The 71795-nt window shown below is 43.0% G+C and overlaps 2 protein-coding genes, 1 long non-coding RNA gene and 1 other non-coding gene across 5 annotated transcripts in view; 1 reads left to right on the top strand and 3 right to left on the bottom strand.

Annotated features, from left to right (window-relative positions):
- KIAA2012 (KIAA2012 ortholog) overlaps window positions 1-80 on the bottom strand; it is a 109451-nt gene extending 109371 nt beyond the window's left edge. For both annotated transcript variants that reach the window (XM_030325534.1, XM_030325535.1), the window contains exon 1: window positions 1-80. This exon is cut by the window's left edge and continues 355 nt beyond it. The gene's annotated coding sequence lies outside the window, so the exon portion shown is untranslated.
- LOC115520827 overlaps window positions 1-13644 on the top strand; it is a 19587-nt gene extending 5943 nt beyond the window's left edge. Inside the window, exons 2-3 of the long non-coding RNA XR_003970869.1 lie at window positions 12598-12607; window positions 13571-13644. This is a non-coding gene — a long non-coding RNA (uncharacterized LOC115520827). The remainder of the gene's footprint in view (window positions 1-12597; window positions 12608-13570) is intronic.
- A 19107-nt stretch (window positions 13645-32751) lies between these two features.
- Window positions 32752-34868, bottom strand: FZD7 (frizzled class receptor 7). The gene has a single exon (XM_030327267.1). It carries the CDS (start codon window positions 34866-34868, stop codon window positions 33144-33146), a length of 1725 nt encoding a protein of 574 aa, XP_030183127.1. The 3' UTR covers window positions 32752-33143.
- A 25438-nt stretch (window positions 34869-60306) lies between these two features.
- On the bottom strand, window positions 60307-60453 carry LOC115522476. The gene has a single exon (XR_003971394.1). It is a non-coding gene; the product is annotated as a U4 spliceosomal RNA (small nuclear RNA).
- Between the last annotated feature and the right edge of the window lie 11342 nt (window positions 60454-71795).

Raw genomic sequence — 71795 nt, 5'->3', positions numbered from 1 at the left:
CTCTCTTCTCTTTGCCTGTGCCCTTGTTGTCCCTTGGTCCTGTTGCTCTGTTACCGGCTTTGTGCATCTACAGATCTGGGCCATGGCACCATCCTTCTCATTGTGAGCAGAGGTTGTTTCCTGGTTGCTATGGCAGCACAGGGAAGTGAAATCTCTTAAACCAGCCTAGGCAAGGCAGAGACTGCTGAGGGCAGTGCTCACACACTGAGGTGGGGGGGGGAGGGGGGCGGGGGGGAGGGGAAGGTTTAAGGGACTAGGCTCAGATTTCAAGTCTTGATTGCAGGAGCAGGGGCGATATTGGGATATTTTTTTGGTTATAGTACTCATCTTGCTTTTAGAAAGTGTCTTTCCCTTTCTCCTGGTATACAAGCCTTACACTGTCAACTAACCATTAACAGACTCAGGGGAGTCATCTAGGTCACCTAAAGCAACCTGTGACGTTTTCCTTGGCTAAGCTCCAGCATTACTCAACTGGACATGAAGCCTTTTTATGGTAGTTGTTGCTTTGAGTTCAGATACCGGAAATCTCCAGATTCCTTTGCATATCTCACTTGGGCAACTTGCAATCTCCAGAGGGGGTTACTTGAGAGATGTAGGTGGGGGAGGGGCATTTGGTTATCCCAATGACTGGGAACCACTGCTGGCATTTAGCAAGCAGGGGCCTGAGATGCTAAATGTTCTGCAGTGTGTAGGATTGTCCTACATGATGCAGAATTTTCCCACTCTGCATACCAGTAGCACTTCCTTTGAGAAACATGGCTATAATCTGGGCTGCTTGGTTCTCCTTGATGCTCACACTATGAGGACAGAATGGGGGAAGAGCGTCAAGAAACCAAAGGACTCTTGCTGGTGATCTAGGACCTTGCTTTGGCCTGGAAAAGCAAACTGCCCTGTCATTTGTCAGTTGAACCTCCAGGGCAGCCTTGTGAGAGTGCCCCCTGCTGACCTGTGTGAAGAAGTACAACAGGCTATAGGCCCCGTTACCTTTAAAAAAAGAAAAAAGGTTTTTTAAAAATGTTTTATTTATTTGAGAGAGAGATAGAGACAGAGAGAGAGAGCAGGGAACGGGCAGAGAGAGAGGGAGACATAGAATCTGAAGCAGGATCCAGGCTCTGAGCTGTCTGTCAGCACAGCTCAGAACCTGATGCAGGGCTCAAACTTGTGAACTGCAAGATCATGACCTGAGTTGGAGTTGGCCATTTAACCAATTGAACCACTCAGGTGCCCTTATGGGCCCTGTTACCTTTTAGATCTTCCTCTGTAGTGGCAACTTTCCCAGGAGGCAGGCTCAAGTCTCATGAGGAAGAAGTACAGGTCATGCTATGTAGTTAGATTGGGTTTATCATGGAAAATTAAGACATTGGATGCAGAGGCCCCAAACTGAATATAGTCAAAACCACAGTGGATGCCACTTCAATACACATTAGAATGGCTATTACTAAAAAACAAAACAGAACAGAAAATAAATATGTTAGTGAGGACACGAAGAAATTGGGACCCTTGTGCACTATTGGTGAGAATGTGAAATGGTGTAGCCACTGTGGAAAACAATATGGCAATTCCTCAAAAAATTAAACACAGAATTACCATATGATCTAGCAATTCTACTTCTGGCTATATAATCCAAAAGAAATGAAAGCAGAAATTCAAATAGATATTTAAATACCCATGTTTATAGCAGTGTTACTCATAGTAGCCAAAATATGGAAACAATTCAAGTATTCATCGACAGAGGAGTGAACAAAATATAACATATATAATGGAATATTGTCAGCCTTTAAAAGAAAAGAAATTTGGACACATGATATAGTACAGAAGAAACTTGAAGATATTATGCTAAGTGAAATAAGCTAGTCATAAAGGGACTAATATTACATGATTACAATTATATGAGGTACTTAGAGTAGTCAAATTCATAGAGACAAAAGGTAGAATGGTGTTTTCCAGGGAAAGTAGGAGGAGGGAATAGAAAGTTAGTGTTTAATGGGTACACAGTTTCAGTTTGGGAAGATGAAAAAGGTCTGGAGATAGGTAGTGGTGATAATTGTAAAACAACGTGAATGTATTTAATGTCGCTGAATGGTACACTTAAAAATGATCAAAATGATAAATTTCATGTTATGTATGTTTTACCACAATTAAAATCTAAAAAAAGAAAAGCAAACAAAAAATGGAATTTATCATTTTATAATCTGAAGACCAATTGGTCATAATTATTTTAGAGTGAGCTCCCCACAGCAGGTAAGACAAATTCTACAAAATGAGGGTTCCAAATAGTTTACAAGGGTCTCTCTTTTTTTTTAAGTTTATTTATTTATTTTGAGAGAGAGTCCAAGTAGGGGAAGGAGCAGAGAGATAGAGAATTCCAAGTAGGGCTTGAACTCACGAACCGTGAGATCATGACCTGAGCTGAAGTTGGATGCTCAACTGACTGAGCCACCCAGGCGCCCCCGTTTACAGGGGTCTTAAGCTACAGTTACTCCCTCTCTGTCCCTTTGAAGTGCAAAAAGGACCCTCAACAAAACTTTACTGAGCAAGATATATTAATTATATATATATTAATATGTAATTATATATATAATATAATTGACATATATTACTATATATGGTCCCTGCCCTTAAGAAGCTCCCAGAAGGGTGAAAAGACAGGCATATATGAACCAGCACCCGAAAGGCGATGTGACAGATATGATCATGGAGATGGAGAGAAGTAGGTGCTCCAGGAAAAGAGGTGGGGAGGTGATGTGTGGTGGGCCTTCATAGAAAGCTATGAAGAGGGGCGCCTAGGTGGCTCAGTTGTTAAGCGTCTGACTCTCAGTTTCAGCTCAGGTCATGATCTCATGGTTTCATGAGTTCGAGCCCCACGTTGGGCTCTGAGCTGGCAATGTGGAGCCTGCTTGAGGTTCTCTCTCTCCCTCTCTCTCTGCCCCTACCCTGCTCACACTGTCTCTGTGTCTCTCAAAATAAATAAATAATGCTTTAAAAAAAAAAAAAATATATATATATATATATATATATATATATATATATATATGTAGGAGGCATGGACAGGAAAGTTTGAGATCTCTGGAGAAGGGGCAACTTCTTTGGTGTAGCCAAAGCCACGGGTCATGTGGACAGAGATGAAGCTAGAAAAACAGGCCAGCAGGCTAAGGTCATGGAGGCCACATGTGCCCTGCTAAGGCACTTTGGAGTTTATTCTTCAGGTTTGTTTGTTTATTATTTTATGAGATGTAAGAGTGGGAGAAGGACAAAAAGAATTGATGTAAAGGATCTTGAGGTAAAATCAGCAAAACATAGAAAGTTACAGGATTCAGAATTAGATTGCTTATTTTTAGTAGTATCATTTCAAACATTTTGGTCATTAAAACACGTGTCATTTCCTAACCTTCATGTTTTTATAGAACTTCAGACTTGAAGTTTGTTTTCCTCACAGGTTCATAATGAGATTTATTTTGAATTTCAAAGGAAGGAACAGCCCCAATCCACTGCTGAAAATTAAATTACATGGAATATATCATAAAACATAGTAGTTCAGAGTAATCTGTATGACACTAGTTCTACTTGTTCTTTAATAAAAGACCATGTAAAGTACTATAGAGTTTGTTGTCTCAAACATTCCTTTATTTAGCCATTTCTATGCTGTGTTGTTTGTAGTGGGGACTAAACATGGTTCTTTTCACTGTAGGCTTAAGTGGGTGAATTCCAGTAGAATTGATTTCTTTTCTTTTTTTTTCTTTTAATTTATTTATTTTTCCATTTTCTTTGATAAATAATTGACATACTTCATTTGGGTAGGTTTTTTACAGCAGAGGGGTGATGGGATTCCATCTGGGTTGTAGAAAGATAACTCTGAGTAAAGCATAAAGATGGATAGGATGAGGGATGCTTATCTCATAAACTTCCAGGTGAACTTGCAGGACCTTGTAGCCCAGGCCAACTTTCTCTTGGATTTGAATGAATTAGTCAAATTGTCAGGATTAATCACTCCCTAAATGAACTTTGAGTGAGACATAGAGGGTGAAACTCTGTATCAACTGCAGTAAATTACAATTATTGCTGTTTTGAAAATGCCATTGCTCAGGGAAGAGAGTAAGGAGCACAAGAGGGAAGGGACAGATTATCTGGGACCCAAATAAGAACCACTACTGTCAGCCAAGAAATGACTCCAAGTTTCTCCAGTGGAAATTCTTCCACTGACTTTGAATTGTTAATTCACCCATATGTGGCAAACTCCAGGAAGTGACCTTGCTGAGCCTAGTTTGAGTGAGCAAAATACCCAGGTGCCCATCTGGCTCTCCCAACACTGTGACAAGGCTCCAGGCCTCTTTGGGGTTGTAATCTGTGAGCAGTCAGACCACAACCCCAAGCAGACTTCTCCTAAACTGTCATGTTTACATCCATGCTGTTTAATATGGACAATGAACAGATGTACAGATCAATTAATAGATGTTTAAAAGCATTTACTCAGTCCCCACAGCAGTTTATGGAAAGTGCATTTAGAAAGCAATCGAGGTTATTGCTATTCTAAAGTGCTTGGGAATCTCAGATGAAAGGCCCTTGTAACTGGAAAGTATTTATAACTCAAGAAGAAACCCTCCACACCCATGTTATATAACACCAACACCATCTCCTGGCATGCCTGACCTGTCAGCCCATGCAGCATGTCTGTTTAAATTACACTGTAAATTCTATAGGGTGGAGACCTTGTTTTTATGGTTTGTAAAGCATCATGAATAACCATGGCACTCTGTAAATAAATAGAAACCACATGAAACAAAGAAAAGATTTATTCAATGGCCATGTCCCCACTGCATCCAGGAATTTGTCCCTTGCTCCAAAGTGCTCAGGGTAAGTGGATGCCATTCTAGGAAAGTGGCCTGTGGGATAGTGTCAGGATCCTCATTCCCCTTTAAAGGGCAGTATGATAATGTTTTCCAGGAATTGTAATCACCCACAGGGGCAGCCTACAAGAAGAGTCATTGATGTTGCCCTTGTTACCCAAAGAGGAAAGACCAGTGCACAGAAAGATTAAATGATTTGCACAAAGCCACAGAGCAAACCAGAGGTGAAGTGGGATCTTGTCCAAATTCAGTCCTCATCCCAGCCTGTTGTTCATCCCATTTCTGCAACAGAGTAGTAGCAACTGTTCCTGAGAAGCTATATCATGGTTAAAATCCAGCAGTCAGGAAGCTGCTATGACTGAGGTCACCACAATGCCCTCTTCAGATACAAAGCTGGTGACTGGACACCATATCTGTGTCTGGCTCTGTGAAGGCCTCAAAACACTCCTATCTCCCCAACCTTGCTTCTTCTCACTTTACCTTGCAAATCTAGTTACAGGACAGTCTTGGAAATCACATTTTCAGTTTTTTGACCTCTTGTTCTAGAGGGAAAGTAGAATGAAGGTTGATAGAGTCATCCATAGTTATTTACCACAAGCACCAAAGACAAGTTTTATGAGAAAGTGAAAACAAAGGATTTTTAAAAATATAGGCTATGTAGATGCCAATCAGCATCGCCTTGCATTGTTAAGTCTCCATTTGCTTGTGTTTTATACTTCCAACTAGACTGTAAGTCTTTGGAAGGTAAGGACTATGTCTTATGGTTCTTAGTACTTTCCATAGCACCCTTACATATCGTAGGAGCTGCATAAAATTTGTTGCTTGCTTTTTCATATGCCCAGAGAGGTGTGCAATGATCTTTGGGCCAGTAGGAAAGATACACAAAATAAGATAATTAGGTCAAAGCCTGTTTTAATAAGCTATAGTTTGCCTATAGTACAAAGAGCTATAGGACAAAGACCGACCAACAAAAACTTGGTATTCAAGTGCCAAAAGAGCACGAAGAGAATCAGTGTGTAAGATACAGCCCTGTAAATTTGTTGGAAGAAGCACAGACCTGCTGAAGATAAGTTACTTGGCTTGCTCAGAGGCTGGGGCTAATTTCTCATGTGGTGCAGGTCAGGTTTGAAAGAAGAAAATACAAAAGGCAATAAAGAATATTCAAGAATCATAGCAAGGGAGAAAGTGATGACTTCCTGCTTCCTTTCTCTCTTTATGTATAAATTATGACCCCATGGCCTGCCTAGTTCAGAAGGGAGGGGACTGAAGATCTATTTATTTTAGATCTTTCTAAAGGGTTTGCTTTGAGAGTCTAAAATACTTAACTATGCTTTTGCTCAGGGCTTCATTTTATTAGTAGGAGCACTCACAGTAATTGAAGCTTTTAAATTTATGGTGGGGAGATAGTAAGTTGGAGATGAAACAAAAATCACACATTTTTGGATCTTTCATAACATGGGGAAAATCAATCACTGTTCTGGCTAGCAGCTCAGTCACTGGGGACAAAAGTAACAAACCTTCATAGGAACCAAGCTGTGGAGGGTGATGAGAGTAGCGGTGATTTTAATTCTAAAGGGATAATCTCAGAGGAGATGCCATTCATCGAAACTACATGAATTCTGATAATTTGAACATTAGAATAAGAAGATAAAATATTTTATCAATGTCATTAGCATGGTTGTAGGAAAATTTCTTCTTTTGATTCTCATCAAGTATTGTTATGATGGTGTTTATTCAATTAACAAATAGATGATTTATGTAAGGCACTGAGTGCAGTGTCTGGCATATAGTATGTGCTCAATGCATAGAAATTATCATTTAACAAAAATTCCATTCCATAATTTAGAATACACATGAATTCTCTCTCCACCATTAGCACATAGTAGTGAGGTTTTACTGTACAAAATGATGTTCTGCGAGTCATTTCCTCATGGTAGGGAGTCTCATGTGGAATAGACAGTAAGTCTAAGTTGTTGGGCTGCACAATCAGACACTACTCAGTCACCTGGCTTCCAGATCACTCTCTAAACTCTGTGATGAGAATAATTTTTATACTTTCTAACCACCACAGAGTAAAAATTGTAAGCCATCTACTAATAATTTTAGAGAAATATTAATTTGATGTCTAAACCATATATTTTTTTCAGGGACATATGTATTGTGTAACCCAAGCTATACACAAATTCTCTTCCCACCATTTGCCCACAGTGGTAAGGTTTTGATGTCCGGATTTATGCGTCCCCACCCTCAGCCCCAGGGAGCTGGGACTGACAGTCTGAGGAAGAGGAAAGGGCATCAGGGAGCCTGGGTTCGGGAGAACCTTCATCTCAAGGCCCAGGCACTGCTACAGGTCATCTTGTGAACCCATGAGCCCCTAACCCACAGATGACCTCCCTGCCTGTTATTCAATTTTTATAGTTTCCTTTGGGAAAGTCAGGTCTTCCTGAGAATGGAGTTAAAATGCAAGTCCCTCTGTAGAGATTGAATTAACTACACTGTGTAGGAATGGGACCCAGAGTGGATGTCTGAATTTGGGATGGATGGGGGAAGAATGAGGGAAAACGGGAGAAAAAGTGGGGCAAGACTGAGGACAGTATCCCTTGGGAGGTAGGTTGGGAGATCCATCCACAGCAGTTTTGCCTGCTCCCCCATTTTCCTGAGACCAGCCTATGCCCACGCTCCTCCAAGCAACAGGCTTAAAATGGGGAAGAGGCTGCCAACTTCTAGCAGTTTACTCTGTAAGTATACATTTAAGGAAGAAGAGAAGTATTTCCTTCTCATCTCACAGAGCAGACTCACCTGAGGCAGCAGAATTCCTTCCCCAGGGGCCAAAAGACCAGATAAAACTCTATCACAAGTTGGATCGTGTCATATGTAACAAGTGTGGTCAGATATGAGCAGTGCCGTCTGTAGAACCTCATGCTCATAGCCAGCCCTCGGTCATGCCCACTTCTGATGCCAACCTACTCTAAAGCAGGTGTCCCGGAGGAGTTGTTAGTCAACCAGGGAGAACATCTTTGCAATAATGCCTTCCAATGGGAGACACTGAGAGCAGGAGTGGCTTTTAAGATTTTACAATAATCCTTCTCCTGATTCACTGTCTAGACATAGTTAGGTGCACAAAGGGTTAACAGGCCTTGTAGGACTCGGCTGCCAAGTACACTTAATGCTCAGTCCAGCACTCCCGGTTTGTATTCTTGCGCTGCTGGAGTGGCCTGTTCATGGCATCTGGTTCCCTGGCAACAGCTTTCATTGGCTCAATCAAAGCCCTTTCTTCTTAAGAAAGCTCCTACTGAGACGCCCACCACCACCACTAATCACCATCTTAACTCAGGGTTTGGGATGCAGCTGGTATGAAAAATAGCATTTGTGGTTGTGAGAAGATAAAGCCATGGCTGGGTTGAATACACCTGCCTTGTGTGATCCTTGCACTGGTTTTCTACAGGATGGTTGGAAATTACCTGCTTTACCACTGGGACAGAGAGAAAGGCTGAGCCAGAAAGTTTCCCAGAGCTGAAGTTCTTTGTTCGGCAGAAATCCATGAGCCTCTGTGATTCATGACTAGCTGTTTCCTGGGCTGATCTGTGATATAACTATAGGCTCTGTGCTCTGACAAGGGGCGTTGCTGAGCTGAGGGAGTTCAAACAACGAAATCCATATTGTGGAAGGCTTGTCCCCAGTCAGCCACAAGCTGGGGAAAGAAGTCTGCCTCCACTATAACCCGGGGAGTCTGGCGGTGACTCTGCCCACCCCAAGATGTCTCAGTAGCTTCAGAATAGCAGGAAAAAGTAGCCATTTGTGCAACATTTGGGGGAAAAAACGTTTATTAAATTCTTTAATAAAGATGGGCATTCTTAGAGGAAATTCTTTAGTCTTCTTGAGAGTTGCTTTGAGTTTTCTTGTTTTGTCTAGGGAATATATCAAGTGAAAGTACCGAAGTAGAGATGAGAAAGAAGGCAAGCTGTTCTCACTTTTGGTTTCCCCATATCAATCCATTTAAATCATCTTATCTTGTTAAAAATCAAACCTTATCCCATGCACTTACACTCACTGAAATCTAAATACATAGCAGCATCATTCAGGAACTAAAAATGTTCAAACTTCAAGAATATTTACAAAAGATGTTGACTTTTGGCTGGCCATCCAGCCCTAGTATTTGTGTTGCCCTAACTTTATGGTTTCTCAAGAGAAAACAGTCATCCCGGTCATGGTGCTGAGATGTAACAGGACAGTTCACAATTCAGAGACAGTTAAGGTTTGTGCCTGCTCTGCTTGGGCAAGTGAAGGTCCTCTCCTGCTGCTGTGTGTGGATGAATGGCTCTCTGTATCTGATGCCAGCTTGTCCACAGCTTAGCTGGGCAAGGGCTTTCAGTGGCACTACCTCACATGTTGTTAAAATATGTTAAGGAGGGCACTTATCAAAAACATCACACATTTGGGAGCTATTTGGGAACCAGTCTTGTTCTATCTCCTATTAGATGTGTAATGGGAAAATTCCTACCCTCCCAGAACCTCAGTTTTCTCACCTGGAAAATGGGAATAATAGCACCTATCCTGTGGGGCTGTTGCACAAACTAGGAGAAATGATGTGCCAGTGCCCTCACCCCCACAGAATCTGCTTAAATTATTCTGAGCTAGGACCCTGGTACTATGATTTTTAGGAGTTCTCCAGGTGAGTCTAATGTTCAGCCAGCATTGAGAACCATAGATGAAGCAAATGAAAGGTTATTTTTTAGGCTGAGGAATTCCTTGAATATCAGGGATTCTTGGGGATGGAGATGAGGAGGTTAATATTTATAGAAACAAAATTCTTTTAATCCTTCCTCAGATCCAAGAGTCACAACAGATTACAATGGAGATGTAACCCAGTACTGTAAAAGAATTCTCTCCCCTTTGAGCCCCTTTCTGAAAAAAATTATTGAGCACCTTCTATATGAATGTTTTGATATAAGATGGTATAATTGGGATACATAAATAGTACAGTCCCTGGGCTCAGGAGGCTCACAGCCTAGCAAGGGAAAATAAGACATGCTCCAATAAGCCTATATGTTACTTGGCATGATTAAATAGTAATACCCTGAGTTGCTTTTCCCCAGGAGGAGCTTGATAGTATGGCACAAAAAATTTCAAGCTACCCTGAAATAAGGGATACGTCTTCAGCTTCAGTTCTAAGCAGGAGGTGATTCTTATCCTTCCTAACAGAGGATCGCACACTCTGATTAAAGACCAAGAGAATTAAGACACAGAACACTTGGTGAGAGTGTTAAATTTTATTAAGTACCACACTGCCATTTTCATTAGTTAGCAGAACAGGCAGCAAGCATTGTAGGGCATATTTTTTTTTTTTTAATTTTTAACGTTTATTTATTTTTGAGAGAGAGAGACACAGAGCATGAACGAGGGAGGGTCAGAGAGAGGGAGACACAGAATCTGAAAACAGGCTCCAGGCTCTGAGCTGTCAGCACAGAGCCCGACGCGGGGCTCGAACTCACGGACCGTGAGATCATGACCTGAGCCGAAGTCGGCCGCTTAACCGACTGAGCCACCCAGGCGCCCCAATAGGGCATATTTTAAGGAAGAAAATCACACCTTTTTGTGATTAGTAACAGGGTGGGATGGCTTAAAACAATGTGGGACACTAGGTCTATAGATTCTAGAACCTGCAAGAAGATTCCAAGCTGAACCGCAAATGGTTCTTTGGCCATGCTATTGTAAGCTTTCACTAATCTCTCAGGGTGGAGAGAGAGGAGACTGGTGTCAGAAACCCTTGTATATTCTTTGGAGATAATTCCATATAAGAACATAGGGATGGCAAACAGGTTTTTTATTCGGTACTAAATCCAATCAGTTGGTAGTGGCTTCCTAGAACACTTAATTGAGAATAATTCTGCAGAGTTGTGGCCTAGCAAAAAGGAGTTCCATGGCTGATCAGTTATGTCTCCCATAGGCAATGGAGGGAGAGTGAATTGTGATGCATATACAGATCTTCCTCAACTTACGATGGGGTTAAGTCCCAATAAACTCATTGTAAGTTGAAAATTTTATAAGTTAAAAATGCAACTAACATACCTAACCTACTGAACATCACCAGTTGGCCCAGCCTACCTTAAACATGCTCAGAACACTTACATAAGCCTAAATCTGGGCAAAATCATCTAACACGAAGCCTATTTTACAATAAAGCATTGAATATCTCAAGCAATTTTATTGAATAATGAAATGGAAGTGAAAAACAGAATGGTTGTATGGGTGGAAAATGGTGGTTGGCATATCAGTTGTTTACCCTCCTGATCATGGTCTGATGGGGAGCTACAGCTCACTGCTGCCCAGACATCATGAGAGAATATCATACTGCATATCACCAGCCTGGGAAAAGATCAAAATTAAAAATTTTAAGCACACTTTCTGCTGAGTGTACCTTGTTTTCACATCATCATAAAGTTGAAACATTGAAGTTGAACCATTGTAAACTGAACCAGCAAATTGACGACCATTGGTACTGAGCTTTGCCAACTCAATATTTAAACTGTACAGAATTCTTATTACAGAGTTTGCATTTAGTCATTCTTAACAAATCATTTTGGCATCAACCTAAAGTCAAAAGTTGAAGAACTATTCCATTGTTATTATAGTAACCCTAGTTCCTCAAGTTCGAGATGCCATACATTTTTAGATACACTGATAATATAATAACAGGTTTTAAGGGGGAAAAGACTACTATAAATATAACACTTATTTGTACATTCTTTTTCAGTACCTCACTCAATGTTTGAGAAAAACCTCTTCACTTTTTTCTTAAAGTGTTTTTTTGTTTTGTTTTGTTTTTTAGTTTTTTTAGAAAGAGACAGAGCAGAGCAGGGGAGAGGGATGGAGAGGGAGAGAGAGAGAGAGCCAGAGAGAGTCTTTTTTTTTTAATTTTTATTTTACATTTATTCATTTTTTTTGAGAGACAGAGTGCGAGCGGGGGAGGGGCAGAGAGAGAGAGAGAGAGAGAGACACACACAGAAGCTGAAGCAGGCTCCAGGCTCTGAGCTTACCAGCACAGAGCCTGACACAGGGCTCGAACCCATGAACCATGAGACCATGACCTGAGCCAAAGTTGGATGCTTAACCGACTGAGCCACCTAGGCACCCTGAGAGAGAGTCTTAAGCAGACCCCGTGCTTATTGTAGAGCCTGATGCAAGGCTCAATCCCACAACCCAGGGATCATGACCCGAGCTGAAATTAAGAGTTGGAAGCTTAACCAGCTGAGCCATCCAGACACCCCTGAAAGTTTTACTTTTAAGTAATCTCCACACCCAACATGGGGCTTGAACTCACAACCCTGAGACCAGAGTCACATGCTTTACCAACTGTGCCAGGCACCCCAAGAACAAACCTCTTTCAGATTCAGCCTATGGATTCTTCTGAATCCTTTGTGACCATTGACAGTTGTGCATAGATAGCATCACGAGGATCCTCTGCTTTTTATCACCTGGCCTAGTGATCTTGACTTTCTTAGCAAACGTAGGCTTAGGCAGTCTACTTGTTAGCTATATTGTAGAATACCAGGGTTTCATTTGTATTCCCTATCTGGTTAAATTCATAATTTTGTTCTACTGTTAATTAAATTAACCCTTTCTACAAGGTAAACAGCTTCTTGTGAAAGTTATAAAGAAGGTTCTAAAAAATATTTGGTGCCTGAGAATCATTTTGTGATGAATGAGTTAATCATACCAACTTAACTTTAAAAATTCTGCTATTTCTCCTGAGATGTCTGTCAGTTTTTATTGTATGTAATTACTATGCCCATTGTGTAGACCAGCAATCCTCTTCTAGGGTCCTCTGGAGTGCTTGGCTGTTGTTTTGCTAGAAAACATGAAAGTGTAGTCATGCCTTCAGCAATAAATATTTGCTTCACTTATTGTAAATATGCCGTGCTAAGTCCTCCCATGGGCAGACAGTAACAGCTCTGTCTCAACTTACTCTCCTGCCAGCAGGTGGCAAATTTCTTTTAACATAAGTTCTAAGTGGCCTCCCAATTTTAGAAATGTTAAGATGTGAACAAATACGAGTCTGAGACTAGAGGGAATAAAGCAACTGCCTAAATGAGGTAAACTCTGAGTATTCAGGTCAAAATTCAAGTGCCCAGAGTAGGCAAATAAAGTAAGCAGCCTCTACTCCCACTTTGGTCCCCTAATAGAATAGTGGCTTACAGGGGTTAGTTGTATCTGGGTGGGCCGCATATATCACTCACAATATAAAATAGAAAGTATTGCAAGAAAGTAACAGAAGGTAGAAAGTATTAGGTTGTGTAAGAGAAGGATGGAGCAAATGCTGTGGGAATCCAGAGGAATAGAATACTTCTGCTTGTATAAATCAGGGCAGAGGAGCGGGTGGCATTCAAGTGGACATTGAAGAAATAGGTGCTGAATGAGGCCCTGTGGAGAGAAGAGGCAGACCACGGTGACCATGAAAAAGTACCTCTCAGATCTCCAACTGTGCAGAGCATAATTGACTGAGGGCCCCAGTTGCCTGCTCTGAAATCCATCACTGCAGTTGTCCTGCTTCCAAGCTTCCCACAGGCTGCTCCTAGCTGATGACTGAGTATGACAGCAATACTGTAGCGGGCAGGCTTGTTCTTGGGAGACACTGCAGATGGGAGACTCCTCCGGTGGGTAACTTTGTCTCAAGGACTCCCTGGCTGCCTTGCCGAACTTTTTTTTTTTTTTTTTTTTCCAGATAGGCTCTATGCCCAACATGGGGCTTGAACTTATGATCTCTAGATCGAGAGTCGCATGCTTCATCAACTTAGCCAGCCAGACGCCCCCGCTTTGCCAAACCTTTAAAGAATATTTTAGGACTCTGGTGCCTGGGTGGCTCAGTTGGTTAAGTGTCCAACTTAGGGTCAGGTCATGATCTCACAATTTGTGAGTTCGAGCCCTGCATCGAGCCCTCTGCTCTTAGCACAGAGCCTGCTTCAGATCCTCTGTCCTCCCCCCTCCCTTTCTCTGCCCTTTCCCCCCACTCTCTCTCTCAAAAATAAATAAACATTAAAAAAAAAAAACAATTTCTTAAAACTGCAAAATAGTCTAAGATACTTCCATCTTAACTTTCCTCCTTTACCCCTCTCCTTCACAAGGTCAGACCTGTCCCCAGTCTGACATTTCTCCTGGCTCCTTCCCCATTTTCCCTCACAGGTGTTTTTCCTAATAAATCTCTTGCACATCTAATCCTATCTTCGTGTCTGCTTCTTGGAGGACTTGGACCCAGTCCTTCTGGAGGTGCCAGGTAGGTGTCCTCAATGCATTTCAGATCTACTCTTTCATTTGCTTTATTTCCCACCTCTTTCCCAGTTACCACTATGCTTTAGAAGTTGGCACTATCAGATATTCTCCACGATAAGAGACATTTTAGGCAGTAAAAATCGGGAAAATCCTGTGGAGAAGAGGAAGAAGACCTAGAAGATTATTAGAAAGACATCCTAATTATTTTCTTATTTTAATTATTTCTTTAAACATTTATTTTTTAATTTTTATTTATTTATTTAAAAAAATTTTTTTTTCAATGTTTATTTATTTTTGGGACAGAGAGAGACAGAGCATGAACGGGGGAGGGGCAGAGAGAGCGGGAGACACAGAATCAGAAACAGGCTCCAGGCTCCGAGCCATCAGCCCAGAGCCTGACGCGGGGCTCGAACTCACGGACCGCAAGATCGTGACGCTTAACCGACTGCGCCACCCAGGCGCCCCAACATTTATTTTTTTTAACAGAAAGGTGTGTTTTATTGGTCGGGACTCTTTTGGTTACAAAGGACAGAAACCCAATGCAAATTAGATTAAGCAAAAAGGGTTAACTAGTATGATGGTGATGACATTGAGCTACATCTCAGGAACAAGCAGAATCAGGGACCTGAATGGTACTGGGATGCTACTCTGCCTTTCATTTCTGAGGCCAGTGAGATGGCATTTAATGGCTCTTGGACTTTACATCCCACAGCCCAGAGACCCAGAGAGAGACTGACTTCTTCTTTAGCTCCAGTTCTAATTCCTTGGGAAAAGCTCAATGTGACCCAGCGTGGGTCAGATGCCTACCTTCAAATGATTAACTATGTTCAGGGGGACTGTGTCAGGGAAAGGGCCATGATTAGTGCTATACCAACATGGTGGGGTTGCATGCTGGATGTTCTTAGAAGAAGGGAGGAGAGTTGCCATTATGATCATGTATAGAGAGTTGGTCATCTGTTAGGTCTTCAGGGTCAAACCAGGATTTGAAATCCCCACTTCCTCTTTCAGGACCTCTCTTCTCAACCTTCTTTCTTTTTAAAAAAAAAATTTTATTAAAAAATTTTTTTTCTAATCTTTATTTATTTTTGAGAGAGAGAGAGAGACAGAGCACAAGCAGGCAAGGGAGACACAGAATCCTAAGCAGGCTCCTGGCTCTGAGCTGTCCGCACAGAGCCCAATGTGGGGCTTGAACTCATGAGCTGTGAGATCATGACCTGAGCCAAAGTCGGACACTTAACCAACAGAGCCACCCAGGGGTCTCTACCTTCTTTCTGACCAAAACGCCCTATAAAGAAAACATCGATTTACTAGCACTTAAAGTAGTGAGAGACTTCAAAATGCATTCTGCTTTCAAATGAGTTATGGATTATTTTTATTTTGCACCTTATTAATTTCCTATGGAATGTACTCATTTCTAGCAGGCAACTGACAAAACTGCTTTTGGGAATTTGGGAGCTCTGGGAGGAGAAAGATCTAGTACTCCTCTCTCCCCCTTCATTGCAGCTCTTTTGCGACTGACAATGTCAGAATGTTAATGCTGTCTACAAATCCTGACTTTTGGCTCCTGAAGTCACAGCCTTTGGCACCCTTTGTGCTTTTTAGTGCTTTGGACATAGGGAAGGTAAGATTTCGGAAATGCGCTCTATTATCTTGATGGCCCAGCTCAAAACTGGGCTCCTTATCCAGCCCCCTGGCATAGCCATGATGATTGCTGCCTGGTGAGGCTGCCTTTGAAAGTTGGCGTTTTGTTGGGACGAATTCAAGCCCCAATGGCAGACTTGGGTTGCAGTGGAAAGTAGATTCCAAAGCTGCCCCTGGAATGTGAACTTTTCCTGGAAACTTTCCATGCTGCCTCTTAGAGAACAGCAGGCATCAACGTATTCACACCAGGAGTCAATTAAAGAAACCCAAATTATTGCCATTCCAATAAACAATGATCTCTCTTCCTTTTCAAATAAACTTATTAGGATGGCCTAAAAGCCAGGTCTAATTACAGGATCAGATAGCATAAATCTGATTAGAAGCTTTTCGTCTACTTTAATTAATTTTCTCCTGCAATCAGAGCTATTTTTAGCAAATTTAAATATGTATTTAAACAACTTTCATGTATACTTTTTCTAAAACCTACTGGGGTTCTCTTTCATTCATTCTTCCTCCTTTTTGATGAGGCATAAATGTTCTTAGGACACAGTATTCTGAGAGGCAAAGTTTGGAGACTACCATGCCTTTACTGCCTGTAATATAAATACATGTATCCCGGATACACATAGATCATGTATCATAGGTTGGGGGGTCATTTAAGATAGTGCTGAGTAACTGGTAAATATTTGATTTACTGGAGAGAAAAGGGGAGGAAGCAAAATGGTGAGAATATTAGCAGTAGAAAATAATTTCACCTTTCAAACTTGTGTCTCAAATAGGACCTTCCAAAGGCAACCATTCTTACAAATTATCCTTCTCTTGCTCCTCCACCCCCCCCAGTCCCCCGCCACACCAAACACAATTTCCTCTTCCCAAGGTACATCTCTATCTATCCAAAAGTTGCAAGATCTGCAATCTAAATGATTTAAATACTGATCTTATAGGTAGTAGAATGTACGTCATTAACCCTTACTTAGCACAGTGCCTGGTACATAATAGGAAGGAGGGAGGGAGATGGAGAGGGAGGAGGGATGGAAGAAGAGAAAATTCTCATACTCTATCGTTAGGATTCAACAATCTCTTTGCAAGTTCATCTTTATGGTTAATAAGTCTGACTGGTGCAATTTGGTGAAATGGTATTTGACCAAATGCAGAGCACTGGCTAATGTCATCTGTCAGGTACCCTTAGTATGTGTGCATGAGGAGTGGGTAATTGTGGGAGAACTCTTTTCCCTTTGTAGTGGGATTTCTTAAGGGTCTGAGTTAAGATTCTATGTCATCTTCATGTTGATGAAAATTACTGCTGTCATTTTAGGTTTTTCTCAGTTCATTCTGTCCTTGTCAATTCTGATGATGAAAAAAGCTCCCTTGAGATTTTTTTAAAACAAATTTCCATAGAACTCAAGCAATTCCTTTCTTCCCCCCCCCCCTTTTTTTGGGGGAGGCTAGAAAATGTTAGTCTGAAACATTTAAGTTTGACTACAATTTGCTAATTGTAGAAATTACTCTTTTCTTTTTGTTACTTTTAATAAGTTCTAAAACCAATGTCTTTGAAACCAGTGATCATCATGTTTTTCTCGTTTTTCAAATTGGCCAAGAACAGCAGAAATAAAGGGGGAAGTTCTATGAAATCATTCCTAAGAAGTAATTAAAAAATCACAACCACCGAACATGAAATAAGATTTATTTTCTTGTTGATATATTTGAATAATTCACATTGAAATTAACACACACAGGAAAGGAAGAATTCCCTAAAGATTATTGCTTTAATATATATGCACAAAGAGATTTGGGCCTGTTAGTAAAGGATGGGGACTTTGATCAAATGTAGTCAAATGATCTGTTTGCACTGTTCAAGGGGAGGTGATAGGGTCCACTTATCAGGGTCCTCTATACCAGCCATCAGGAGACCTCATACACTGTCTGCCTTAGAGAAAGAACCCAATTTGGCCAAACAGTAAATAAAAAAGAGGACTCACCACTGTCTGGGCCACTGCTGGCTGGGCTGAAGTTTGATAAAGTCTAATAATATCTCATGTTTACAAAGCAACATTTTCCTGAGGGCAAAGTGCTTTACCAACATTATCTCATTAACCTGTCCTTTGACCCTAAAAGCAACCTTATTTTAGTGGTATGGGTGTGAATGGAAGACAGAAAGAATAAAAGAATTAAATGAATTCCATTAAATTAATGGAATTCGGGTCCCTACATTTCCAGGCCAGGTTGCTCTCCTGTGGTCCATTATGACTCTTAGACGAACCATCTGAGCCCATTCCAAGTAATGGGAACCTCTTGATTTGGCATGACCTAATTTATTAGATTGTTTTTAACATTTATTCATTTTTGAGAGCGAGAGGGACAGAGCATGAGTGGGGGAGGGGCAGAGAGAGTGGGAGACACAGAATCTGAAGCAGGCTCCAGGCTCTGAGCTGTTAGCACAGAGCCTAATGTGGGGCTTGAACCCACAAATGGGGAAATCATGACCTGAGCTGAAGTCAGACGCTTAACCAACTGAGCCACCCAGACACCCCATGGCATGGCGTAAACAGGGAACTTGCCTTTCTCTGTTTTCCATGTGTCCAAAAAATTGGTGAAAATTCCTAAACATTCTACCTGTATCTTCTAATTTAGGAATTCTCAAATCTTGGTTCAATGAGTTTGGGGAGGTAGGAGGAAATTGCCTGAAGTCTTGGGCATATATGAATGCACTTGCATTTTTCTGGGGACTCAGCCCATAGTTTCCATCAGATTTTCAAAAGGATCTGTGATTCCTTGAACTCTGGGTTCTTAGTTTTGTTCTCTAGCTATAGCAAGGTATTGTAGCCAGTCTAGAGAAAGACTAGTATTTTGGAGTTCCAACTATGCATTCAGCTCTAATCTAGTTATAGGGTCATGGGGCAATGGGAATAGATTTTGGCTGATAACATACAAATTATATCTCTAAGGGTGCTAATACATTATTTGGCTCCGAATAATTTTCCAGATGTGATCCATTCATTTATTCTTGTATTTATTTATCCAACAGACTTATTCACTGAGTATACTATTTTCCTAGGGTTGGTGTAACAAATTACCACACACAATGTGGCTTAAAACAACAGAAATTTATTCTCTCTCAGTTCTGGAGGCTAGAAGTTTAAAAAAAGGTACCAATAAGGGGCGCCTGGGTGGCGCAGTCGGTTAAGCGTCCGACTTCAGCCAGGTCACGATCTCGCGGTCTGTGAGTTCGAGCCCCGCGTCAGGCTCTGGGCTGATGGCTCAGAGCCTGGAGCCTGTTTCCGATTCTGTGTCTCCCTCTCTCTCTGCCCCTCCCCCGTTCATGCTCTGTCTCTCTCTGTCCCAAAAATAAATAAACGTTGAAAAAAAAAAATTAAAAAAAAAAAAAAAAGGTACCAATAATACCATGCTTTTTCTGAAGTTTCTAGAGGAAGACACTTCCTTGCCTCCTCTAGCTTCTGGTGGTTGCCAGCAATCCGTGGATTTACTTGCTTTGTAGACACACCAGGCCAATTTCTGCCTCTGTCATCACATGGCATTCTCCTGGAGTGTCTATCTCTTCTTGTAAGGACAACAATCATATTGGATTAAAAGCCCACCCTATTCTCATATGACCTCATTTTAACTTAATTAACTACATCTGCAATAACCCTATTTCCAAATAAGTTTGCATTCTGAGGTTCTGGGAAGGACATGAACTTTGGGTGGATACTATCAACACAATACACTGAGCATCTCCAGGTACTAGATATTGTGCTGGGCACTAGAAGGTAAATATAAGAAAAATCACTGCCTAGGCGTAATAATACTTAATGCTCTTTTTTAATTTAATTTAATTTTTATTTATTTATTTAGTCCAGTAATGTTCCTTCTTTTTTTTTTTTATGTTTTTTTTTGTTTGTTTATTTTTGACAGAGAGAGAGAGACAGAGCATGACTGGGGGAGGGGCAGAGAGAGAGGGAGACACAGAATCTGAAGCAGGCTCCAGGCGCTGAGCTGTCAGCACAGAGCCCCACACGGGGCTTGACTGACCGTGAGATTGTGACCTGAACCGAAGTCAGACGCTCAACTGACTGAGCCACCTCAGTCAGCCTTGGTGGCTCCCCCAGTAATGTTCTTTCTTGTTGGGATTCCTTTAGTTGTCCCAGGGTGGTGTAGGAATGTCCCAGGGTGATTATGGAGGTATCTAGGCCTTCACTTTGATTTTCTTCTGAGCCCACATTCCTATCTATTTTTTGCAGGGAGCAAGAGAGCTGGAGTTCATCCAGTACAGAGCTTGATTAACTTTCTGTGGTCAAAATAGCTACAAATTCTCTCTTTCCTCAAAAAATGAATTTGTGACATGGGTATGTACAGCAACTGTGAACAGATCAACATTACCAGAGTACTCTCTGCAGAGCGGGAATGTTGGGAGATGAGCTGAAGAGGTAGGCAGAAGTCATGGAAGGACTTGCATGCTTTGCTTATGGTCTTAAGTGAGGAAGAGACAGTCATAGTTACATGTACCATGATTTCTTCTGGCACAGGGTGGAGATGAATTGGAGGAGGGACCAAAATGCAGGTAGGGAGACCAGTTAGGGGGCTATTACCATGATCTAAGCAAGAAATGGTAGTCATGGGGAAGAACTAGAATCCAAGTTAATTGGCCAACTGGAGGGGTTAAGGGAGAGGACAGAGCCAAGGATAAATTGCAGTTGCTGGCTGAGGAAAATATATAGCACCAGCTGTTGGATCTCAAACCACTGACCTTGTCTTAGGGGTCCACGATGCTTCTTAAGTGCCCAGAGCCTGTTGGGCTGTAGGGGAAGGCTGACAACTCCAGGGGAGCATGATTTCGCTTGTAATCACCCTCTGTTCTCTGAGGCAAGTCCCATAGAGGGAGCTACAATAACTGGCTCTCTGACAGAGAGATGCCTGCTTTGCTTATTCTAACAGCAGTGTTGGTGCGTGGACTTTTAAACATTCCAGGATGCCTTGGTTGGGAAAAGGGACATCTCAAGCTAGGAGGTGACAGCCTAGGTTGGCTGTGAGACATTCTTTTGTCCCTTGACCATTTTAGCACTATGCACTCAACAAGTGAGCTGAAGTTATTTCCCCAAACCAAAATAACACTGGTGACTTTTTCATGCTTGGAGGGAGCAATTAATTCATCTTTTCCAAACAACTCTCAAACTTCTTAGAGAATCTGTCGTTATTTCTCAAATTTCTCATCTTCAGGGAGAGTTTGGAGACTGGACACAGGGTGAACACTTGAGGAGTACATTAAATGGGTCATCTGGACTTGGATATTGTAATTCTTGAGTCACTTTGCCCCGGTGGGGGGCTCTTATTGGGCTTCCCTGCAACCCCTTTTATGTAAGAACACAATGAGGTGAGCTAAATCAAACCCACTTTGGCTCCTCAAGTGTATAAGCTTCCCCACTGGTGACCATGATCCTCCTGTAATACCCTCTCATGTGGGATGAAGTCATTAAACATAGATCATGGAAAAGCAGGGTCTAATTCCCTGCTAATAAGTAACACATGACTTGGAATAAATGTATTTCACAATCCCAAGAGAAGTTAATCACAGTTTTAGTGATATTTCAAAGAAACAGTTGATTCTATGGATACCCACAATTCAGCACTCAGGGTTGGGGGGAAAAAAAGCAGAAAGCAGAAAGAGAAAAATGCATACAGTGTAGAAATAAAGGGATCTTTGGCAAGTTACTTAACTTCCCTATATCTCAGCTTTAGGGAAATGGGAATAATAGTATCTATCTCAGAGAGTTTGGAGAGAATCAGATAAGAAGTGCACAGTGCTTAGTACACTCTACATATGTGCCTGGTGCATCAAAACCCTCAATGTTACCATATATTATAACTCTGGGATACAGGAAATGAGAATAACAATAGAAAGTCAACTAATATTTGTAGAAGGAATGACTGAATCAAGGTGTCAGGGGCTCAGAAGCAGTGCTGTGTTCAGAATTTTCTCTTGCTATCTTGCTCTGTTTCTTTGCTGGGTTTTCCCTTTGATCTTTTTCTTTTTTCTTTCTCCTTTTTTTTTTTTTTTAAATGCATTCCATCTTTGTGTTTCCTTTTTCTTGGTTCAGAGTGACAGGTAAGAAAGATCTCTGGGTTAAAAGAAGTGTCCCCAAGGAGAATGAAGCTAGCTAGCTCCATTCTAATTTTTCTTGAAGTCTGATACTATGCAAAAGGCTAACGCTTTCTTTCATTTTTTAAATCAAGTGTCCAGGACAGGAGAGTAAGAGACACAATAATTTTACCTCTATACACGCTGTAAGTGCCTTGGAGGTAGAAACTGTTGAGTATTTATTTTTTTATTTAAAGAGCAGTTATTTTTGTTTGTTTGTTTGTTTAAGGTAATGTCTGTGCCCAATGTGGGGATTGAACTCAAGACCCTGAGATCAAAAGTTGCATTCTCTACCAACTGAGCCAACGAGGTGCCCCAAAACTTGAGTATTTCCATTCATAAGCAGAGCCCAAACCTGGTGTGTTCTGACGAACAGAAAATTGTGTTTTTTTAATTTAAAAATAAGAAAAGGCAGTTGAGACAGCATTCTGATTGGACGGCAAAGACTGCATTTAGATTTTTTTCGGTAGCCACTTGAACTGCTTGGACAAATTTGGGGAATCCTGAGAGACAAACACGGAGCAGTTATAAATATATAACAGTGGTGGCGTGAACTGAAAGGAGACTTAAGTTATCTGAAGTAAACATTTTGTACAACTTGTGGACCAAAAGCCACTTAATGAATAGAGGAATTGTCGGTCGCCTTTCTCTCATCAGAGATGAACTAATGGAATTTCCTTGCTGTTCCATTTAACTCTTACAGTGAAATAGATTCCCACCTTAAATAAAGTAAGAATCCACTTTTATAGGGGGAGATCCCCTAAGCAGGACCTGAATGGAGAACTTGAAAGTTTATTTTTTAACCTTCTTTTTTGTCACTCACTTGTACTAACAGTAAAATGAAACTTCCTTGTGACTTGAGAGGATGGTTTGGTTTGAAACATTTGTTCTCATTTTCTGGGGTTCCTTTGACTTTATCAAGCCATTTGGCTTTTCAGGAATGCTACAGGGAGCACTGGCAAATGCATGCTATGCTACAAGCTGAGAGCACTGCAGGCCAAGTATTACAGCATTGACTGACTTTCCCCTAAAAAAGTGTGCTATTTACAAATTTAATTCCTTGGAAATGCTAAGTGCAAATCGTGATGAAAATGGCAACAAATCATCCTTAGAATGAATTCTGCTAAAAATTAAATAGTTTCCTTTTAGGCTGGTATGTGTCTTTGTGCAAGGGTGTCAAGTGCATCCATTTGACATCTATGTCAAGCCTCATGGAATGAAACCCAGAAGTTAACAATGGGATATGCAGCTATAACTATGGTATTTCAATGTTAATCGTGAAGGATAGAGAAAGAGAGAGACAAAGAGGGGAGATGTACATGTGAGATGCAGTTTTTTAAAAACAAATTAAATGAAAAAAGATCTTACCTTAACATTTAGGTTTTTTTCTCCTTAAGTCTGCCTTCCTTTAGATCATCAAAGACCAGTCTGAACCGTCTCATACACACAAGACCCCTTTTATTTAAAATAGTCTGCATACACACATACGCACACACACCACTGCAGCCGCCGCCGCCACCACCAACCTTTCATTTCTTTTATGAAAGAAATCCATAATTTCTAAGCAACGTAAAGCTCACCTAGGTCCATAAACTAAAGAATGGACTGTATATCCCCATCATATCTAACTCACAGGCCTTAATTAGCAGATTAGCAAACAGTTGTTGGCAAACCCTTTTGAGTTGCTTATTTACCTGTTTCTGCTATAAAGTCTCCTGTGATTGGACCCTTCCCTCTTTTGGAAATCCAGTTATCTTGCTGGCAAATGTTGCAAGCCTGCAAAAACGCATCAGGAGAGAGGCAATGTTTCACTTCTTTCTCTGCAAACGTACTGGATTTGCTGTTGTTGTTGGAACTTGTGAAATTATCTCTTGAGGGTTTTTGTTTGCTTTTTGTTTTTTTAAAAGAACAACAACAAAAAGAGTGTTGCCTTCAAAATTCACAGTTCCTGGAGCCAGTGGTAGAAAGAAGAGAAACTTAACTGTGTTCTCTGGAATTGTTTTCACTCTTTCCCCAAAATCATTTCCTGTTTGTTAAAGAGCACTCCAATGGGAGGTAGGCCTAAATTATTCCCCATTCCATAACCTTAAGAGCCATCTAAATCCTCTGTGCCTCAGTTGTTCCTTCTGTAAAGTGTGGATAATAAAAGGGTATTTAGAGTGGGGTGCTTGAACACGCTCTCTTTTGAGCTCATGTTCAATGCTAATGCTCAGGTTGATTCCAGAATTCCATATTAAGAGTCTGTAAAATGAGAATGAGAGTAATTTCCACCTTATAATGTATGGATTAAGTGAGTTGATGTAAGGGCTTAACACAGAACTTGCCCATTGTAAGCACTCATTAAAGGATAGCTATCATCTTATCATTTCATTATGATAATACTGCTATGGTATATATGATAATAATACTGTGAAGATTCTTGTGATTCTTCCAATAGACCTTTAGAAAGAGGGTTTCCATGCTGCTAAGGTTTGTTGTTCTCATGCTCTTGTTCAGTGGGCTCTTGGTTTGTAAGCAGCATGAACCTTCTCACTAAGTCTGTGTCCTGATCCTCAGGCTAGAATGAGCAAGGGCAGAAGCCATAGCAATGGAGGAAATCTCTGGAGGGACTCTTAGTCCAACCTTTCAAATGGTTCCTGGTGATTTCTGGGAAGTACTTCTCAGGCTTATTCTTGATGCCAGGCCCTTGAACCCCAATGTAGAAGCATATGCAAGAACAGGGAGCATCCAGCCTTCTAGAATTCAAACAGCATTTATGAGTCTTCTGCTTCTCACTTAAAAAACAAAAATAAAACCCCCAAATTTTCTGGGGACTAGCACTGAAAATGCCCTCCTTAATTCCATTCAGTCCTGATGTGAAATATTTTCTTCACTTATTCTTTCTTCAATTCTGGGTTAAATTAAAAAGAATAATAGAGAATGGAAGACATTAAGGCCTCAGTAAATATTTATAGCATGGTGATTAGGGGCACAAGCTATAGCCAATTTGCTGGTCTGTGGCTCACCTTTCAGAGCCCAAGTTTCCTTGTATGTAAAATGAGGAATAATGATACCTACCTCCTAAGGGTTGTTGTGAAGAATAAATGAAATAATTATATATTAATAACAATAGTGCTGACGTGTACTGACCTCTGTTAGATGCCAAGTACTATGGTTAAGACTTTGTGTAGATTAAAACTACCATACTATATCATACTCAGACCTTAGCATAATGTCAATGCTTAATAAATGTTAGCAGTTATAAAGGTAATGATCATTAACACAGTAAGAAGGGCCAATCTTCACTGTTGTTGGCAACATATTTGTACAGTCACGCTCCCTTTCACAAAGCTGGTCCAAATCACTTGTCACTCCCCTCTCCCTCTTAGGTCTCTCTCCCACTGGCCATACCACATCTTCAAAGCATACTGCTTCGTGGAAAAGATGGCCAGAGTCAGAATCTTTGGGAGACCTGGGTGGAACTTTCAGTGTGGCCTGGCCTGTGATTACTCATGACACTGAACAGGCTGTGTTTAGCCTCACTGATTTCCCATCTTCAGAATGTGATCAAGATACTGCTACTCAAAAAAATAAAAGTAAAATAAAGATACTGCTCCTCATTTGTTGTTAGTACTTTAGGATCATGGAGAGAAAGATAATCTGTAACACAAAAGATGGTGTTTTGGTTCAATCTCCATTTGAGAGGCTGGTGTGGGAAATAAGTGAGGTGAGGAGTGTGTGCTTACCTCTGGCAAAGGTTCAACAAAGGACAACACCTTCCAGAAGTCAGTGTGCTATACCCAAGGCCTAACACAGCACCTGGAACGCCCTAGTTCCTCAAGAAACAATTTGCTGGCACTGAAGAAACTCATGATTTTAGCTCCAGGACTTGTTCCCTACATCTGCTATACCTCAGGGACCAGCTGCCACCCATCTCTCCTTCCAGCTATCCCAGATCTGGAAACTGGAACTAAATGCTACATGCCATTTATTTTTCTTTGGAAATTAAAAACTATAATTGGGGCTAAGTTATGCCATACAAACTTTCATTGTTGGTACTATATTTCCTGCTCCCTGTCCTGTCATACCCTCCCCAAGATGATTTTCCCTCTGATTGAATTGGCCTCTGCAAGGCCAAGCTGAAGTTTGGGGAACAAGTTTTCCAAAGGTGAGTAGTATTAGGTTGTTGTCTCACCAAGATCATTTGAGCAGCTTGTTTTCATTCATGGACTATATGGAACTTTATCTTCTCCTGCCTTTGTTTCTGCTTCCTAAATGCCCTTTCTTGCTCCTGAAATGCCCATCTCTCAGAGATCACTTCTAATGGTCCAAGCTGAATCTGATGCCAGAGTCAAGATACATAAAGAGATTTGCAGGTGTGAAGCATTAAAGGAAGTGAAATGCAAAAGAGGTGGACTTGAGCTCCCTAAAAGGACTTTGCAGAGTGAAGCAGACTCCCCAGCTAAAGTACATTTGAATTCCTCACAATAGCTTCCATTTACTTTTGTTAGTTTGAAGTCTTCTGAAGAAGACTTTAGGGACAATGACCTAGAGAAGCATTCAAGTTTTTGGCTGAGTGTAACTGATCCAAATCAAGAGCCTCTGTCCTATTATTTCAGCCACATAAAATGTTGATTTGGCACTGAAACACCCAGCGACGGCAATTCCAGGATAACAAGACTGCAGCCAACCTGGTTGTGATAAAGACATGGTCTTTGAGAGAAACCAAGATTCCATGCAATAACACCCCTTTGGTATTGAGGAAGATGAATTATCAGATGGCAGAATGCAATTGCTAATGAAGAAGAGCAAGGAATGACACAGTAGCCAGTTCAAGAGACTAGACAACTCCAAAACTTACATTTTGGCTTCAGTATATAGTAATACAGTAATGATTTTACTTTTTGAATTGGGCTTGTGAAGGTCAATGTAATCCTCATTTTCCTTCACAGAGCACACACTGGCTTGGTTGGCTAGAAAGTAAGACATACTGGCCCGCAGGAAAAAAACACAAGAAAACAAAACAAAACAGGGATTTCAAACCAGCTATGGATAATCCACAAAGGGGTGGGCCAGTTCATACTTCCTCCTGGCTGCTTGGAATCACAGGATGCTGGAGGAAGACCTTTGTCTCACAAGTTACCCTCACCAGATGAGGAAAGCAAGACCCACAGAGGTGAAGAAACCAATATAAGAGTGCACAAATTATGGATCACATAATCTGGGTTCTTGGGAAATGCATTCTTGCTGGACACCCTCCTGCCCCTGCAATTAAATGGTCATTCCTACCACTGAACTTCCATAGCACTTTTCAGGACAGGTTGTGTGGCATATTATAGAAAGTGCACTGAGTTCAGAATCTGAGCACACATGAGAATGATTCCTTTCTCCTCAGGTGTCACTTCACCTCACTGAGCCTCTCAGCTTCTTCATCTTTAAAATAGGAATTATTATAGGGGTTCCTGGCTGGCTCAGTCAGTGAAGCATGTGACTCTTGATCTTGGGGTTGTGAGTTCGAGCCCTACACTGGGTGTAGAGATTAGTTAATAAAAAAAAAATCTCAGGGGTGCCTAAGTGGCTCAGTGGGTTAAGCGTCTGACTCTTGATTTGGCCCCTCGTCATGATTTCACGGTTTGTGAGATTGAGCCCTGCATTGGGCTCCATGCTGAGCAGAGCCTGTTTGGGATTCTCTCTCTCTGCCCTTTCCTGGCTTGCATGCTCTCTCAAAATAAATAAATAAACTTAAAAAAAATAATAAATAAGTAAAAACATCTCTGTCATATAACTACAGTACTTTGAACATCAATTAAAAAATAAAATAAGGTAGGAATGATTATATATTGAAGGGTTCTTATAGTAATTATGAGGATAGTCAAATAATAAATGTGAAAGCAGCTTTTAAAAAGTAGTAAATGCCACCATATGTCAAGTAAATATTATTCCAAACAGCACTTGAACCTCTATAATGACACTTACCAAGTTCTGTCTAGAAATGTAATTAGTTGCTTATTCCTCCTTGGGAAACACCCTACTCACCATGAATTATGTCACAAGTTATTCCAGGTAGACTGTCTTTCTTACTTTTATCTGTGTTCCTCTAGTCCCCTTCCAGTCCCATCAGAGCACCTTTTATATAGTGACTTCTTGAGCAGTGCTTCTTGAACTGGATCACTTATAGTAAACCACCATTGTTTTAGACAAACTTCCTTTTTTCTACCACTTTTGTACTGATTGAGAAAATCACAAGTGACTGAGCTTTTTTTTCCAACCAAAGAGAATAAGAGATACAATGTGTGGTTATCAAAGACTGGACATTTTACTTTATTATTTTTTAATATTTTATTTATATTTGAGAGAGAAAGAGACAGAGTGCAAGCGGAGGAGGGGCAGAGAGAGAAGGAGATGCAGAATCTGAAGTGGGCTCCAGGCTCCGAGCTGTGAGCTGTCAGCACAGAGCCTGACATGGGGCTCGAACTCACGAGCAGTGAGATCATGACCTGAGCTGAAGTTGGACACTTAACTGACTGAGCCACCCAGGTGCCCCAAAACACTGGACATTTTAATGGTGCCCTTTTAACTAGTTTATTTTTGTATGAAATGTGAGGAATACAGATTCAGATGTAAAAAATGTCACAAATTGAAAACAGTTGAAGAAGCGAGTTTTATGAAATCAGTTTAATGCCACTAAGGGTGAAATAAGAGAAAAAGAGAATAGGCCTATGAATTAAGTCCACATTGGTGTGCTTGTGGTCTCCTCTAGGATTTCCTGGAGCCCTGTAGACCTTATTCACCACCCACATATACATATATAAAAATATACCATCTATAAATAGCCATTTGCCTTTTCAGTGAAATTAAAGATGGGAGAGTTAGAAGAGAATTTCCCAGTATAATTACAGGGCTCAAACCTACAGCTGCTGTCCTCCTATAGTTCTCCTCAAAGAATTTCTAATATCACTATTTTTTATCAAGAGCACTTAAAAAATTGTTTAATTACAAAATGTTGTCAACAGCACATTTATTTATTGCCATAATTTCCCACATACCCACTTAAAGATATTACGTGTTGCGTAGGATTATTGTGTAGAATAATTTTGGTTTATAAACTACAAAAAATTCTCACAAGTGTTTCTGCTCCTTATCTAGGGATTAACACCAAACTGCTGCCAATGTTTTAAACTCTACACATGCCCTTTCACAAGCACTCTCTCTCACATATTTTCTGCTAAGATGTGCCTCTTTAAAAATCCATGAGCTTCTAAAATTCTTAGGTAAGAGTCAACTGTGTAAGGATGCATCCCAATGTGAAAAGAATTAAACCGAACACTTTTATCTTTGCTTACAAAAAAAGCAGGTAGTAATTTATTCATACACAGTCTTTGTTCCCTCACTAAAGACCAATGCTCTTCAATCTTTGGGCATCCTTCAGGATGAAGCAGCTCTGAAAAGAATAAGGGGACACATTTATAGGAGCAGTCACACTGCTCTACCCACACAAGGGTCTAAGTGCCTTTAGCAGTTAATTTGTGAGCAAAAAACCCCATTGGGAGCCTTCCACCTACTCTAAAAGCAAACATTCTTAACAGGCGGTATTAGTGTGGTGTTAAAAGAGGCATGCTTTAACCTAAAAGGTGTCATTTTATGAGCAAAAACTGGATAAACCTAAAGAGACTTTAAGTCGCTATTTTTTTCCTTCCTTGAAGCCAAAATCTTCACAGATTCAGATGACCTCACACTCATTGTGATGTTCAAAACCCAGGAGGATCTTAAAAGATGCTCTGCACAGAGTGCAGCGGTGTGGCTCCCTCCTCCCGGTGAGGACTGTCATTGGTTTTCCTTCTGCGTGTTTGTAAAACACGCCAGCCATGTGAGCAAGCCTGTTAATTAAAACAAAAACGGAACTGTTTCTGTTGAGCTTTAGAACTACAGAAGCTTAGAGCTGAAGTGGGGAAGGAGAAATAGCAGCGTCCAGTCTGCTGCTGGGTCTTGATGGCTGCCCAAGAATGGAGCGACTGTTAGGAAAAGCCAGAAAATAGGCACCTGATTTAAAGAAGAGAGAAGAGTGGAAAAAAAAAAAAAAATTAAAGCTAGTGAGGCTCTTGGAATTGGAAGTATTTAGAATGCCTTTATCATTTCCCTGAGGGACTGTTTAATATCAAAGTGCCTGGTTAGGAAGGCTTCTCAGTCTAATCTGATTCCAAAGTTAGCCTCTCAGACCAGAGAAAAGAATAGCTTCAGTGGCTTGAGGCCATCCTGGGGTCAGGCATGGAGTCTATTCCTGCCGGAGCTGCTGAGTCACTGCCACCTCGGGGAATCACTTGACCTCTGGTTTGGTTGACCTAGAAGGTAGAGTGAAGCCTACAGCTGAGAAGCCTCCATACTAAAGGCCCTTGCTATTAACTGGAATCATCTGACCAGCCTCCTGAACCCAAAGGATTTAAGAATTAACAAATTAGGGGGGCGCCTGGGTGGCGCAGTCGGTTAAGCGTCCGACTTCAGCCAGGTCACGATCTCGCGGTCCGTGAGCTCGAGCCCCGCGTCGGGCTCTGGGCTGATGGCTCAGAGCCTGGAGCCTGTTTCCGATTCTGTGTCTCCCTCTTTCTCTGGCCCTCCCCCATTCATGCTCTGTCTCTCTCTGTCCCAAAAATAAATAAACGTTGAAAAAAAAAAATTAAAAAAAAAAAAAAAGAATTAACAAATTAGGTAAGGTGTATTAGAATACAAAAACATCAATTAAAAAGACACACACACACACACACACACACACGAAGAACTCACTGAATTCTTCCCAAGAAAAACATCACCAGAAAAGCAGACCAAAAATATTTTCTAGTCCTTTCAAATATGTTCTGCATCTCTGAAGGGTCAGATAGCACCTCTCTAAAAGATGCTTATTCTGTACCTTCAGTAAGTTAATAAGTTATCCAAAGCAAGATGTGAAAAGGCTTAGGGTTGTGTGGAAGGTAGTAGGCAGGAAGCAGCAACAACAGGAAAAAAAAAATTAAAGGACAGATAAAGCATTCATTACACTATATTTTAAAAGGCAATAAGACTTCACTAATATAGAACATCTACGTGACAGATCCAATGGTGTCCCTCCACACCTTCTTTTCATAACACAAAATTCTGTTCATTAGCTTAAATATATTTAGAAATTGTAAACTAAACATTCACTTTGTATTAAAAAAATTTATTTTGTGATCTGTACATGTGATAAAGTGGGGCTTCCTTGTAGACTTTTAAAGGAAAAACAAAACAAAAACCCAAAGTAAAAATGTATAAATACAATATATATTTTCTTACAAAAATGGGAGATTTACAAAATATACATACTGCACTTGTCTCTATTTTACAAATTTCACATGCAAGAGATATAACACAAAAGATGCCAAAAAACTGTATAGTGGGAGTTTTAAATCTGACAAATGAGACCATTTTGGAAGTTTAAGAAACACAAGGTTGATGTTAACTTTAATATAAAAAGCAGCTCCACTCAAGTGAACATTACATATATAAAGTAACTTGTACTCCTGACAGTACCCTCTCTGATCTGAAAACTGTTTAAAACAGCATTTTAAAACTTGTTTTGAGAAATAGGATAGTGTTGCAAGATTGGAGGGTGGTGTCAAAGGTGGAGTAAAGGTTAGCTCCCATGATTCTCTGCTCAGCTTTAGAGCATTATGCAAAAGAATCAGAGTTCTATTACAGAAAAAAAAAAGTACATGATTTAAGATTAATAAATTTAAGTCATGCAGCACATTTCAAAGAACTCCAGAATTACTTTGAAGTTTACCTTCTTTTAATGACTTTCCTTAAAAATGGGACCCATGGTTTGAATTGTCCGCTTCGTTCATTATCATTTCTGTAGGTCACCTCCCCACCCAGCCACACAAAAACAGGGTCAGCATACACATGATGTTTTATAAATGGATTTATGGAACTCAGAAAACAGGACAAAAATGGTTCTTAAAAAATTTTTTTTAACTTCTTTATTATGGAGGCTGAGGGTATTATTCTTTTCCTTTTATCTTGAAGGATTCAAATTGGAAGAAAATAGAAAACCTAAATGTAGGTTTATAGGAAGAAAAAAAAATAAAGGGAGAGATTTCCCTGAACATTTTAACAGAGCCTGTAGACAGGATCATGTGTTCTGAATTAAATTTATTTAAAACAAATACAACAAAACCCCTTGCATTTTCCTTTAGCCGAGTCAGAACCTCTGCCTGATTGGGGTATGGGAGCACACTGCCCTTCACTTTTCCTTAAAAAGGAATGTTTATCTCAGCCAAATTAACATCCAAAAGGAAACCTCTGATTTGTGCTACTTTGCCTATAAAAGTTGCTGTCTTCACAGTTATGCCTTTCCACAGGGAGACACTTTTGTTTCCTCTTTTGTCTCTTACAACAAAGACAAGGGGAAAAATGCACTCCTGTTTTGAAAAGCAACAAGTCATTACTTCTTTTCAGAGTATTAAACCAAATAAAACACCCTTCTTTCTTCCTTCTGCCTTCTGCAGGAAATAAAAAAGTAGCAGAAATACCTACTACTCGTCTCCTTTGCCTCATCTCGAAATGTTATCTTCATTTCTTTGCATCCTCACATTAGGATTCGAGGAGGCAAGCCTCTCAAGACTTCCAAATGCTTATTTTACAAGAACTTGAAAGGCGTAGGAGAGGAAAAACAGGCGGGAGGGGCCAGGGGAGGAGAGCCTGTAATGTCTGACCCTGGAAATTAACCCATCTGGGCTCCAGTTTGGCCCCAGTGAAAGGAGATTATGGTTTGACCACCGCTTGACAAGGACACCGCAGGGAGTCCTCCCTTTTCCCAACAAAGCCGCCGCCGCAGACAGAGCTGTACCTTTCACCCGGGCCTCACAGGAGTGAGGACAGGCCACTTGTCTTGCAGCAGGGGAACCGCTCATAGTCCCAGTTCAGCCCTGAAGCCGGGAAGAACTCAGAGCAATCTCTGCTGGGTTCAATCTTGATAGACCCCGGTCGGCCCATCCCGTACGTGATTAACATCGTTATCATCATCATCATGATCATCATCCTGCAAGTCTTTGCCAGAAGTCTTTTCATTCAAACCGTTTTTCCACCCAGACCTCCTTATCCAAACACACCCCTCGTCCCAAATCTACATATCTCATCTCTCTTCCAGGTCCCTTCTCCTTTGAGGGCAAGGAGGTTACAGACACCCCCCACCCCAGCAGTTCTCTCCTTCCCGTGCCTCTCCCCCTCGGAGGGGATGGGGGAAGGGAGGGTGAGGGAGGGGCCGGGGCTCATACCGCAGTCTCCCCCTTGCTGCTGTGGCTGAGTCTGTGATAGAAGCGGCGCCACGACTGCAGAGTCTTGCCGGACCAGATCCAGAAACCAGTGGTGATGCCCACGATCATGGTCATCAGGTACTTTATCATGAAGACAGTGAAGTCAGGGCTCATGGGCGGGAAATGGCCAGGCGGGCAGGGCACCGCGTAGCTCTTGCAAGTCTGCAGGAGCCAGGTGCGCTCCCAGTGTTCGCGGAAGGCCTGCTCATAGAAGTAGCAGGCCAGGACGATGGTCGCCGGCACAGTGTAAAGCACGCTGAAGACGCCGATGCGCACCATGAGCTTCTCCAGTTTCTCGGTCTTGGTTCCGTCGTGCTTCATGATGGTGCGGATGCGGAAGAGCGACACGAATCCGGCCAGCAGGAAGGACGTGCCAATGAAGAGGTAGACGAACAGAGGCGCCAACACGAAGCCTCGCAGCGCATCCACGCTGGACAGGCCCACGTAGCAAACCCCACTGAGCAAGTCCCCATCCACCTGGCCCATGGCCAAGATGGTGATGGTCTTGACAGCGGGCACGGCCCACGCGGCCAGGTGGAAATACTGAGAGTTGGCTTCAATGGCCTCATGGCCCCACTTCATGCCAGCTGCCAGGAACCAAGTGAGCGACAGGATGACCCACCAGATGGAACTGGCCATGCCGAAGAAGTACAGCACCATGAAGAGGATAGTGCAACCCTCCTTCTTGGTGCCCTGCGCCACCGTGCGGTAGCCGTCTTCTGAGAAGCGCTCCACGCACACCGCGCGGTCCTCCAGCAGGAAGCCGGCCACGTGCGCCACGGCCACCATGAAGTAGCAGCCCGACAGAAAGATGATGGGCCGCTCGGGATAGCTGAAGCGCCTCATGTCCACTAAATAAGTGAGCACGGTGAAGAGCGTCGAGGCGCAACACAGCACCGACCACACGCCCACCCAGAGACGGGCAAAGCGCCTCTCCTCTTCCTTAAAGTACATTAGGCCGTTGGCACGGCCCGGCTCGCACGGGGCGCCGCAGTCGCGCTCGCCCAGGAAGCGGTAGCCCAGGTAGGGGGGCACCTTGAGCTGGCGGGGGCACGAGAAGGGGAAGGCAGAACGGCCCCTGCCGTCAGCGGCCCCCGGGGGCAGCGCGGTGAAGGGCAAGTCCGGCATGTAGGGCGCGGTGGGGTAGGCTGTGGGGCCGCCACCTGGGCCCCCGGAGCCGTCGGACGTGTTCTGGCCCACGCAGATCTCGCCGGCGCCGTGCACCGGGAAGTTCTCGCAGCGCAGCCGCTCTGGCCACTGGAAGCCGAACTTGTTCATGAGCGCTTCGCAGCCCTGGCGGGCACGCTCGCACAGAGAACGGCACGGCGGGATGGCCTGATCAAGCACCGTGCACACGGGTGCGTACATAGAGCACAGGAAGAAGCGCAACTCGGGAGAACACTGCACCTTCACCAGCGGGTAGAACTGGTGTACCTCGAGGCCCGCGTCCTCTTGATTCGTGTGGCCTAGCAGGTTGGGCAGGATGGTCTGGTTGTAGGCAATGTCCGTGCATAGTGGGATGGAGATGGGCTGGCAGAAGCCGTGGTCCGGTACCGAGATGCCCTTCTCGCCGTGGTAAGGCTGCGCCCCGGCACCGGCGGGCAGCGCGCCCAGCAGCGCAAGCACTAGAGTGCACAGGCCCAGGGGCGAGCGCGACGCGGCCGCGCCGGGGCCCCGCATCGCCGGCCACGGGTGCAGCGGCGCTCTCAGCCGGAGGAGCGCGACGAGGCAGCCGAGAGAGGCTTGGATCTGGGGAGGCGCGGCCGCGCCCGGCTCATGAGAGTCCTCCCGGCGCCGGGGCCGGGCCGTGGGTGGCGCGGAGCTGAGGGCGCTGCAGCTGGGGTGCCCGCGCCGCGTGGGCGCCGCAGCCGTCTCCGCCCAGCACTCGATCAGTCGCGGGGAGCCCAAACTCGTCTGCCTGGGCCGGGGGCGCCAAGGGGGGCGGCCTTCTCCCGCCGCGACGTAACGGTGTGGCTTTTTCTGCGGCGAGGAGCAACAAGCGTCTCCGGTTACCCTTCAAACTTCGCTCAAGTCTCTCGACCCACAGCGCACAGTAACGCACGCGCCCCCCACACCAAGTCTGGCCCGGGGCGGCCGAGAGCCCGGCGCCGCCGCCTGCTAGCCGAGGCCGCCTCCTCGGCGGTGCTGCTCCGCCTCCTCGCCTCCAGGCTCTGCTCGCCGCCGCCTCCTCCTCGTCTCCTTTTCTACTCCCCCGCTCCTTCTTCAGCCCCAAAAGCTCGGCCCCCAAGTTTGTGCCAAACGGATGATTCTCGTTCTGAGTCCGATAGGCGCCTTAGAGCCAAGAGCTCAGCTAGTTCTTTTTGGAAATCCAATTATACTGCGTCCCGAAGCTGCGAGGGCCCTATGCCCGCGGCCTGGGCCTGGCCTCTCCAGCCTCGCGAAGCCCTGGCCCGTGAATCCCAACGCCCGCCGCCGCCGCCCGCCGAGAGGGAGCGCAGAGTAACGCCTCGGAGTCGCGCAACTCGCCAGAAGAAGCGTCGGGCTCGCAGGGTTCCGGGCCGCCCCGCCCCCTCCCCTCCCCCCATTCACAAACCACTCCGGGGGCGGGCCCTCGAGCTCCAGGGCGGCCCAATGGTAGCCTTTGTTTTCTGTGCGGCGGCCTCCGGATTGGGTGGAAGTCGGAAGGGCCGGGCGAGGGAACCGGAGAGGCGGAGTTTGCAGCGCTCTGGGCGGATTCCTGAGGGGAGGGGCAGGGGGCTGGGACGGAAAAGTTAAGAAAAACTTTTACGGTGAATTCGCTCGAGGGTGGGGGGCGGGGGGGGGGGTAAACGCGCCAGAAAGGGAATTTGCTTTAAAGATTTGTTCCTCTTCCGGGTACACTAAAAATACACATTCTCGAACCGGAGGGCGCACGGAGAGAGGCTTTTGCTGGGAGAAGCTGAGAATAGCGCAGCGCCTCAGCGGAGAGACTTGACCCGGAGTCACGTTAGACCTGCCAGAGCTGAAAGTGCGGGGTTTGGCAGGGGACTTTTGGGTATCTGGATCCTAAGTGTGGGGTTCGGTACCGAGCGAGAAGGGGGTGCGTCTCGCAGATCGCTTTTTTCTCCCCAGACCCAAACCGACCACGTGAGGCCACAATCTCTCTCACTCCCTCTCCCCGGCTGTAAAAAGGAGGAGGGGCCGCGTGCGTGGAGAAATAGGAGTCGGGAGGAGGGGGCCGACTTAAGGCGGGAGGAAGTGCAGACCCCACCGAGGAGTGGGGGCCCGGGAGCGGCGGGCGTGGGGGACCCGGGCCCCCAGGCCACCTCTCCCGCGCGTACGGCTCAAAGTCTAGAAATCTGGTATGGTTTTAGTGCGGTTATGAGAAAACTAAGACAGTGTTGTGGGGGAATGGTTATAAAAGTACCTGAGACTGAATCCCCGGGAACACTCTGTACGGTTTAAAGTGAGCCTTCGATTGCGGTGCTTTCCTTAGTTCTTCGGCATGTGGCCATTCGGGATCCCCTCCACGATGCAGAGGCAACGACTTGATCCTCTAGTTGAAATGTGCGTAGAAAAGTTTTAATGCGCATTAGAAACCAGGGGATTTGCTAATTAAGGAGTTTTCAAAACACAAAGAGAGGTTATACGTGTTCTCCGGTGGCGTTTTCTGATTGGCAAGCAATCTTTTGTTCCCCGGTCAAAGCTTCGCCCTGCTCACCGCACTGGCGCTCCCGTGCGCTCTCCGGTTAGTTCCGGCGAAGTCAGAATTTACTGGGGGGGGTGGTGGTGGAGGCTCTCCTCTCTGGGCAGCAAAGAATATCATGAATTCCTGTGCAGGAAACTGACATGTTGAGAAAGGAAAAATCTGTCTCTCGCTCACCGTCACACACACACACACACACACACACACACACACACAGGCACGCACACACACGGATCAATACTGTGCTCAAGAAAACGTTACTCCTGGCTGAGCCTTTCCTTCTGCCTGCCAGTCTCAGGTCCAAGGCGCTGGAACCCTGAGGGATTTCTGATCAGGCTGTTTATTTGCAGAAGTTCCTGCCTCTGCTACCTCCCGTGAGCTTCTTCTCCAGCAATTAAAAAATGGTTCTGAAATCTAAGACAATTAATTGGGTTCCCTTCCGTGGGGGGACTTCGGTTTCCTCTGTTTTTCTTTTATTTATTTTCTATTACTGAAGTTTACTGAGCATCTTACCTTCCATTTCACAATTCTTTGTCGTTTCCCACTCTTGTTAATGGATCTGGGGAGCTGAATCATTTGGGCCATGATGTTAGACTGCTCACATTCTCCATCCGCCCCTCAACAGAGTCCTTATATTTTTTTCTTCCAAAGCATCAGTTTCCTTCTCACACCCAGGACCTTATTGGTTTTCTTTTGGGTTATCTGCCTCAAGGTAATACAAAGGATTAATGACATTTGCTTTAAAAAACAGTTTATTCCTTCCTTGTATTTTTTTAAAAGCTCCTCTTTTTCTTTCTAAATTATTATTCTTACTACCTAACATTGGGGAGCATTGATACTGCCTTGAAAGATGTTGTTTAAAGACAATGCTGCTGCTTTGCTTTGTCATTTAAAGTGTGTGTGGTAGGGGGTTGGAAATCCTTTTTTCTCTCTGTGAGCTTCTGGATATCCTCCTTTTCTAAATCAAATTTTCATGCTTATTCATCAGGCCACTGATCTAAGTCATCTTTGCTTATTGAGGGAGAAATTGCAAGCACTGTCATCAAATAAAATGAAAACCGACAGGATAAAATACTGTATCTCAAATACAGCTAAAACCAGTTTAGTTGATGAGTTTTTACTTCCCATATTATAGCCCCAGACAGCTTGCTGATGAAAGGTAATAGGGATAATTATTTAGAAAGAAAAAAGGAGAACCCTGTAAGAAATTACAAGGGGTGAATAGAATATTTTAAAAACAGTCTATGCATAAGATGCAGAAAGCCAATCCCAATGGAAAGCATCACAGATGTCTTGTTTCTCTGTCCCAGGAAAACAAGTGCAAAAAGCATAAAAGCAAAGACTAATTGTTTTGGAGAGTATTTTGTTTTTTAAAATGATTTTTAAAAACCTACTCCAAAATTATTCTGAAAAATAAGGATTTGCTGTTTCTGAGAGGGGTGTGGTAGCTGTCCATGCCTTGCCTGATACAGAATGCTATGATTTCAAAGACCTAAGTAATAAAAGAGAGTAGATCCGAAAAGGAGGTTCACAATGTAGGGGGCTAAATAAATAGTGTGTGTTAGGCTCTACGGTAAGTGTAGTAACATTGGTTCATATTCTCTCCAGGATCAATTTAATTTTCTTTTCCAAGCAACTCTTTCCACACCCAACTCCCAAAGCCACTAACTGGTATCATCTTTGGAGAGCTAAGGGTGGAAAATTTTGTAACTGTCTGCTGCAAAACTTCCAATTGTCCCTGCCCTTTAAAATAACAAAGGCTTTTATTTCTTCACATCATAGTCATATGGTCTTACAGAAAAGTGATGGTATTCATTGGATCCAGTTATTTAAATGCTACTTATCTTGGCCAAGTCCCAGGTTTATCTAGTTGAATTACATTCTGATGTCAGGCCAGATTAGCAAATGGCCACCTTCATGGTGCCACTATCCTGTCTGTGGTTGTAGTGAAACTCCAGCTGCAAGAATTACTCATGCAAGACGAGAAAGAGCAGCTTTTAGCCTATATGTTCCTTTTGGCCTCTCTTTTACACATTTTTGACTTTATAACGTTAAGGACTTGGAATTTCAAGTTGCCAGGTTGCCATTGAATTCCTTTCATTTTAGTTTGGGGTGTTGGATCATTCCAAGAATGGGAATGTTCTTACCCTAAGCAGACTTTCAAGTGTAATGAAAGTGAGAGATGTCTAGATTGAATAAAAGGAAGTCTATGCTGAAGTCCTGATAAATGTGCTAGTCCCCACCCAGTAGAGATGATTCATATCATTCAATCTGTTTGACCATTCCTCTTGTTGCTTGAGGCTTGCATTAGTTATCTATTGTTGTATAACAAATCACCCCCAAACTTAGCAGCTTAAAACAACAGACACTTAATATTTCACAGTTTCTGTGTATTGGGAACCTGGATGTGCTTAGCTGGGTCCCCTGGCCCTCTGGCTTGGGATTGCTCATGGAACTGCAATTAGGGCGCTGGTGGGGCTACAGTTACCTCACAGTTCGACTGGAGGAGGATCCACTTCCAAACTCACTCATGTGGCTATTGGCAGGCCTCAGAGTATCCATTTCCAAGGTCATTACATGGCTATTGGCAGGCCTCAGGTTCTCACTAGCCATTGGCCAAAGACATCAGTTCCTTGCCTTGTGGGCCTCTCATAAGACCACTTATAACATGGCACCTTGCTCCCCCAGAACAGGTGCTGTGAGAAAGAGGGAGGGAGGAAGAGAGAGCAAGAGGGAGAGAAGATGACAATCAAGATGGAAGTCACAGTCTTTCTGTAATCTTAGAAGTGACATCCTGGGATGCCTGGGTGGCTCAGTTGGTTGAGCGTCTGACTTTGGCTCAGGTCATGATCTCATGGCTTGTGAGTTTGGGCCCTGCATTGGACTTTGTGCTGACAGCTCAGAGCCTGGAGCCTGCTTCAAATTCTGTGTCTCCTCTCTCTGCTCCTCCCCTGCTCACTCTCTCTCTCTCTCTCTCAAAAAAAAAAAAAAAAAAATAGATAAACATTAAAAAAATAAAGAAGTGACATCCCATCACTTTTGCCATATTCTATTCATTAGAAGCAAGTTAGTAGGACTACCCACACTCAAGGGGTAGCTGGGATTTCTCTGGGGCATTAAAACCCACTGGAGGGTGAGAATCATTAAGAGCCATTTTAAAGACAGTTTACCGTAAGGATTATTCATTCATTCCTAAAGTATTACGAAGATGGGGCCACAGAGAGAAGCAACTCTTGGGTCTCTGCTCTTGGGCAGTCCAGAGAAAGGTTCACAACTAAAAGCACATGTTGATTGGTTTTGATGCCACTTGCATTTGTTACAACAGAAACCTATTCTAGCAACCATTTTTTCAAATATATGCCATTGGACTTGAGGGAGAAAGAATGTGGAGGAAGTTGATTAATAGAAGACCATCAGCAATCCTGAAAAACCTCCAAATGGAGAGGGTGGGCCATTCTAGGAAGTCAAATCTGTACTCAAGGACAGAACATGTAGACCGTAGTCTCTAGGGAGAGACTTTGGCTATTTGGGTTATGAAGTAAGAGCACTGTTGGTAATTGCTACCTATGTGTTTAATGCCAGTCTGCACAGTACTGACCTGTAAGAAGGGAGGCAGAGGTGGTTAGTAGAGACTGGTTACATTCTGCCTTTCACCATTGATTTCCTGCCATGCCTCAGGCAAGTCACTTAACCTCTCTTGCTCTCCCAGTGTGCTGTGAGAACTAATGAGAGAATATTTATACAATGCTTTGTGATCTATGAGCAAAAAAATCATGACAGCGAAATCCTAGTTTGGTTATATGGAGGCAAATCATAGAAATAATAGAAAAGACCAAGTTAGGGGCATATTTTGGAGCTCTGGCTCTTTGCTAAAGTTGTGACTTTTTATTAGTAGTATGTTGATAAATGTTTAATGACCAACTCTCCAAAGAAATAGCCCTGATCTGTACATTTGCCAATTTCCATGGTGTCAATACTGCTAACATGGCTCATTTCAAGCCAATACTACCACTGAACTTGGAGTTTGGAAAAGATGCAGGTAATCAGCTCTCACAAGCCTCAAAGAGCTGACTTTAGCACACTGCTGGATTTATAGAACTTATTCTCTTCAGATTATTTCGAGCATCAAAATGGTTACATTTTAGAGGCACCTAGGTGGCTCAGTTGATTGAGCGTCAGACTCTTGGTTTCGGCTCAGGTCATGATCTCATGCAGCTTCGTGGGTTGGAGCCCCACATCTGGCTCTGCGCTGGCAGAAGAGAGCCTGCTTGGGATTCTTTGTCTCCTCTCTCTCTCTCTCTCTCTGCCCCTCCCCCACTCATGCTGTCTCGGTCTCTCCCCAAAATAAATAAATAAACTTTAAAATAAAATAGTTACATTAAAAAATTTTGTTTCCATTGTTTGTTTTTGAGAGAGAGACAGAGCATGAACAGGGGAGGGGCAGAGAGAGAGAGGGAGACAGAATCTGAAGCAGGCTTCATCCAGGCTCTGACTGTCAGCACAGAGCCCGATGCAGAGCTCAAACTCACAAACCACAAGATCATAACCTGAGCTGAAGTCAGACGCTTAACCGACTGAACTAACCAGGTGCCCCTAAATTAGTTACATTTTTAAGAGAATGATTCTCATTTGTAAAGTACCAGTTGTATTAGGTACACTACTTTTAATTTTATAATAATTCTTCAAATTTCTAGGTAGAAGCTCCTTTTTAGAGAAGGAAAGTCTGGACTTAAAACCTAGATTTATATAACATTTTTCACTTTGCACAGAAGTACTAGTTGATGTCTTCGTGGTACGTCACTCATTTTTGTCCTTTTCAATGTCTTATCAAAAGCCATTCTAAAATTTAGAGAAGCACCAGAATTTCTAGGCTTGGGATATCAAGCCCAGATTGGTTATGACAACCCTGAGTATTATATCTTTACAGGTTTCAAACCCACTTGGAAATGTGTACTGTTTTTTTCCCTAAAATTTCAAGGAGCAGTATAATTTCCATTGCTGAAACTGAGCGAGTGGGGATCTAGATTAGGAGATGTGGGGGCACTGCTCCTATTCTACTAGGGTGGGTGGGAAACTTGGCAGTGTGTCAGGCTCTTCCCATTAGAGCATCTTGGCAGGCCATGAAATTCAGCAGAGCACTAAGAGGAGAAGCTACAGGAACAAGACTCACAACAGTCATGACAGACCCTAGGGAACCTTCAAGAAGCATGAGGACGGAGCTGGAGCAGTGGATGCCAGTCCTCGCTGGTCATCAGAATCACCTAAGGAGTTTTAAAAAAAAATTCAGAAGCCTAGGCCCCATCTCAGACATGTTGAGCCAGAATCTGTGGCATTGGACTTGGCAAATTAAATTAAAAAAAAATTGTTTTTAACCATTTATTTATTTTTGAGAGACAGAGAGAGCCAGAGCACAAACAGGAGAGGGGCAGAGAGAGAGGGAGACACAGAATCCAAGGCAAGCTCCAGGCTCTGAGCTGTCAGCACAGAGCCCAGTGCGGGACTTGAACTCACAAACTGCAAGATTATGATCTGAGCCGAAGTTGGATGCTTAACTGATTGAGCCATCCAGGCACCCAAGGAGTTAAATCTTTTAAACATTTTTTTTTATTTTTCAGAGAGAGAGTGAGAGAGTGCAAGTGAGGGAAAGGGACAGAGAGAGAGAGAGAGAGAGAGAGAGAGAGAGAGAGAGAGAGAATTTCAAGCAGCCTCCATGCCCAGTTCAGAGCCTGATGCAGGGCTTAATCTCATGACCCTGGGGGCAGGACCTGAGCCAAAATCAAGAGTTGGAGGCTCAACCCACTGAGCCACCCATACACCCTGGGAGTTTAATTTTTAAAAGCTCACCAGGTGATTCTTTTGAATTAGACAGGTTTGAGAACTACTGACCTTGACTTGTATCGTAAAGCAGTGTATTGTGCCATTGATGCCTTGTATAATATCTTTAGTCTTGTGTAAAGTCCTCACTTTACTTGATTATGTTTTGAACTGAAAGATAGAATAATGAGAAGCATAAGGGAGGATGAGGTGTGTGAGGTGTGTGTGTGTATGTGTGTGCATGTGTGCAAGAGAGAATAAGAGAGAGAGAGAGGTGGTTGGATAAAAGGTTGGATGATGTGATGTTGGGTCTCTGATCTTATTTATAAGTCTCAAGAAGTTAATGGTGGCTATTCCAAAATGTAACAATTCTACTCCCACAGTTCATTTATGGTATTTTCTCAGACTGACATTGCCATCCTTGTATCCTTATACCACGTGAACCCTCACCTCAGATGATTAAGGCGGAAATAGGCAAGCATCTGACCTAGCCATGAAGTTGTCTGGCATGGGACCTCTTTCCAACCAGTGTGCCCACTATAGAGTGGTAGCCCAATCAGCTTCTTTCATTTGGAGAGTCTAAGTATAAAATATAGCAGCAGAAGCTGAGAAACACTCGATGAAATAGGAACAAGCAGAGAACAGGAAGCAGTAGAAACTTGGAGGAAACAAGAGCCATGAGGCAGTGAGGTGTGTAGAGAGAGCAATTAGATGGTAACGACAGGAGCAGTAGTTGGAAAGCAGGATAGCAATGACCTCCTAGTGGAATGCTAGAAGAGAAAGAAAGAAAGGAAGGAGAGAGAGAACCTTTTTCAAAAGGAGAAGACAAGGAGACCAGGTTACAAGAATGATTTCTTAGCTCCTTCCCTTGGTATCCTACCATCCCCGTTAATGAAGCCACCTGACTGCTTTGTCTATTACTAGTAACTAGAGAGAATCTCACTAACCATAGTGCCAGGGCATGGGAAAGCATGAAAACACAGGTAGGTCTCTTCTGACTTTCTCCTGGAGGATGGGTCCACAGCAGCTGAAGGCTGATCTCCAAGGACCATCGTCATCCCAGGAGAGGGATGCATTCAGGGTTGGCTAACAACACTCAGTCTTGGAGCCACCTTCATCTTGTTCAACGAACTGCATAAAGAATTTGAGAAGACCCCTCCTAGGACTACAGTTGACAGAGTTGCTGTAATTGAATGAAGGAGTGATTGTAAAATGTTGCAATGTAGGAATTATCTATGAAGGCATTTAACTGTCTTCCCAAGTATATGAAAGTTTGTTTTGAGATGTATATGGTGCATTTCTCTCTTCAAGGATCAAACAGAGGAAAGAGCTCAGTTATAGCCAGGGAAATTAAAAGAATTCTGATTGTCTTGGTCCCACCACTAACCTCTTGGCCTCAGGCAAGTTGGTTAACCTCTCTGGGCCTGTTTCTTCATCTGTAAAGCAAGGAAACTGGGCTTTGTGATCTGGCCCAACTCTGAGAACCTATGACTCTTTGGGGGTTTCTCACTTGGATCAGGATTTCCCACACTAGAGGCTTTTTCGTGTTGGACGTTACCCAACAGAGCGGAGCCGGTCTCATCCCAGATCCTGATGATTGGCACGGAGGAAGCTCAGGGCTCGCTATGTGTGCCCAGTGGGTGCCAAGAAGACCAGGCCTGCAGTACAATGAGTATGCCCCTCGAGAGCCACTTGCCCATTGCTTTTCTTTTCTTTCACATTTCCACTCAGTCCCCTCTCCCTCTCCAGCCTTCTCCCTATTATTGTAAAATAGTACTTTAAACTCTAGAGCCAGGCTCTTCAATTAAGGTGTAGACAAAGTGGTTTGACTCCACTTGATTAAAAACTTTGTGAATGGGAGAGAACACAAACCTCAAAACATTTGCCTTTCAAAGCCAGGAGAGGGGTTAGAGAGAAACTGTTATGTGATCTCAAATTTGCCAGATGTCAGTTTAAAAGGGGCCTAAAGAATTCCTAAGCCTTTGTTTACCAAATCCTCCTCCCCTGGGTCAGAACCCCAGTGAAGCTGGCTGGGGGTGGGGGGCTGGAGGCTGTGGCTACCTGGCAGGAAAGGCCAAGGAAAGGCCAGAGCTGGATGGGAAGGGGCGGGGCTGGGGGTATTTGAATTTTTGTTTTTTCCTCTTAATTATCTGGGGCTGCCCTTCGAGAAATCTGTTCTCTTTGCGTTGGGAAATTAACTCTTAATCTCCACAAATGAGGGCAATCAACCCATTTACTAAATAAACACAGATCATTGCAGACTGGCTGCTCCTCTTTGTGATTTAATTTGAGAATGGCTTCACCTGAGGGAGGGGCTGAGGCTCGGCTGGGCCAGAGCCACCTGGCGGGGTCCCCAAGGGAGGTGGCTGGTGGATGAGGTGGCTAACAGAGGGTGGGGGAGCTGGGTTGAGACTAGAGAGAGCTTTGAGGTTTTCTCTTTAAGTAAATAGGAGACCCTCCCTGGCTCAGCTTTTACCTTCTGAATTTATCTGGGGCCTTTCATTGTGTGGTGTTAATTTTGGCTTTGAAAGTGTGAAGCTGTTTAAAGCAACTTTTATGAGAATGCTGGCTATCAGAAGTCCCTGGGATGGGAACAGTGAAGTCCTTTCTTTCTTAGCTAACTCTCTCATTAATATGTTGAGGAATTTCTCCTTGCTTTTAATTCCCCTCCTTAGTCACCAGTTATTTTGTTTATAAGTAGTCACAGAAGTTCATTCAAATCCCAGGTAGTTATACTGCAGTGGGATGCAGTGCTGGGCGCATAGTGGGAGCTCAGTAAATGAATGAATGCATGAATTAATAAGATGCACTTTAAGTTGAAAAGGAGGAAATAAAGCCACATGGCCTGCATATATTTTTTTTTATTTTTTTTAACGTTTATTTTTGAGAGAGAGAGAGAGAGAGACAGAATGCGAATGGGGGAGTGGCAGAGAGAGAGGGAGACACAGAGTTATTTTTTGTAAATGTTTTTCGAGATTACCATGTGTCAGGCACTGGGCAGGGTGCCGGGAATATAATGTGTCCCTGCCATCATAGAACTTATACTCTTGAAGAACAAATGAATCTGGTTTTCTGTGATGACCTTGAATTTGTCTCAAAATTATAACGGGAGTTTGGCACTAAGCTAGCAGCCAGCCCATACTGTGATTAAAAAGCACGGGCGAAGGGCGCCTGGGTGGCTTAGTTGGGTAAGTGTCCTACTGCGGCTCAGGTCATGATCTAACAATTCGTGGGTTCGAACTCACACGTCGGGATCTGTGCTGACAGGTCCGAACCTGGAGCCTGCTTCGTATTCTGTCTCCCTCTCTCTCTTCCCTACCCCACTTGGGCTCTCGCGCTCTCTCTCTCTCTCTCTCTCTCTCCCTTTATCAAAAATAAACAAACATTTTTTTTAAAAAAAAAGGAGGGGCTGAGTTGGAGAATGGTTTGGGGATTTTCCAGAATGGACATTAGAGTTCAGTAATTCTTTTCCTTCATTTTTCAGATGAGAACACCAAAGCCCAAAGATGGTGGATTGACTTGTCCAAGGGTTCACAGAAAGAACTGGAACTAGAATCCACATTTTTGATTCCTGGAACTGTGCTTTATCCAAGAGCTTTGCACATAATGGCCCAACTTTATTTATCTATTTATTTATCTCTGCTTACTGCTCACCTCACTCCAGAAATGACTTGTGTGAGCTCTGGAGTGAAATGAAAGATGAGAGTGACTGGCTAAGTGAGGGGCTTTGCTGGTGCCAGGGAGATCCATGGGAAGCAGGTGAGTGAGGCTGCTCAGCTCATGGCCCACAGCCTGAGTTGACTCCCTCTCCCCAGCTGTGCTTTGTCAGGAAACAACTAAAAGGGAGGTTGCAGAAACCTCAGTGGGGACCCAGACCAGAGGAGGGACTTGGGACTGTTCCTGCTGGCTGTTTGAACTGGGGAAAGGGCAGTTGGCCAGTTCCTGTGGTTTCCAGCAGACTTGTAAGGAGCTGCTACCAAAACAGAGGCGTTTTGAAGACAGCCCAGGAGGCGGGAGAGGAAACATTTAGAGAAGAGATAAACAAAATAGGCGACAGACTTCTCACTCCAGCAAAAGGGGCTTTGGTTTACCTGTGAAACCTCACTCCTCCTCTTCCCCTAGCCTAAAATTTATAAAGCTAGTCCTTGACTCCTAGAGATTACCCTTCGTTTTAGGCCTTAGTTCTGAGGGCCATATTGGTCTTGCTGTGTCTTAGCACCCAGGGCTGATGATATGCTAACTAAAATTCCAGTTGAACAGTGAAGAGAAAGCCAGCTGACTGACTCCAACATCTGGTATTAGTTGTATTATTGCTATTTTTATTAACAATTAACAATTATTGAGTGCTTACCGTGGCCAGGCATTGTGCTAAGACCTTGACCTGCACTATCTCCTTGACTCTTCATCCTCACAACAGCCCTTTGAGTGGCTACTATTTATTGGACCTGCTTCATAGATGGAGAAAATTATGCAGATAGTGCCTAAAGAACAGGACTTTGAACCCAGTTTTTTCTTTGAAGAAAAAAACTTGTGGGAAGGAAAGAAGAAAAGGGAAGTTGAGTTTGCTACTAAGAGTATGAGCCACCTAAGTGTGTCTGGGTGGGAGAAAGCCCCCCCCAGAGAGCAAACAGATGGTGTGAGCTTGTGTTTTCTATGGAAACCTCTATGAAGATGAGTTTCTATCTACCTACTCTGTAGCCAGCTGTCAAAGAGAACATCACAAGGCCAGGACAGACAGATATTCATGGGATGCTGGGCCTCTGGTATAGTTATCTCACATTTCTCAGTGTGCTAGGAGTGATAAAGTCATTTTTCCATTAACTATTTTGAAAGCTCTTATTTTTATAGCCAGGATTCTTCTTCCCTTTTTTTGGAGATGCAGTTTGATAGAAATGGTTGAGAGCAGAGGTTTTGCATATTTGAATCCTTGCTCAGTTGCTTGTTATATGGCTTTAGACAAGTTTTTTCCTCTGGGTCTCAGTTTCCTCTTCTGTAAAATGGTGATAACCCAGCACCTGCCTCATAGGATTGTGAAGTACAAATGAGGTAATGGTGTAAATGCTCAATAAAAGGCAATTATTACTGTTCTTCATTGGTTTAAAGGAACAATCTGGTCTAGGCAGATGGGTGCTGAAACTTCTGGTTTCTCAGAAGGTACTCTGTGCTCAGTTGAGAATGAAAATACTATAGAAATGGCAGGGCCAGGGAAAGTTGTGTTTCTGTCTGAATATTTCCAATGAATTAATAAGCTGGAGAGATGGATATTTGAAAGTTGCTACAGACTACAGGAGCTACTAAAGGGAAAACTTTCTTTTCCAAATCTGGATGCCTGCAACCCATAGGAAAGAGATATTTTGGGCATCTTATGTTTATTCCTACCCACGTCCTTTTTAGGTATTAGGCTTTCAGAACCAGGAACTGTGTTAAGTACAAATGAAAGAAAAAGTTATTTTTCATTCCTAGGCAACATGCGCCTAGAGTTTATCAATATGATCACAATCTTTAGAAAAACTGAACTTCTGGGCACCTGGGTGGCTCAGTGGGTTAAGCGTCCGACTTCGGCTCAGGTCATAATCTCACAGTGGTGAGTTCGAGCCCTGTGTCGGGCTCTGTGCTGGTAGCTCAGAGCCTGAAGCCTGCTTTGGATTCTGTGTCTCCCTCTCTCTCTGCCCCTTTCCTGTTCATGCTCTGTCTCTCTCTGTCTCAAAAATAAACAAAAACGTTAAAAAAATTTTAAAAAAAGAAAAACTGAACTTCTAATGGAAAACAGGGAGAAAATTTAAGTGATACATTTCCCACCATCCTTTATATTATTATTTTATATTATTGCCCATTTCATTTGGAATACAAACCAATTGAAAATGCCCTATAAAGCATTTTATTTTATTTTTCAGTATTTTATTTTTTTGTTTCAAATTTTTATTTAAATTCCAGTGAGTTAACATATAGTGTGGCCCTACAGAACATTGAAAATTTTCAGAGCGTGTGGAACACTGCCCATTTTTGTAAGTGGAAGGGTCAGAAGCAATTATTTGCTACCTGGCCAGCCCCTCAGCAGGCAGCATCTGCATTTGAACCATACTGGTATTTCCCAAGAGACTTTGCACTAGGTGGGTGCTTAATAAATACCTGCTGAATAAATTAGTTATTGTTTCCTACCTTTCTTTGTTTTTTTTTTTTTAATTTTTTTTCAACATTTTTATTTATTTTTGGGACAGAGAGAGACAGAGCATGAACGGGGGAGGGGCAGGGAGAGAGGGAGACACAGAATCGGAAACAGGCTCCAGGCTCTGAGCCATCAGCCCAGAGCCCGACGCGGGGCTCGAACTCACGGACCGCGAGATTGTGACCTGGCTGAAGTCGGACGCTTAACCGACTGCGCCACCCAGGCGCCCCTCTTTGTTTTTTAAAAATAGATTTATTTAAACATTTTTTTAAAGTTTTTATTTATTCATTTTGAGAGAGGGAGAAAGCATGAGCAGGGGAGGTGCAGAGGGAGAGGAGAGAGTGAGAATCCCAAGCAGGCTGTACTGTCAGTGTTGAGCCTCTGCAGGGCTTGAACTCATGAACCGTGAGATCATGACCTGAGCCAAAGTCGTATGCTTAACCGACCTAGCCACCCATGTGCCCCTAAAAAAATTTTTTTTTAGTGTTTATTTATTTTTTTTTTTTGAGAGAGAGAGTGTGTGCATGAGTTGGGGGAGAGGTGGAGAGAGAGGGAAACAGAGTATCAGAAGCAGGCTCTGCGCTAACAGCAGAGAGCCCAATTCAGGGCTAGAACTCACGAACCACAAGATCATGACCTGAGCCAAAGTCAGCCGCTTAATGGACTGAGCAACCCAGGCGCCCTGTTTCCTACCTTTATTTACCCTAGGCAGTTCAATTTGTCGGTTTAAGAGAATTTTCCTCATGACAATTTCTGAAAGTTTAAGCACTAACATTTGTGTTTATGTATGTATGGAAAAAAGCAATTACAGAATGCTCTTTTATGTTGTAGTTGGTGAAAAATGGTGGCCTCTCTTTATGACTTCTATAAATCAGTAAGAGCTCTGAGCACACAAAGGCTTAGAACACTATCTTACTGTTTGAAAACCACAAATTCTTTTGATAAACACTAAACAAAACAAACCCTCACAATTGCCCAGAAAGACTAATGTGTTTTTTTTAATTTTTTAAATGTTTTTATTTATTTTTGAGACAGAGACAGAGCATGAGCAGGGGAGGGGCAGAGAGAGAGGGAGTTGCAGAATCTGAAGCAGGCTCCAGGCTCTGAGCTGTCAGCACAGAGCCCAACGCAGGGCTCGAACTCACAGACTGTGAGATCATGACCTGAGCTGAAGTCGGATGCCCAACTGAGCCACCCAGGCGCCCCAAGACTCATGTGTTTTTATCTGAATTTTTAGAGAGGCTAAATAACTTGCCCAAGGTCATAGAGCTAGTAGGTGTTAGGCTGATATTGGAACCCAGGTAGTCTGGCTCAAGAACGAGAGGCATTGCTTGGTCACACTGGCAAATATCAAGTGCGAGTGTTGTTGACTGTTGCAGAGCTCTGGCTGGAGAGATCTCACCTCTGCCTGAACTCCAGGGAGAGAAGGGTCTCTTTAAAGGGTTCCCATTTTTTGGATAGCTTTAATTGTTAGAAAGTCCTTCATTATATTGAACTGAAATCTGCCTCTCCAAGGCTTCCATTGATCTTCACAGTACAAATTTAATCCGTCTTCCACACAACCGCCCCTCAGGTAAGTGTGGGCCACCCTTCCCCCATACCTCCTGCTCCTCCAGACTATTTGTGGGAACACTGGAAATGGACCCTCTCAAGATTCCAGGCCCCCAAAGAGGCCAGCTGAGGCTTCAGGGAGGCTAGACAGGGCTTATGCAGGAGGCGGAATGTTAAATCAGGTACATACTGTAAATAGCTCCTAGGCAATGTTTAGAATGGTGGGCAAGGAATTCCCTAGGAACCAGCTAAGGATGGATTACCATGCCTGAATTATACACTTCCTTGTAACACAGACATTGCCATAAGATATAATTGGTCCTGAAAGTGGCAGTCACAGTGGAATAGCAATGACTGAGCTACTGGTAGCAATAGCTGAGTTTTTATTCCAACCTAGGTGAGGTTCAGTGGGAAACAGAATCCGATGCACAAAATTAGTGAGGATGAGACGGAAAAAGACATCATAATGGGGAGGAGCCTGCATGGGGATATAAGGTAGGTTCTGCAGCAGTGATTATGTGATGCCTGATGGGTTTAAAAGTGCAAGGAGATAAAATGGTTTCACTGGCAAGAGAGTCAGAAATGCTGATTAAAAAAATTTGTGTCCTCTCCATCAATGACATTGTAGAAATAAAAATGCTTGGGTATGTTGTGAGGTGGGTATAGCGGTAACGCAACTGGGGCCAGCTCCCTTGGAAAGCTCAGTCGAGAAGAATGAAGGAGACACACCTTTTGATAGCCATTTTTAGCTATCTCTGCCCCCACTCCCACACCCACCTCTGGCTAGACCATGGCACCCACTGAATGGATGGCCTATATTGTCACCACATGGCTGAATATGTCTAAGTGGTCAAAAAGGATGGGAGAGCCCCAGAACTCAGCAGAACCCAAATCCTGATCAGAACCGAGATCTTTCAGAGAAGCAGCTGGAAGGAGGAATACTCCCAGAGCCCCCCACCCCTGCCCCCATCAGCTTCTATGGAAACAAATTCCCCTTTGTCTAAATTTGGATATTGTTCTCTCTAAGGGAGTGGAGTATAAGTCTGCCAATGCCAGCTTCCCTTGGAATCTCAAGCCAAGCCTTTGAGCAGACAGGCATTCCTCATCCTCAGTCTCTCAGCATCTCCCAGTGATTAACATAACATGACACCAGGCCCATCAAGATAAGGATCCTAATGGCCACAATGGCTTCCCTTTCTTCCCTCAGCCCTTCTTTATTGCTCTGCACGTTACGCTCACTTCCAGCAGGGAAGAGTTTATAAGCATGGGGTAGGCGAGCCCGTTCTGCAGGCAGCTCCCCGCAAGGCTTGTGCGAGGGCTCCAGGGACAGAGATGCATTTCCCTTTAATAAGCTTCTCACACTACATTAAAGATAAAAGGGGAAGGGAAATATTTATATTCTGACAAAGCAGCTCTTCCCTTCAGGCTCTTGTTTTATTTATTAACTTGCTCTGTCCCTCTCTCAGTCTTTCTGTTTCAGGGGCTAGGCATTTCCTCTCCTTCTCCCCTTTAGTCATTAATTTTGTGGGTGAGTGACAGTGACAGGGGGACTTTAGAATCGTTGTCAAAGAGATGAGATTTGTATGTGGGCGCCATTCCCAGGTGACACAAACAGCTGTTCCTCCACCCTCCTGGGAGCTGCTCCCCATTACCACTCTTATTATATAGCTCTTGGACAGCAGAATGCATCATGGTGGTTAAGTTATGTCATTTAAAATGAAGCCGTGTCAGTCCGGCAAATTGTTCAGAGATACAGTAACCTGGACGCATGACTGCATACACCTGGGACTTTTTAGACCTTTTGTTTATTACACATTTTCTTCTCTCTCAGAGGCGATCCCTTAAGGATGCTTATTTCCTCCAGCTAATCTGCCCAAAGCCAGTAAAATACAGGTATATTGTTTTGAATTTTGATTCACCCCTTTTTTTTTTCAACGTTTTTTTATTTTTATTTTTGGGACAGAGAGAGACAGAGCATGAACGGGGGAGGGGCAGAGAGAGAGGGAGACACAGAATCGGAAACAGGCTCCAGGCTCTGAGCCATCAGCCCAGAGCCTGATGCGGGGCTCGAACTCACGGACCACGAGATCGTGACCTGGCTGAAGTCGGACGCTTAACCGACTGCGCCACCCAGGCGCCCCTGATTCACCCCTTTGCCGTGATTATCATTAAAGTTTCAGACCCCTATTGTTCCAAAGTCTGTGCTAGTTTGTTAAGGAGTTTATCCTTTGGATGCTCCCTTCTCCCTCCAAGGTACATCTAGATCAGTGGTCAGGTGAGAGGGATGTGTGGGGGGGGATGGGGGGGAAGGGGGGTATTAGGGGGAGAGGTGTTTTAGGCTCTGCTCAGTTCACCTGCATTATATTTTTTAAAAATGATCCATAATTGTCAATTAAAAATTCAAAATACAGAAAAGCAACAAATGACTTACCTACCCACTTGTCGGGAAACCATGTAGGCTGATGGTGAAGAGCACTGACTGGAGCCTGAAGGTCTGGACTTGACTCAGCTCTGTGTCACCACAGGAAGCAACCCCAAGCCTCACCTGTGAGATAGGGGTGATGATAGTAGGTATCCTTTAGGAATCTTATGGGGATTAAATATGTAGATGCATGTAAAGCACTTAAGATGGTGCTTGACACATAGTATAGTCCATAGTAAGTATTAGCTACTGTTACTATTACCATACAAAAATAACCAATAAATAACACTTAGTAGATATATTCCAGACTTCATTTTATGCATATATAGAGGACAGAAATAATTTTACAGTAACAGAATCCTGTTATGCATACTATTAAAAATAATGTAGGAGTGCCTGGGTGGCTCAGTCAATTGAGCATCCGACTTTGGCTCAGGTCATGATCTCACTGGTCATGGGTTCGAGTCCCGTGTTGGGCTCTGTGCTGACAGCTTGGAGCCTGGCGCCTGCTTCAGATTCCCTCTCTGTCTCTCTGCCCCGTCCCCTCTCAAATACAAATAAACATTAAAAAAAAATTAAAACATAAGGTTTGATTTTGCCTGAACTTAATAGGTAAAAGAACTCAGGCGAAACTGGTAAACTTTGAATGTTAGTTCTTGAATAGCAAAATACACTAGTTCCTAAAAGATGATTCCAAGATTAAAAAAAAAAATGATGAAAATCAATTGAAAAGTTGGGTGGGTAGTTTTGGTTGATTTCTTGCCAGGTGATTAGGTTTATTATTGCTCTGATGCTTCTTCCTATCTCCCAAATTTTGACACTTCTATTATTTTTTAATTTGTTTGGGTTTATAGCACCTACATTCTGATTTGCATCCATTTCTTCCTCCAGAGGTTTAGTTCTCTGGATTCAAGTGTTAATCAAACTTTTGCATTACTAATTCTCTAATTTGATCAGTTTCTTGAATGGCTATATTTCATTGTCAAGTAGTTTTTTTCTCCTCACTTCCCCATGCAGAGGGACTCATTGATATTCCCTGAATTCTTTCATTTTGGGGAATGTCTGACTGTTACCCTTCTGTATGGGAATGACTGCTTGCTGAGTGTGATATTCCTGAGTCGCCTTTTCCTTAGAACCTTGTAGGCAGTCTTCCATTATCTTCTCCATTGAATGTTGCTGTTTAGAAGGGTAAGGCCAGGCTTATCATTTTTCCCTTTTAAGGCCCTAGATTTTCTGTGTGGACACTTGAAGAACTCTCTCCCTATTCTTGATGTGTGTGTGTGTGTGTGTGTGTGTGTGTGCGCGCGCGTGCACGTGCGCATGTGTGTTTATTTTAAAGATTTTATTGTTATCTCTATATCCAACGTGTGGCTTGAACTTACAGCACCCAGGTTAAGAGTCACATGCTTTATGACTGAGCCAGCCAGGTGCCTCTCTTGATGTCTTTTGATGGTTCTATATCAAATTTTCCTAGTTTACAGTGAGCTTTTTTTTTTTTTTTAATGTTTTTATTTATTTTTGAGAGAGAGAGAGAGTGAGACAGCATGAGCTGGAGAGGGACACAGAGAGGGAGGACAGAGGATCTAAAGCAGGCTCTGTGCTGACAGCAGAGAGACTAACGGGAGGCCCAAACTTATGAACCATGGGATCATGACCTGAGCCAAAGTCAGACCGACTGAGCCACCCATACACGCCACTTTTTTAAAAAGTTTATTTTGAGAGGGGCGCCTGGGTGGCGCAGTCGGTTAAGCGTCCGACTTCAGCCAGGTCACGATCTCGCGGTCCGTGGGTTCGAGCCCCGCGTCAGGCTCTGGGCTGATGGCTCGGAGCCTGGAGCCTGTTTCCGATTCTGTGTCTCCCCCTCTCTCTGCCCCTCCCCCGTTCATGCTCTGTCTCTCTCTGTCCCAAAAATAAATAAAAACGTTGAAAAAAAAATTAAAAAAAAAAAAAAAGTTTATTTTGAGAAAGAGAGAAAGGGCGGGGGAGGGGCAGAGAGAGAAAGAGAATCTCAAGCAGGCTCCACACTGTCAGCACAGAGCCCGATGCCAGGCTGGAACTCAGGAACTGTGAGATCATGACCTGAGCTGAAACCAAGAGTCAGATGCTTAACCAACTGAGTCCCTCTGGGCACCCCTATAGTGAGCTTTTTTAATCTGCAGATTCGAGTGTTCCTTGAGTTTGGAGAAATTTTTCTGTATTATGTCCTTTTTGTGTGTTATGTACTATTCACTTCTATTTTTGGGGGTGAGGAGGAAGATTCTTTTCAGGTATAGACACCAATTTATCCTCTATTTCTATGCCTTTCTTCATAGTTGTTTTTATCCTTGTCTTGTCCGTCTGCTTTAATTATTATTCCTTAAGTATTTCTCAGATGTGCTTGGATTTTTTTTTCTTTTTGGTCTTTTTTATGCCTTTATTTTTTTCTCATTTTTTTCCTCATTTATGATGTTTTGGTTTTTAATTGTTTCTTTAGCTGCCTGACCTATCCTTTTATCTCATTCTTTTGCTGTCTTATTTTTTCAACTTTGAGGTGACTATGCGCTTGTCCCTGAATTTACCCAAAGATACAGAGGAAAGTTCCCTCCCCCAACACTGATACTATAGCTAAGAGAGAGAGAGAACAAAAAAGTTAAATGACAATCAAAACCCTCTATAAGCTTTAGGGGTGCCTGGGTGGCTTAGTTGGTTGAGTATTTGACTCTTGATTTTGGCTCAGGTCATGATCCTAAGGGTTGTGGGACTGAGCCCCATCCATGTCAGGCTCCCTCTGCCCCTCTCCCTGCATGCTCTCTTTCTCTCTCTCTGAAATAAAAATTAAAAAAATTAAAATAAAAAAATAAGAAAAATGTGGGGGGCACCTGGGTGGCTCAGTTGGTTAAGCGTCTGACTTTGGCTCTTACGGTTCAGGAGTTCAAGCCCCGCATCGGTCTCTGTGCTGACAGCTTAGAGCCTGGAGCCTGCTTCAGATTCTGTGTCTCCCTCTCTCTGCTCCTTCCCCCACTCACACACACACACTCTCCCTCTCTTTCCCTGTCTCTCTCTCAAAAATAAACAAACATTAAAAAAAATTTTTTAATGCTCTCTATAAGCTTAAAATGAGTAATGTAGACATTAAGTGGTGTGGTGTTCAGAAGGAGTGGTACTAAGTGTTGGTGGTTGGGATGGTCAGAAGACTGTGAAAGGGAGCTGAGCTGCGTTGCAGGGAAAGTTCTGTGGGGCATGGTGAGTCCTGCAGTCTGAGAGGGGATAGGGCAGGAGGAGGTAGAGGTGGATAATGGGGGACACCAGGGTGGCTCAGTTGGGTAAGCGTCTGACTTTGGCTTGGGTCATGATCTCATGGTTCATGAGTTCAAGCCCCACGTTGGGCTCTCTACTGTCAGCACAGAGCCTGCTTCAGATCCTCTGTCCCCCTCTCTCTGCCTCTCCCCTGCTTGTGTGTGCTCTCTCTCAAAAGTAAACATTAAAAAAAACTTTTTAAAAAAGAGGTGGACAATGGGAATCACAGTGTGGGTTGGAGATACCCTATGGAGTGTTCATATAGCACAGTGGTTAAGTTCCCAGACTTCAGAGTCCTACAACCTACGTTTAGGTCTTTGTTCTCCTACCCACTAGCTAGGTGACCTTGGGCAAGGTACTTCTGAGCCTCACTTTCCTCATCTGTAAAGTAGGAATAATAACATAAGACATCTTGTGGCATTGTTGATGAAGATTAAATAAAATAATTCATGTGAAGGGCAAGGTGATTAGCACATTGTAAAATGTCCTCAATAAATGGTGGCTTATTGTGGAAGACTCTGAATCCTTGGGGGAAGGGATTGTATCTTATTCTTTATTGTATGCTCAGTGCATAGTAGATGATCAATAAATGTAGGATGACTTTATTGTATCAATTAGGTAGTACTTCACTGCAAGTAGCAGAAACCCTAATTCAAACTGACTTAACCAGGTGAACTATAGTCTGTAAGTCAAATCTGGCCTACTGCCTGTTTTTTGTACAGTCCATTAACTAAGAATGGTTTTTACATTTTTAAATGCTTTTTTAAAAATCAAAAGAATAGGAGAAATGTGAAAATGATATGAAATTCTAATTTCAGTGTCTAAAGTGTTTTTTTCTTAACATATCCACACTCATTCATTTATATATTGTGTATGGCAGGTATAGGCAAACTTTTTCTATAATGGACTAAACAGTAAATATTTTAGGCTTCGTGAACTGTGTGTCCTGTGTTGTAACTACTTGATGAAAACAGCCATAGACAATAACCTTAGAAGAGACTTGAGGACAGGAAACAGAGTGAAAAAGTAGGAAGGCTCCTAGACAGGGAGCCAGGATGTTAGGATTTTGATCAAGTCATTTAACATCTCTGAGTCAAGCTATCTACAAAATAAGAGTTGGACTAGATTTTGAAGACTTCTTTTAGCTCTGAAAGTTCTCTTTTTCTATTTTGGTATCCCAGTTTAATTACCTGGACCTTTTCTGAAGGTGTGTGCAGCAGTTAGAATACTTCAGTTATAAGCAATGGAAACCAACTGTAGTTAATTTAAGCATGAAAGGTTTTTATTAAGTATATAAAGGTAGGTCACAGAACTAAATGGAAAGCAGAAAATACAGACTCAGAGAGGACAGGAGCCAGGGCAGGCCTTGGGGTCTAGACAGCGAGAACTAAGGAATAATCTCTTTAGGATACAGTAGTCTCCATTGAACTCCAACCATTCTGAAGAACGTTCAAGATTGTTATGTTTCTCACCTCGCTTAGGTTTGCATAAAGGGACCACATGCTTGTATCTAATAAGGAGTGATAGTTCCCGAAGACAAATTACTAGAAAAAGGGGAAATGGATACTGGGCAGATGTCCATGACAGAGGGAAGGGCATCGATGGCTAAGTGCTAGATGTTGTAGCATGAGGATCCAGCAAATGATTCAAAGAAATCAAAATGATTCTTGAGTCATTTGCTCATTCTCTCACAAATACTTACTGAATTTGTGAATGGCATTTCAGAGGACGCCAAAGAAATGTAATAATGATCTGTAAGACTGGTGGGAAAAGGTGCTTGGGTTTTAGTCAAGATGACCTGGGAACAGAATTATGTTCCCTTTTAATTGGAATCATTAAAATATATCTGGGCATATGCAGCTATATCTCATTATAGGAGAGATGTTAAGTAATTCCTAATTATGTGTATTACACTGTAGGCAGAGGATCCTGAGACAAGTGACTTATCTCACATGTCAAGGGGCAGAGCTAAAAGCAGGACTTGATTTCCCAACTTGACTAGCTGTTCTGGACCAGCTGCCTAGCAACCATGGCCCCCAATCAGGAGCAGCTACTATGTATGGAGCCTTGGCTCCTGGTTCCCCCATGAAACCATGAACTTCTCAAGGGCAGGAACTGGGTCCTGTTCCTCTGTATTTCCCCCAGGGCTTCACATATCACTGGACACACAGAAGACAGGGTCTGCTGTACCACTTTCATAGATGAAGCTGAGCCTGTCTCCCCTTTAGATGTAGCATTGAGCTGGAGAGCATTGAAAACATCCCCTGCTGCTCTCTGAAAAGGCTGGTCTGGAGGCCTAGGAAGGAGTTATTTCAGAGTGGAAGAATTTCAGAGACTTCTTTTATAACAGAAGATTGAGCGTAATCTCGGTGGTGTTCATGTTAGATGGCTTATCTGTCTCAGTGTGTACATTATTACTTCTGGAAAATTATGAAAAATCATGACCTCACAAAGAAAACCAGTGAGTGTAATTGTCTCCATCATCTTTCTCCTTTTCTGTGGGGAAAGGCTGGCCTGTGCCTTGAACTTTGCCCAGAAGGAAACGTTTATAGAATTTTGTTCTCAATCAAGTGCTTGTGCCTGTGTGTGCTCTTTGTTTAGGGAAAGTTACCAATTTGCTTGACTTACTTTGAAGGCTCTTAGCCAGGCCTTTCTCCCACTGTCTCCAATGCCACAGGGGCCCTAGCCTCCGGCAGGCTCACCCCTCCCCGCCCCCTTCACTCCCCCCACCCCCTCCAGGACCAGAGGGTACTGGCACCACAGCTAGATCCTGGAAGGGCAAATCTTAAAGGCCATGAAATCATTTATTAAATAAAATCATTCCTCTTTTTATTGCTATTTACTCATACCTGGAAAAGGGGATTTCTGTTACTATTCTTTTGTTTTTCTTGAGGTGGTCGGTCTGCTCCGCTAGGCCTAGATCTGTGGGATGGCAGGAACTTCCGAGCTGCAGTTTCACAACAACGTAGAGTGTCTCCAGTGATCTGAAGCCTGTTGTGAAATCCTCAAAATTCAATTAACCTCAGTTCATTTAGGCTTAAAAAAATCAACGTCACCCTGCATTGTAAGGCACAGAAGGGAAAATATTGGGAAACCAGACAGATTGGTGCTCTTGGAGATTATTTTGAGCTGGTTCATCAACACTCTTTGTATCTTCATGGCAGAAATATGTTGTGATTTGTTCAAAGAAATTCAGAAATTTTTCTGAATCTCAACAACAATCAGCCCTCTACATTTACTCCATAGCCCTTCATTGTCTCATATATCCATGTAACTCTGGTTATTTCACTTTCCCCCCTTTGCCTTCACCCCATTTTCCATATCTGTTGCCATGTCACATTGATCCCCCAGCCTTGTGTGTGACAGTGAATCTGAAATATTTATAAATAAGGTGGTTTCGGGCTGACGTCCTCTGTGCCAGTTTCTCCGGCAACTTCACTGTGCACTAAACATCTTGCCTTTACTTTGGAGAACAGCCTGGTGGCCACCCTTATCTACACCTCTCTTATAGTCTAAGAGATTCTCCAGAGAGCCCAGCTCACCTTATCAACTTCTTTTTCAGTACTCACTTAAAGGCAGAATTACAAGAAAATAATTTTACTTCTACTTCAGCTGGACTTCATCTTTCTCTATGTGGCCACAAATGTTTAGAACCACACAAATCTAGAGCAATGTTAAAGAATGTCAGAAGAAATATCCAGACAGAGGGTGGCAGCAGTAACAGTCATCATGGTCTCTGATGGGGCACCCAGGTGTAACTCACACCACACGGTGTGGGTCTGCTCTGAGATAATGTTGGTTTGCCTACTTTTTGGACAGATGGTTCCCCTCTTTTCCCTCACCTTCTTCCCTTTCTCTCTTAAAAAAGTTTTCAAACTTTTTAATGTCAAGCCCATTTAAACAGTGATTCAAAAACCAGGAGCATCCAAAGAACGTTTAAAGTTTCCATTCATCATGTGGCTTTGAGTAAAGAGCAGAAGTTCAGGTAGGATGCACCGAAGGCTGTGGGTGGAATCTATAGCCAGACCCTGGGGTTCATTAGCTCTTTAGCTGGGTGCCTTGGGAGGCATTTGAGATACAGTCCTGAGGGTTCTCCAGGGTAAAAAATGTATGAAGGTGCATAAGGGGAAACAAAGAACAATAGAAAGGACATATATATATATATATATATATATATATATATATATATAGCTGATTCCAGCACAGGCTGATTTCCCTTTTGCTCTGGCTACATATTTCTTTCTCTGAAGCTGACTTACTGACACTCCATTGCCTGATACTTAACATTCTGTGAAAAGGGAGCTTTTGTTTAGGGCTTTTTTTTTTCAATTAGCAATAATCGCGCCTCGGATAAACCTCATTGGCTACGATACTGCCACTGCGCAAAGCTAGGGCTTTTTTTTTTAATTAAAAGAAATTAAAACAAAATTTTTTAACATTTATTTATTATTGAGAGACAGAGAGACACAGAGCGTGAGCAGGGCAGGGGCAGAGAAGGAGGGAGACACAGAATCCGAAGCAGGCTCCAGGCTCTGAGCTGTCAGCATGGAGCCAAACACGGGGCTCGAACCCACAAACCGTGAGATCATGACCTCATGATCATGACCATCATTGCAAGATCATGACCAAGCTGAAGTCAGATGCCCAACCAACTGAGCCACCCAGGTGCTCCTAAAAAAATTTTTTTTAACATTTATTTATTTTTGAGAGACAGAGCATGAGTGGGAGAGGGGCAGAGAGAGAGGGAGACACAGAATCCAAAGCAGGCTCCAGGCTCTGAGCTGTCAGCACAGAGCCCTAAGTGGGGCTTGAACCCATGAACCGTGAGATCATGACCTCAAACCCACAAACTGGACCATGAGATCATGAGCTGAGCCTGAGCCCAAGTCCAATGCCTAACTGACTGAGCCACCCAGGCACCCCAGGGCTTTTTCCTCTTGGAAAGTTGTGGGGAGGGTTGGAGAAAAGGGAACAGTTTTGTCAGGGATGAACCTACAGAAGAGAGAGCCATGGAAAGCAGGGAAATGCAGAACTGTTTTTTGTGTAGTGTTTTGTTGATAAAATAAAACCTTTGCCCCAGCCTGGTTCCAGTTTATCTATATTGAAACAGAGGACGATCAGCTCCTATGGTATAGATTAGGAAATAAAATACCCCAAATCTTGTTCTAAAGCTTGTCAATGAGGGGCACCTGAGTGGCTCAGTTGGTTAAGTGGCCGACTTGGGCTCAGGTCAGGCTCAGGTCGTGGTCTCACAGTTTGTGAGTTTGAGCCCTGCATGGGGCTCTCTGCTGTCAGTGCAGAGCCTGCTTCAGATTCTCCGTCCCCCTCTGTCTCTCTGCGCATCCCCCACTCGTGCTCGCAGGCTCTTTCTCTCTCAAAAATAAATAAAAGCATTAAAATTTTTTTTTAAATAATAAAAAAACAGGGGCGCCTGGGTGGCTCAGTTGATTAAGCGGCCAACTTCAGCTCAGGTCATGATCTCATGGTCAGGGAGTCAAGCCCCACGTCGGGCTCTGTGCTGACAGCTCAGAGCCTGGAGCCTGTTTCGGATTCTGTGTCTCCCTCTCTCTGACCCTCCCCCGTTCATGCTCTCTCTCTCTCTGTCTCAAAAATAAATAAACGTTAAAAAAATTTTTTTTAAATAATAAAAAAAACAAAGCTTGTCAATGAATATACTCCTTTAGTTTTTACATTTAGGTGGCCATCTAATATCTCTGTGAAAACTCTTAACTGTAGTGTCCGGAGTGCTGCCTGTAGCCAACCTCATGAGATTATTAAAACTCACCCTAAACATTAAAAAAAAAAATGGGGCACCTGGGTGGCTCAGTTGGTTATGCATCTGACTTTAGCTCAGGTCATGATCTCACGGCTCGGAGTTCAAGCCCCACATCAGGCTCTGTGCTGACAGCTCAGAGCCTGGAGCCTGCTTTGGATTCTGTGTCTTCCTCTATCTCAGCCCCTCCCCCACTCACACTCTGTCTCTCTCTCCCTCAAGAATAAATAAACATTAAAATAAAAATTTTTTTAAAACTCACCCAAGGACTGTGGACAATTAAAATAATGATGTGCAGCTTCACAAATTGGCATGAGTAACTTGGGTGATACCAAAGAGGAAAGGAGGATTTTGAGCCTCTCCAGTAAATCAGCTTTAATGAGGATGTTCTTTGCTTTTCCTGCCACCCTTTCTAGTTCTAAAATCAAGCTACCAAGATCTGTTCATGTAATCTTCACAATGATCCTATACCCAGACAAGATGGCCCTCTGTCTAAAAGTCACATTCCCTATCTTACATCCTTGTTTCTCTTAAACTGAAAAGGTCAGCTGGAATGAGGTTTTGCATGTAACCTTTGCAATTTCCATTTGATCCTATGAGGACAGAGGGAAGGATTAGGTTTGAGTTCTGAGAAAATTCAATGCTTGTTTCACAGCTCTCTCCTCCTGATCATGGGGTGGTATGTTTTCCAACCTCTTGGGGAGTCCAATTGATTAAACAAGGCTCATTCTGAACTTGAATCAAACATGAGTTGAGGGCTGGGGAGGCACCCAGCTGTTTGAAGGACCACCTGTTTGCAAAGAAACCTTAAAAAGAGAGTAAAAAGATTTTTTGAATGGAGCTAGCTCAGGCAAGGTAGCATCTTAAGGGAATAAGCTGTAACTGAATTAGAAATAGGTGGATTAGCTTTTCTTGGAAGATCCTTTGTTAAAACAATTAGGGGAAAATGCTTGGCATGATGCATTTCAGATTTAGTGCAATGGAAACTGGGGGCAAGGAGGCAATTCACCAAACCCAGCATATATGTATCAGCTAATGTTTGATGTTATGGCACTTAAGTATACGGTATATACGTATTAGATATGTTACTGATATGTATGTTACTGATAAAAGCCTTCCTATTGGCTAATGTGTCTCAGGGATCAGCAAATAAATAAAACTCAGTGTTTACACTTCTTTCTTTTTGTTTTTAAGATTTTCTTTTTAAGTAATCTCTATACCCAGTATGACACTTGAACTCACAACCCTGAAATCAAGAATCACATGCTCCACTCACTGAGCCAGTCAGTTTTTAAATCACCAGCTTATTCTAAAAAGCTACCACCAAAAAGCACAAAATCTCCATCTCTGTCAATAATTAGTTCTAGGGGTGCTTGGGTGGCTCAGTCAGTTGAGCCTCCGACTTCGGCTCAGGTCACGATCTCACAGTTTGTGAGTTCGAGCCTTGCGTTGGGCTCTGTGCTGACAGCTCAGAGCCTGGATCCTGCTTCAGATTCTGTGTCTCCTTCTCTCTCTGTCCCTTCCCTGTTCATGCTCTGTTGCACGCTCTCTCTCTCTCTCTCTCAAAAATAAACATTAAAAAAAAATTAAAAAAAATAATTAGTTCTAAAAACAGAAACTTAAAAATAAATATGTCGGGGTGCTTGGGTGGCTCAGTTGGTTAAGCGTTAGACTCTTGATTTTGGCTCAGGTCATGATCAAAGAATTCCTGAGATTGAGCCCCACATTGGTCTCCTCACCAACAGCATGGGGCCTGCTTGAGACTCTTTCTCTTCTCTCTCTGCCCCTCCCCCCCAAAATAAATATATAAACTTAAAAAAATATGTCTTATTATCTCATCTCTTAAATTTGTATCATTTGACATGCTCATAATTCCTAATAAGGAAAGTAAAGATTAGTGAAATAAACTATTAGGTTAGAACGAACATGTCAAGTTTGGTAACTCTAAAAAATGTGACTCATTCTCAAGTTATATGTGTGTATGTATACGTATATGTGTATATATATATATGTATGTGTATATGAATAATCTTGTTCTCATATCTCTAAAATGCCCACTAAGTGAACTGGGAATTTTCTCCTGTATTTCAGCACAAAACTTTGTATACAACAGGTGCACTGTACTTGACTGCATTAAGTATCTATACGAGGAGTAGGACAAATAAACTTTGGAGTCAAGATTATGCTTGAAAATTCTCTTTAGTGGCTTATGAAATACAATATGGGACAGACCTCAGGGTCCAACAGAGCCAGGCTTTGCTCCAGCAGTGGTTTAGACTGCTGTTTTGTTTGTTCGTTTTTGGCTGGGAACCAGATGAATCAGCTAGCCCTTATTTAGAGGCCCTGATGTACCCCAAACATTTCACTTCCAAGCCCTAGCATTACATTCAGCCTCACTTCTGTGAGGTACAAGGGAAACAAAGCCAGTCTAGCTGACAGCAGTTCCAGGCCCCTCATCTGACTGACTCTGGGCCTTGTCACTGAGTGAGTGGATGGCTGGAGTGTCCACACTACTGAAAGTGTTATCTTTCTTTCTCTTTCTTTTTGTTGGGGGGGGGGGGGGAATGAGCCAAATTGCACAGTTGCATTTGTATCATATGATATGTTATGACTCTACAGCAAATATTTATAGAATTAATAAATATTTGAGATGGCGGTAAATATTATTTGGTTCAGTGGCTCTACTGACTCTTGTATGAATTAAGCCATTTTTCCCCACTGAAAAAAATTAATGGCTTAAATGGCCTTCAGAAATAACAAAGCATGTGTAAAAGACTAAGAAAAAAATTACCCATCATTTTAAAAAGGAAAAAAAAAAAACTAGACTATTTAGATGAATGCCTTGCTGTAAATATTCTAAATTCTTAGGGGTACAATATATAGCAATACTGGCAATTTTAATACCATCACTAATCATTTGGAATATCTGACATCCTTTCACTGTAATATTTGTGTATTTAGTGGAAACTTTTTGAAAAGTCATTCCACTAGCCAACAAAAGCCATTTCATAGTTATGATGTAATCGTAAGGTAGTATTTCAGGGTTGTCAAGATCAAAGACTTGAAATATGACTTAAAAAAAAAACAGCTCAGGCGAGACCCCTCCGAACAACCCTTTAAAGAAACCAACCAATAGCACCTCATCTTCTGTTTTCCTTTGGTTTTTTGAAAATAGAATTATACAAAAGATACATTCTCCAGAGGCACATGACTTAAAATTAAAGAGTGGAAATAAATAATCCTAATGAAATTTCTCTCTCTGATTTAAACAGTGAGAAATATACATATGAATGTATTGGCAATAAAAATAGGAAAACTCTACTCAAATTGTGAATTGATCTTAATACCAAGTTTGAAAATGGATGTCATGAAAACCACTTTATAGTTATTGTGTTGATTGAAGGAAATTGTTTTATGCATGTGGAGTATCTGTTTAGTTTATCTTCTTGGGCCTAATAAGCCAAAACTAAAGATTATCTTTGAAACTGAAAATCTGGGGTACCTGGGTGGCTTAGTCGGTTAAGTGTCAGATTCTTGGTTTCTGCTCAGGCCATGATCTCAGGGTTGTAAGATTGAGCCAGAGTTGGGCTCTGCACTTGGCATGGAGACTGCTTAGGATTCTTGCCCTCTCCCACTACCCCTCCTCCTTTTGTGCACATGTGCTCTCTCTGTCTCCCTCTCTCCTTCAAAATGGTTAAAATAGTAAAAATTTAAAAATAAATAAAACTGAAAATCCTTTCTGTGTAACAGAACTCAAGTCAACATAGTTTTCCTATATTTTTGCTTGCTGACCATTAAAAACTCAGCTATGAACTATTTAAAAAAATTTTTTTTACGTTTATTTATTTTTGAGAGAGAGAGAGACAGAGCATGAACGGGGAGGGGCAGAGAGAGAGAGGGTGACACCGATTCTGAAGCAGGCTCTCCAGGCTTTGTGCTGTCAGCTCAGAGCCTGACGCAGGGCTCGAACCCATGAACTGTGAGATCATCACCTGAGCCGAAGTCGAAGTTGGACATCCAACCGATTGAGCCACCCAGGTGCCCCTTAGCTATAAACTACTGATCTGGTTTGAATGGACTGATTCCTGGGTGAATTCAGGAGGTTATTTTTTCTCCTTGTCTGAGGTGATAGAAGAAAAGAGACAAGTTGTAATTATCCCTTGTAGCACTCTCTTGACTTCCCCAAGTTAAAAAAAAAAGGGGGGGGGGAATGAAAAACCAAGCAATACTTGTTCATATATAAAGCATTTTCAGACGATGATGATTTTATTTTTATCATGATGATGATTTGCCAACCCTTTATTTTTTGTTTTTTAAAGTAACTTCCATTCTCCGGTAACTCAGAGTAGGACTCCAACTTAACATCTTTCATTTAGAGACAGAGAGAGACAGAGCATGAATGGGGGAGGGCCAGAGAGAGAGGGAGACACAGAATCTGAAACAGGCTCCAGGCTCTGAGCTGTCAGCACAGAGCCCGACGCGGGGCTCGAACTCACAGACCCTGAGATCATGACCTGAGCCCAAGTCGGACGCTTATCTGACTGAGCCACTCAGGTGCCCCGAGAACACCTTAATTTTTAAGAAAACTCATCCCCATAGGAGAAAGAATCAACTGAAAATCACATGTAAATTAAAAAAAACAAAAACAAAACTCAATTTGATTTTTCCTCCAGAAAGATAAAACATTTGCTTTTGTCACTGAAAAATGCCAATGAAAAATCCAAATTGGTACAATGTGATAATGTCCCCACCTGAGATTTAAGAATATGCTGCTTCCTAGAAGGGATGTTATCTCAAGGTTTCCCCATATTACTTGTCACTAAAAGGCTACTCTCCCTCATAAAGCACAAACCTGTTAATAACAGTCATAGAAATAGTGATAATAATATATAACCATCAAAACAGTAGCAGCTACCATTTGACAGGGGCTGTAACTATGTGTCTGGCACCAAAATTGGCAATTTGCACTTGTTAGCTTGTTAATCTTCCCACAATTCCTTTTTTTTTTTTTTTAATTTTTTTTTTTCCAACGTTTTTTATTTATTTTTGGGACAGAGCGAGTCAGAGCATGAACGGGGGAGGGGCAGAGAGAGAGGGAGACACAGAATCGGAAACAGGCTCCAGGCTCTGAGCCATCAGCCCAGAGCCTGACGCGGGGCTCGAACTCCCGGATCGTGACCTGGCTGAAGTCGGACGCTTAACCGACTGCGCCACCCAGGCGCCCCCCACAATTCCTTTAAAGAGGGTTTTTATCACCATTTTACAAATGATGAAACTGACTCAGAGATATTAAGTAACTTAATGTGTAATAATAAAGAAGTAGTAAAGCTGCAATTTGAACTCACATCTGACTTTTTTACAATTAATTTTTAAAGTAAGTTTTAATTAATTTTTTAAAAGTAATCTCTACACCCAATGTGAGGCTCGAACTCATAACCCTGAGATCAAGAGTCACATGCTCTAGTGACAGAGCCAGCCAGGCACCCTAACCCATATCTGACTTTAAACACTCTAGAAAAATTTTTATTTTTTTTATTTTTTTTATTTTTTTACTTATTTTTTTTAAAATTTTTTTAACATTTATTTATTTTTGAGACAGAGAGAGACAGAGCATGAACGGGGGAGGGGCAGAGAGAGAGGGAGACACAGAACCGGAAGCAGGCTCCAGGCTCTGAGCCATCAGCCCAGAGCCCGACGCGGGGCTCGAACTCACGGACCGTGAGATCGTGACCTGAGCTGAAGTCGGACGCTTAACAGACTGAGCCACCCAGGCGCCCCTAGAAAAATTTTTAATGGAGGTGTAATTGATGTATATTAATTTCAGATGTACAACATGATTATTTTATATTTCCATATTTGGCAAAACGATCATCACAGTAAGTCCAGTTACCATTTGTCACTACACACAGTTACAATTTTTTTTCTTGTGATGAGAAATTTTAAGATTCACCCTTAACAACTTCCAAAGCAACAATAATTATTAACTATAAACACTCATTTGTACTCTTGTTTTCTTTTTTTCTTAATTTTTAAAGTTTATTTATTTATTTTGAGAGAGACAGAGACTGTGTGAGTAGGGGAAGGGCAAAGAGAAAGGGAGAGAGAATCCCAAGCAGTCTCCACACCATCAGGGCAGAGCCCGATGTAGGGCTCCAACCCATGAAACCAGGAGATCATGGCCTGAGCTGAAGCCAAGAGTCAGATGCTTAACTGACTGAGCCATCCGGGGACCCCTGTCCTCTTGTTTTCTAATACTCTAGCCAATGCTATGGCTATTTACCTTTGCTGGGGGAGCCAAATAAATGTGGAGAGAGCATCTGGGTATTTTTTCAGGAAGACTGGAGAATAAATGACTAGCACTGTCCTGAACTTTGCTAAACTTTGAAGGCCAGCTTCATTCACTGCCGTATTCCCATTGGCAGGCATGTAGGAGATCAATAGACGTGAAATGAATTGAGATAACAGATGCTCATCAAATTTGTTCGTAATTGAATCGAATTTTATAACCACGGCCATACCAATAGTCAAGGTTCTGCAATTTCTACCCAGGAGGAATTTAAGGAAATGGCCATCTGGTTGAAAGGGGGTCCAGGTGGACTGTCTTTGTGAACAGTGGTAGTACATGATAGTGATGGTAACTCGGGGCACGCCAGAGTCAGCATAAGACTGCTCAGCATGGCCTCTGAGTACTGGTCCAGCCCATTGATGGGTCAGTGGTCTTATGGCCAGTGAAGAACCTGCCACCTACCACAGTCATCTCAGGGAGGCTGTGAAGGACAGGAGGGGTTGGCTGGGTGCCTTTCCCTCCATGGTCAGCTCTCTGCTGCCAGCAGTGCTGCAGCTGGGCTGCCCAGGGTGTTTTCTCCAGTGCGATGACAGTGTGATGGAAGAGCCATCGCCTCAAACCGTGTAACCCTGCCAAGCCTCGGGAACGCTCATGTTCACATTTGCCTCAGCTGCTCTCCTGAGAACCCAACCAGCTTCGGGGGGCCCACAAATGGAGGGGAGGGAGGGGTGCCTTCCCTAATGTAACATCTTAGCACATTAATCAAAAGCAAAATAAAAGCAAATTTACCCCAAACATAAACCCATGTCGATGACATGTCTCTCTTCAGAACAGAACTGTGGCAGGGTCCAGCTGGACTCGCCGGCCTCATGTCCATGGATGTAACCAAGAAGAGTGCAGAGGATGTGGAAGATAAAGTTTCTCTGTCAGGGAAGAGATTTGAAACTGGCTTCAAAGGAAAGAGAGGGGCGTTATTGTTGAGGTCTGGGTCTCAGAGGAAGACATCTTTCCAGCTGAAACATTTAACAAACCAAACCCAGAGAATTGGAAATTCTAGACTCTTTGGATGAGAGCACCTGGGGGCCCGGGTCTTACTGATCTCTCTCTTCTCTGGGCTGCAACACTTTTGATATGTCTCTCCCGGGTTAGACCTGGATTAAGCGAGGCCTTGTACCATTCTCTAGAGGGTTTTTTTCTGCAACCCGACCTCTTTTCCCAAACTAAGCATTTTAAATCCAGAAGACATTTTCCCTCTCTCTTGGCATCCGGCTGAGTTATTGCGAGTGAAAGCATGCTATAAACGGGAATGTACTTTACAAACATTAGCTCCCTTGAAGACTCCCATATCCCTCTCAGAGCCTGAAATTGTGGCAGCCTGTAGCAGAAACTCAACAAAGACACGTCGAGTAAGTAAAATGATTGACTGGAACAGCTCTTTTGTTGGCCAGTTTGAAAACTGAAATCCGCATGGGCTATTTGCAGTTTTGCTACGTTTCTAGAAGCAAGGAAAGGTGAGGAGAAAGATTGATGAGAAATGTCCATGAAGGTGGGGTGTTAAATATAATCTTTCTCCAAGAAGGACAGGCCACAGCACAGGAGAAGTTTCTATCTTTTCCTTCTCTCCTGGGCAGGCTAGCTGTTGTGCTTCTAGGGAGTAGAAGAGGTATTTCCCAGAGCAGCCAAGAGAAGAGACTTAAAACCTGAACCTCCAGGTACTTTCAACCAGAGTCTATTGGAATTTGACACTTCAAATATTACCAAAAAAATTTTTTGGGGGTACCTTCTCATTTATGAAGTATATCAAAGCGGGACAAAGATAAAATAAAATTAGCCCATAAAGTTAACAATCACACTTGCTTGCTGTTAGGAGCCTCTACGAATCTATGTCCAAGTTTCTATTTTATCTGTAACTATAACTTTGTTTTCACTGGAAGGAGAAGTTCTTCCCGCAGAGGGTAATTTAATTTTGTCAGTAACCAGACACATTCTGTTTAGATTTGGAAACCTTTTAAAATGGGAGCTTTCTATCAATCACCTGCCCCGAGCATGTTTGGATTATGGGCTTTTCCAAGAAAGGGGCCCTCTGCTTATTGATGACGTGGTGACCCGAGGGGAAGGACTGCCTTATCAGGGGCAGCTTCCTAGAGAGAAATATTATCAATATTCATGTGTTAATTAGCAGGAAATGGCCTGGCCACAGCCCTCCTGGCCACGTGGCTTCCCTTGCTCCCATCCACCCCAACACTGCCCTCTCTATGAGTGGCCGCCCAACACTACTGAAGGGAGAGAATTCCAGTAACAGTGAAACATAACTTTCTACTTCATCACAAGAAGCCAAACACAGAAACCATATTCAAAGAGTTCTTTGTCCACAAGATAACATTTGAATCGGAAACTTGTTTAGCCAGATTCTCTTGTTACAATTTACTGCTTCATCAGGTGGGGGCAGGGATAGACACAATCCATCCCTTAAATAATAGGATGATTCCCACAGGAAGGTTGGCAACTTCAAATGTGTATATTTAAAAATCCCTCATCTTCCCGCACCGCATCCTCGTGTAGAAAATGTGCCTCTGACCGCTGGAGGGTGTTCACTTGGCAGGAGGGATTCATACACAAATAACCACGCACTAGAGCGTGGGATTCTCAAGTTGGAGAGGAAAAGGGAGCCCAGAGCAGTCCTTTTAGGACACCTTCCCTCCCAGGGATTCAAGGTGGGAGAGCAGAGACTGGAGGAATGGGGGAGAAAGGAAAGGGTGGACACACATCTCCCAGTAGTCCTTTCCTGGGAGAACAATCGCCTTTGTTCAAAGCAGGCTGAGAGAACTGCTTGAGAAGTGGCGGATCTGGGCGCAGGGGCAGGTTAGGGCCTGTGTGTACGCGTGAGGTCTCCTGGTGACCAAGGGCCCGGGTGGGTGGGCCTGCAATGCCGATACTAGAGCAAGGCTGAGGGGGGTGTTTTGGCCCATTATCTGCTCACCTCCAGAGTTCCCACTGCTTCCCTCCTGAAGCCCCCTCCAGCATTACTGAGGGGGATGGAGGGAAGCACAGATTTCCTGCCTCCCTGGGGAGGGCCAGGTTAGCTGTTGGGGAACTGGGGATTCTGACTGCCAGGGAAGGGGCGGATGGAGTGGGGGTGGGGGTGGTAGCGAGGGAGCTCTGGTCCTGGCTGGGCCACAATCACCTGGGGAGTTAAAACAAAACATAACAAATTCCTGGGTCCCCTAAGATCTTTTGAATCCAAATCTCCATGGGGATTAAGTTTGAGAATTTGTTTTCCAAAGCTCCCCAGATATTTCTCATGCTACTGGTGAGGAAACTGATGACTTATGAGGTACCTTCTAGGATGAATACAGCCTTTGTTTTGTTTTAAACCTGCTAATGCTTGTGAACCAGTTGGGAATTCCAAATCCAAAAATTGGCCCAACTTCTAAGGGGCCTGAGCAGACCCCAGGACAGACTCCTGCAGCTAACACCTTTCCTAAAATAGGGTTGGGGAGAGCCATTCACCTGGAACCCTTTAGAATTCTAGTCTCCCAGCATAGGACTTTATATCATCATTAGGTTTCTGTTTTCAGGACCCGACGTCTTGGTAAAGTTAGGCATGGCTGATCTCAAGTCCAGGCCAGCCACCCAGAGGTGGGAGAGAATGGGACTAAGAAAACACTGATAC

Source organism: Lynx canadensis, chromosome C1 (assembly GCF_007474595.2).
Source record: "Lynx canadensis isolate LIC74 chromosome C1, mLynCan4.pri.v2, whole genome shotgun sequence".
Classification (NCBI taxonomy): domain Eukaryota; kingdom Metazoa; phylum Chordata; class Mammalia; order Carnivora; family Felidae; genus Lynx; species Lynx canadensis.
The sequence above is the reverse complement of the archived record's forward strand: the minus strand, read 5'-3'. Positions and strand labels throughout refer to the sequence as shown.

Excerpts from the sequence above, each read along its gene's own strand:
- FZD7 (XM_030327267.1), bottom strand. The coding sequence starts at position 34,868 with ATGCGGGGCCCCGGCGCGGCCGCGTCGCGCTCGCCCCTGGGCCTGTGC.